The 57,588-nt window shown below is 30.7% G+C and overlaps 3 protein-coding genes and 1 long non-coding RNA gene across 5 annotated transcripts; 3 read left to right on the forward strand and 1 right to left on the reverse strand.

Moving 5' to 3' along the window:
• The first annotated feature begins 12,576 nt into the window (after positions 1-12,576).
• Positions 12,577-33,052, forward strand: LOC129971481 (zinc finger protein 569-like). 2 transcript variants are annotated; one of them, XM_056085295.1, is made up of 2 exons: positions 12,577-12,711; positions 29,597-33,052. In XM_056085295.1, the coding sequence occupies exon 2, from the start codon at positions 30,418-30,420 to the stop codon at positions 31,381-31,383; it is 966 nt and encodes a 321-aa protein (XP_055941270.1). In that variant the 5' UTR covers positions 12,577-12,711; positions 29,597-30,417; the 3' UTR covers positions 31,384-33,052. The 2 variants fall into 2 exon arrangements, with proteins under 2 accessions (XP_055941270.1, XP_055941271.1); XM_056085296.1 differs by lacking the exon at positions 12,577-12,711 and adding an exon at positions 13,884-14,260.
• LOC129971905 (uncharacterized) lies at positions 21,017-22,228 on the reverse strand. The gene has a single exon (XM_056085882.1). It carries the CDS (start codon positions 22,226-22,228, stop codon positions 21,017-21,019), a length of 1,212 nt encoding a protein of 403 aa, XP_055941857.1.
• On the forward strand, positions 22,508-22,972 carry LOC129971906 (uncharacterized). Its single transcript, XM_056085884.1, has one exon. It carries the CDS (start codon positions 22,508-22,510, stop codon positions 22,970-22,972), a length of 465 nt encoding a protein of 154 aa, XP_055941859.1.
• Positions 33,053-36,400: 3,348 nt separating the features above from the next.
• On the forward strand, positions 36,401-38,757 carry LOC129972333 (uncharacterized). The gene is made up of 3 exons (XR_008784848.1): positions 36,401-37,805; positions 37,901-38,192; positions 38,368-38,757. It is a non-coding gene; the product is annotated as an uncharacterized LOC129972333 (long non-coding RNA).
• The last annotated feature ends 18,831 nt before the right edge of the window (positions 38,758-57,588 follow it).

The raw sequence follows: 57,588 nt of genomic DNA on the forward strand, positions 1-57,588 counted from the left end.
TAGGTGATTGTCTAGACATTTTCTGGCTTTCATTTAAGCTCTTAACTTTTAGGAAAATTCCTTGTTTATTTCAGTTTCAGTAACAATCAGATGCGAATTATCAATGATGCATTGGGGTAAGAATGGAGAACCTGACTTCCTAGTAAGTATATGAAATTTAAATCTGTAATATAAATTAAAAGATTATGATGTGAATTCTAGATATTGAAATGTGTGCTTTGAAGGGTTTAAAAAATTGTTAACTATTCATGTTGTTGGTTATATTATTAAAAATCCCCTTTTATTTATTTTGTCTTCTAATAAAGGAATAACATTCCCAATGGTTAGGTTTAAGTGATTGTCTAGATATTTTCTAGCTTTCTCTTAAGCTTTTAACTTTTAGGAAAGTTCCTTTTAATATTTTAGATTCAGCTGAAGTAATCAATTCTGCATTGAAATTGGAATGGAGAACTAATTTTCATGTATGTTCAAGAACCTTTTAAATATGCAAAGCTTTATTTAATGTAAGCTGAAATGTACTGTAAATTTTTTTGAGTAATAGGAAATGAAAATTCAATTAAAAGTGTTTTTCATTTGCATCTGAAATAATCCTCTTATAGGAATTAAAAATGTAATCATTTTTTATTAAAATTGTTGCACTTTTTTTTTTGTTATTTATAAACTCATTAATTAACAGCTAACTTAAAAGCCTTATTCACTTTCTTAATCTTATTTCTAGATATTTTTGTTGTTGTTGTCTTTATTTTTGGCAATAACCTTTGAATATTACTACAACATTAAATAATTGTTTTCAATCTTCAGTCAGTTTTTAAATCATTTAAACATGTGTTTCAACAATATGTTTGTGTACATACATACACACACACATACAAGCCATATAACATGCAAAAATGCATTATGCTTGTATGAAAAAAAAAATGATCTTTCTATGTTTTGTTATCATGTTAACAAAAGCTGAAATTAATAGGTTAACTCTCACAAAAAAACTAAATCTAGGAAAATGCAATTCTTAACATGTATCTATGAAATAAAATATGAAACATATTTTTTAGAAGAACGAATGCAAGAAAAGGATTTCTGTAACTTAAAATATCTTTTATTAATTTGATAGTTATAGTCAGCTCAATGCCTTTGGAGTTTTCTTTGACCTATTAATGTTTATGATTGCAATATAAATATTTACTGATATATAAACTGAGATTTTATGATTTGAAATGATAATGTTTTAGAACTCTAAATATTAATGTATAATAAGAATTTGATCATTGTAAAATCAAGTACATGTAAATAAAGTATAAATGCCAAAAGGTGTGATTTTATTCATCTAAATTTAGTAATAAATTAGCCAATAAAAAAATCATGTTGGAATTTAAAATTGTCAACTTTATTATTTATTTGATGTCTTTGCCAACATGGCTGATTTGTCAGGATATTGGTTGTACTTAATTTCAATTATATCTCGTATTTGACACTGTAGGTCAAATGATGTGGGCTGTAGAGAGTTAACACACATTCATTCATCTTTATTATTATTATAATAGATATTATTTTTTTAAAAAAAGGGATCAAAAGTGATAAATCCTGTGCTTCCTCCTTATCTGACAGTAAAATAATTTTAATAGTATGTAAATATATAATATATTAAATGAAAAAAAAATGTTTACTTTACATCAAATGATACTTAGTTATATATTATAAAAGAACCAATAAAAAAAGAAAGAAATATATAATTATGATTATGAGAGGTGTCTTTTTTTTTAAATTTAAAATCTATAAAATACTTTATTTAAAGATTTATATCAGTATATGTTTTGCTACCTGAAGTATGCAAGGAAGATTGGCAAAAAATCATTACTCCTCTTTAATTTCTGTATAATGTAACTAAGTTTATATGTCTGTACTATTCTAAATGGTATGGCATGAAATAAGAAAGGTGAAATATTAAGAGAAAACTTCTGCACACATGCTAACAAATAACAGAAATGGGACTTAATTTTAGAAAATATATTCTCATAAGCACATCTATCAATAATTGTCTTGTAAAAATGTTTATATTAATAACATAAAATTTTAATAAAATCACTAAGAAAGAGACTACATATATATATATATATGTTCATTACTTTTTAATTTCTTTCAACACTCAGGATGAGAAACACCATTAAATAATATAGAACATTATTAGTAATAACAATTTTTGTGTATGGCAAAAGCAGTGGTAGTGATAATCATTACAATAATTTTATTTGCTTTGAATACCATTTTTGATGAGAATTTTTAGAAATATACAAGTATTCATTTATCATACAAGTTTGTAATTATATTATTGAATGATTTTAGAAATTTGAGGGAAGAAAATGTGAAAAAAATTATTCATTTTTAAGCTATCACATATCTTATTCCTCAAAACAACAGTCTGAGCCACAGTAAATATGTTAATGGTCCAGTAGCCATAACACTATATAATAAAATTGTAAATAATACATTTTTACTGTAATTTTCAAAATTCATAATTAAACTCTTTTAACAGATCAAGTTCAGTAGAAACTGCATGGTATCAGAAATATACAGGGGGAAAAAAATTTTAAGGCTGAGAGTTGTATATGGAACAAGTTTCAGGATTTAAAATCCTTGGAATCATAGTTTTATTCATTTCTTAAAATTTTTTCCATAGACATAGAATGTATATTTCGCAGACAGATTTGAAACTTGAAATATAAAATTATTTCCTTCTTCTGAAATAATTATAGATATGAGCAATTATTTTCACTTGACATGAAATAAGTTCACTGTCAGATAGAGAATTACTGATATTCACCTTGTATCATTTTGAAATTAATACTATTCACAACTTATTTCCTGAAATAGGAATGAGGGTAGTTGAAGATTCCTCGTGCAAAGAAGGAAGCATTGATATCAGTTTGTCTTTCTTCTTTTATATGACATTTTTGAAATAGGCCAACATTTCCAGAAAGATTTTTTTTTTTTTTTGTCTTCTATATAAACCTTGTTTAATATGAGTTTGATATATTTGCTATAAAGAATGAGTGGAATTTATGATAGAGTTAATCACTTTACAATGCAATTGGAACAAGATTTTGTGTAAATATTTCAAATAAATTATTGAATACATGAATCAAGAATCCTTTTAATTAAATAAATGTTGGTTTGATGATACCTATAATTTGATGTCACCTAACTGATACTGATAATTTGATTTCAGCTAATTACATATTTCATTGTTTTTTATTATGTACAAGTTAAAATTTTTGAATGTTGATTCCAAAGAAATATTTCACCCTATGAGCCCTGCCCGCCCGATATCGCCCCATTCGATAGGCTCCTTCTTCAGGCGCCTATCGACTGGGGCGGTCAGGACTCATACGATTAAAGCAGATTGTAGGTAAAACTGGTAATGCAAAATATCATATGTGCATATATGTAAAGTATAAGCATATAATTTAAACGCATCAAATATTTTAATAAATTTAACCTTGAAGTTATGACTAAGATAATTATGAAAGGATAAAACCTGGAGAGGAAACCCTGTAGGGTTGTGTAAAAATACTTTTTTTATGCAAAATAAAATTTTCTATTTATAAAGTCTACAATAGAATAAGAATTTCAGAAAAATAATTTTAATTTCAAAATTATCTTTATATAAGAATTTAAAACAGGGAACACATAGTAATATTAACTGTTACTGAATAACTATTACTTAATTATTGCATAATTTAAGCAAACAAAATTAATTTATAACGCAAGAACTACTGAAAATTTCGGAATGGAATTTGACACTCACTTATATATAAAGGCATATATTGGGCCCAAAATTTTGAAAAATCTGTTTCCGTAATGGAAAAATTCCGTGATACTAACACTATGTTAATCATCTTTATTAATTACTTTTTCGACCTATATAAACCTGTTTTCTTGAATAATTTTCATCGACACCAAATATAACATAAAAAGTCATAAACATCACGAAAACTCAGATTTTTATTCTCAGAGGCCCGTATATGAAAGTAATGAGAAACCGTATATGCATTTTTGGAGATAATTTCTTCTAACGATTGAAACCAGAATTCGAATTATAACATAAAAAAGAAAGGATTACAATTTTAGTAATAAAATAATCTATCAAATTTATTTAAATTGTTGCGACTTAACGTATTGCATTTATATGTATGTTAAAGTAAAGACAGATAGTTAATTTCCTGATGGACTCAGTTCTAAATATGATACGTATCTATATTTTATGTGCTGAATCTTTCTATCACAATTCATCTATCTAGCTTTTTATGTTTTGAATTATCGTGTTCACCTGCACCTTTCAGTAAAATCAATTTTATTTCCAGTCAATTCTTTAATTTTTCAAGATTTTAATGTTATAGTAATACTTTTTATTACTTCAGTCATTTTATTTATTTTCAGGCACTTAGTGACTATACTAAATACATTTATTTTCCTACATATTCATTGCTATTTATTTTAATAAGGAGAAAATTTTCAAAATAATAACTAATCAAGTTTAATAAATTGTCATGCACTCAGTTTTTGAATTAGAAGTATGAATATTCTTTAAATTTTCTAAGCCTTGCTTGTGACAATTCTTTAGAATATTCATACTATTTACATTCTCTCTCATCTTCTTTCATTTTCGTAGCTCTATTTTTATAAAGTTGGTGGGAAAATGACGGAAGAGCTGTATTTTTTATTACTTTATTGCTTAGTAAACAAAATTTTTCAACGTCTTCTAGTTTACCGACTAAAATTTTTAAAAACCAAAAATGAGAAAATTAAAATTCGCATCTTTGCAAATATTCTCTTCATAACCTGTCAAATGGAAAGTGAAATTTTTTTCTGAAGAGACAAATATTTGCATATAGGCAATTTAAAGTATTAATTTAAAGTCTTATCAGTGGTTTTCAAGTATTACGATTTCTTCAAACTTCCACATCATATAAATGGAGATATTTTATTGTAATTCGAGGAATTTTGTTGATTTTCACTGTAATATTCATACTAATCAAAATATTTTTTTAAGTTGCAATCTTAACTTCAAAATAAAAATAAAAAACGCAGCTAAACTTAATGTTAACAGAAATAGTCTCCCTGAAACTTTTTCATATACTCTCTAATAATGATGTTATCATCCCTCCTCCTACCACAAAAATGGACCTTAATAAAGGTCGTATACATCACGAGTATTCAAATTTTTATCTTCAGAGCCCCGTAAATGAGATCATTGTGCTTCTTAATACAGCTATGCAAACTGCGTATGTATTTTAGGAACTGTTTCTTCTACCGATTGTACCCCGAATCCCAAATATAACAGAAAAGCCGGATTGCAATTTTAGTAACAAAATTACCTACCAAATTTCATTTATTTTGATTTCAGTTATCGCATTTAGATATTATTTAAAATATGACGTGGAACTATATTTTAGGTGCTTTCTATAAAATCTTATAATCTATTTCTATACGTTTTGTACTTATCGTGTTCACCTGTACTCAAATAGTCGTACAGACTTCCTGAGCATGGATTTCGTTCAAAATTTGATATAAATCTACAAATTTAGTATAAAACTCATGCACCAAATTTTATAATTCTCGAAAAAAATACATAAATAAATAAAATAAAATTTAAGTAAATTGAAAGTCATGATTTTGATTACTGTGTATGTTTCAGATCTTCCCGAGTTTGAAAACATGTTTTGAGAACATTATAATTGAAAAATGATTTGAGCTACATGTACGAAATTTGGTGCATGGATTTTATGCTAAATTTGAAGATTTCATTAAAATTTTGAACGCAATCCATTCTTAGGAAGTCTGTAGGGCTACTTGAGTACAGGTGAACATAATAAGTAAAAAAGCGTTAAGAGTTAGATAATAAGGTTTTATTAAAGTACCTAAAATATAATTCTTTGTACATCACAAACATAAACAAAATCCTACGAAATCAGGTTTTAAACACTAGCAATAAACAAATAGCCAACATTAAAACAACAACAATAAAATATTTATTTATTTTTTAATTAAAATTTTTTTTCTCATTAACGAAATAAAGAGTAAGTATTATAATCTTTAAAACATTTGACTTGAGATTTTGACGAATGTCTTAGTTTTAAACCTCAATAAGTACAAAAGAAAAAAAATTGGTATAAAGTTTCACTGTTTGTTTGTCCTGGAACGCGATAACTCAATAGCGCTTTGAGCTCGACAAATGAAATTTGGTTCATGATATTTACACCAAATTTGTTTTCTACCAAATTTTGATCGAAATCCATTCAGATATAGTCTATCTGTCCAGCTGCGCTAATATAAATTAACATGATAAAAGGAATAGAGCTAGATGGATAAAATTTGGTACATAGATTTAACATTTTATGTTTAGATATCTATCTCATTCGAAACCAAATCAGTCAAGGGGTTGACCGTCTGTTGTTCCATATATTAAAAATAGAATTTTCACAAGCACTCTATGAATTTGTGACAACAATTGTAGTTTTGTATAAAATTTTGTTTTCAATGGATTTTGGAAAAAATTCGTCTCAAACCCAAGTTTAGTTTTCGGTTTCTATTAACAGCATGCTATGGAGTAATCCTTCTAAAAAAAACGTCGAAAATCACTCGATAGATTCAGTAAAAACACTAAATTTACGCCAAAAATTTATATTTCATAACCGTTCTTTGCGAATATTATAATAAAAATACAAGCCTTTATCCAAGATCCGCAATTTTATGTGGGAATAGGGAAAGAGATGACGCCCTTATTAAAGCATAACGATGAAGTTTTGGGAAGATCACTCCAGCTGGCTTATTTAATTTCAAAATAAGATTTAATTTAAAAGAAGGTTTTTTATTAGCCAGGGCCCTGTCTATATAGTTTACTGGTATTCTTAAGTCCAATACTCAGATTGTATTACAAACTTTCCATACTTTTACCTTTACTTTAAAATTACTTTTTACCCGATTATCTGAAAGACATTGTAATGTTTCCTTAGTAAATACCCCCCCCCCCACCCCCATACTCGTCCTCAAAAAAGTCACAAATGTAAATGTCCTAATTTTGGGGTAATTCCGAAATACATTTTTTATATTTCGGAAGCAAAAACTTGCTTTTTAAAAATTATTGAAAAAATAGAATATTTTGAAGTATTTATTTATTTGGAGAGTTTTAAAATATGTTGCAGATTACATTTTCATATGTTTACCTTCATTTTCAGCGTTATTTTAAACAAATATTGTAACAATCAGTAATTAATAAATGAAAATGTTTGATGTTTCTATTTAAAGAGTCAGTTACAAAACAAGTATTGAAATAATACATATAATTATTAGTATAATCAAAAATATTAATTTATTGTCATCGAAAGATATTGTTCTAAACTAATGGAGTTCGCTGAAATTTTTAGTTTTAAAAACTTTGTTTCTTGTCTATAAATAATTTAATAGATAAAACTTTATCAAAGTAGATGTTAAAAATATTAGATATTTTTGATTAAAAGTCGACATTCAATTGTTTCTTTGACGATGTATGCTTTTTTTTTTTTTGCATGTGTTATTCATTAATTTTTTAAAAGAAATTATAAATTTAAGGAATTTATTTTTAGTTTCATTAAAAAGTTAAAATTAATTGACTATGAGTTATTTTATTGTTTGAATTAATCAAATGATTATAAATTAAATTGGAAAAAACTGAGTATCAAAATTTCTATCTCGAATTAAATCATCGAAATCTTCTGCCCGGCGTGTAAAATTTCAATTTATTCTGACTTTCCAATTATTTTTTTAAAAGAATAAAAAGTCCTCATTAAATTCACAATAATATCACTCATCCATTTGGCTTAACTACTGTTGGCTTCACCTCGCTCTCCGGTATTTTTTTTTTTTTTTTTTTTTTTTTTGTTAAAATAAGTATTATCTACTTAAGAAGTGACCTATTTTTACTTTTTATAAAGATATATACGAACCCTCAATCCTTACGCATGCGCAGAAAAGAGGACAACTTCGTCACTTTTACTTATTATACGAACCCTCAAGCATAGCCACGCCTCCTCCAGGATGATTGACACGGACAACTTCGTCACCGGTCTGGATAGTTTTCCTACCGGGAGGGTCGTTCATGTATAGATAGGTATATAAATAATTTTGATTGAATTATTCTATGCAATGATTTAAATTAAGAATTTTGATCATTTGAGTGATTAATTTTATCAAATTTTTGAAAATGCAATTATTAAAAATAAAAATTTACACTATTATAAATATCAGCTTTGTAAAAAAATGTTTTGTTTTATTATCATTTTCTCCTATTTAATCATATACATTAATAATATACATCGTATATTAAGATAATATACATCGTATATTATCTTACTATATATATATGTAAGCATTATTTGTTGTGAAGCATGATGCAGTTTGAAGACAGTGAAGATACTTTTAATTTCATGACGTCGTTTTATTTCATTTTGAAGAAGCAGGCATATGTACAAGCGATGAGCACACAGAACGACACAGAGAAGGAACGAGGAAAAAGCTCTTGGACATTTTATCCCTGGTCTTATATAACCTATGATTTTGATAGGGAAAATATTTCTTTACAGTGCTAATATATTACGAGATTTCGATAGGGATTTTCGTTACACGCGCGGAGAAGGTAGGGGAAACAAAGGGAGATTTTAAAAAAGAATTTGCCTCATCAGCGGTATTTTGTCTTTTCACGCGGAGTGTGGAAAAGTTAGTTTTAGCTCATGCAGCAGTTTAACAAAGCTTCTCTTGAATTAATTAAGTAGAGACAGTGGAATTGGATCACAAAATAAGAGAATATTTTAGAATAAAGTTACTATGGGCTAAAAATCTTGAAAATTAATTAAATTGAAATTAGAGTTAAAATATCATTATATATATATATATATGTATAAACCTTTATATTAAAACAGTTTATGTTGCTTTAACCATATAAAATTCTTTATGATTCTGTACTATTTTTCAATATATGATTTATTAATCAAATACTTTCACAATTACATACTATATCACTTTTATTGTTATTTAATTTTTGTATATTTCTGATTAGTGCATAACCCAAAGGCATTTTTTTTTTTTTTTTTTTTTGTTCTTTCTTTCAATTATAACACTAAGAATATGATGATAAGGTTTCATGAGGAATATAATAATCTTACATGTCTGATTTTAAATTCATTTATAAATTTTACATTATTTTAGATTCTCTGTCAAGTCACTCATGTATTGCTTTAACCCTCTATTTTTTGTAATTTTTTTAAACATATATATTTTAAAATTCATTATATTGTTGTTTGAATTTTTGTATTACTGATTACTTCATAAAAAATAGCGTTGATTTTCAATAATGGCACAATGTATGTTATATTTTATTTGTTTCTAAACTTTATTTTAAACTTTCTATCTTGTCAATCTAGAGTTCTATTACTATTCTGCAATTTTTTTTCTTAAAATCTCTTCAATTATATTGTTTGAGTTTTTGTATTATTAATTAGTCCAGAAGATTCAGAATTTGTTATGCTTTTTAATTTTTATAATTTGTATACAGTGGCAATTATATTTATGTCGCATGGTTTTCAGATATTTTAGAGAATTAATCTTTTTTTTTTTTTTCTTATCTTGATTTTTATCTTTTCTACCTATACATTGTAAAACTTTTGTAAATTCTACATTAAATTATACTCATAATAATTTACTTCATAATTTCAAAATTTGTTTTGTGATTTTGATATTTGAAAAATGTTTATATTCATAACTTAGTGTAGAATTCATCTTACATTTTGTAAAAAGTAATCAGATGCATTTTGTAGTTCTTATGTCTGTAATAAAAATTTCAAAATTGTTTATAATTCTTCTAATTTATTATTCTGATTCAGTTTTACATTTCAGTACACTTTTTCTTTCATTTAGCTTAGAAAAATGTCAAGTAAAAATATCAAAATATTTATTGCTTAAAATAAATAAAATGAATATGATGATATAAGAAATCTCTTATAATTTTCCTATAAAAACACTAACATTTTGGTATGGCAACATAATATAGCTTGTCAGATTTTTATAAAAATATAAAATTATTAATATCTATAATTTATAATTTCAAATAAAAAATTGAAACTTTTATTTAAATTAAAATGTTCAGAAATCAAATTTTTAAAAATATATTTGTATTATTTAAATATATCTGAAAGAATGAAATAATAAATTGAATTCTCTGAATTAAAAAAAAATTACTGAAAAATCTTGGCAGCTACACCAGTAGTCATGGAGGGACAAGAGTTGAAATCATATGAGTTATTAAGATTTTTCTTAAAGAAGAAATGGTTAATAGTTATTTTTGGATTATTGATTAATTTTGTTTCTGATAAATGCATATCTATCATGGATATAGTTACTCCATGATTGACTCCCTTTTGAGTATATAGTCATGTTAAATTTTATCTAAATATTGTTTATTTTTAAGAATCCAAAGAATTTGGGGAGGGGATCTTATTAAATTTTATTTTTGTCTCTTTTGATAAACATTTTATTACTAATTTAAACTGATGATTTTTTTCCCAGTTATCTTTCTTTGATTGTACCATAATAAAAACTTAAGTATTCATCAAACTTAATGTATATGCAGTAACAAAAAGTGTATATGTTTTAAAAGAAAGTCCTTGCCACTGAAAAAATATGTAGCTGCAGAATAGTTCACGTTATTTTATCACGTTAATAAAAACTTAAGTATTCATCAAACTTAATGTATATGCAGTAACAAAAAGTGTATATGTTTTAAAAGAAAGTCCTTGCCACTGAAAAAATATGTAGCTGCAGAATAGTTCACGTTTATCACAGTAAATTTGACAAATTGCTTTTTCTCTTTGTCAGAACTGAATTTCAAAACTATAATTCATTATTATTATTTTTTCAATTATTTATTAGACTGAAATAAAATTTAATGAATGATTGAAATCAGTGGAAGTATATCCCCTTAAATTCTTTGCTCAAAAAAAGGTTTTAGATCAAATTTTCGTTCCACTGATAGGGTGTAGATACTTATTATATTTAAAATTATTATGTACATAAAGTACTTTTATTGCAAAAATAGTTAATGGGATTATTTCATTAAAAAATACATTGATTAAATGGAATTTCGATGGATTACATAGAATCTTTAAGTGGAAAATTTATTACATTCTTAGAAAAATTAGGAAACATGATGTAAATAATCCTGTTTTTTATGAACTAGGATTACGATGATAGTTGGAAACTTTAGTACTATATATAATTATTGTATTTTTTATTCTCACTTCATATTACTACAAAAATAAGATCTAGAATTTGTAATTTTTTATCATCTCATTTTTCAATTTTAAAAAAAAAAGAAATTTTTTTCAACTAAAATACTTAACAAAAGAAGATATTGTTACAAATCTGTAATTTCGCTACCCGGCACGAATAGTGTCATCCTGGGAAAAACCGTTAAAACCTTTGTAAGATCTGTCCTGTGCGTCAATGACCTGAGAGATTGGCGGCCATTTGGCGACGAATTTAGCGACTAAATGGATCATACTGGAAAGTTCGAGAAGTTTCACGATCCATTCAGTAGGAACTGAGATACACACAGATACATCCTGATTGGTATGAAGATTCTAGCCCCGCCTCCCGAAACTATAAAAGACGGGCACTCTGAAGCTGCAGTGAAGTGTGTGTATCATCAGAAGTGGTGAGTGAGAGTAGTCGGAGTCGCCAACACGTAGAGAAACTGGAGGATTAGACAGCAAGAAAGCTGCTTAACTAGCAATTAAATGTGCTGCGTCATTATGATTGATCGAAGGTATTTTGTTGTAGAAAAATTTTTGTAACAATATGAAGAAAAATAGCAGCTTCAATTAATATGCTGGTTGATACTTCCTTGTTGCTCAAAAGCCCTTTTTAAAAATGATTTCAAATGTTATTCTCAGAAATTCCGCAAAGGAAGATAAATTTCTTTAAGTTTTCTAAATTATTATATTAAATTCATAGATATGGGTATTTGATTACTAACATTTTTAAATAAAGCATTTAAAATTTTTAAAAAATAAGGTAAATCTTTATTTCACTTTAAATATAAGAGAAAAAAAAACATAACCATACTTTCCTAACTTACATCCTCAATATAGTACTGAAGATACATTAATTTTACTGTCATTTTTCCGGAAGTTTCATTAAATATTTAAGAAACCAAAAATCAACCCTATTTTTAAAGTTTTAACTATAAAACTTTTTATTTATAAAATACTTTTTTAATTAACTTTCAAAATAGGTTGAAAAAAAACTTCCCTACTTTTTTTTTAATAGTTGTAAATGATAAAATATTTTTAACATTTTTGATTTTCTAAACACGAAAAAATTCTTCATCCTGATGATGCTCCTGACGTAAGCGGATAGCGAAAGAACGATCATGAACCATAGTGAATATTACTTATTTTCTCCAGTAAAATCTGAGCATGCGCAGAGACACTCAGTCGTGTTCAGAAGTTAACATTGTATGATCGTTCTTACGCTATCCGCTTCTAATCGGATGGATATTACTCGTTTTCTCCAGTTAAATCTGAGCGCAGAAAAACTTATTCCAAATTGTAGAATTTCTGTGGCCATTAGCATCGCATAACGGTGTTTGAATTCAACTTGTTCTAAACTTTGAAATAATTATGAGTAAGTTTTAATTGATTCATAACACCTTATATTTTGAAAGAGTTGATTTTTTTAAGGAATTAAACGTCGTTATATATGGTTAAAATAAGATAGTTGTTGTATTGAAATGGAGGTTTGTTTTCCTGCATAGCTGTATTGAAAGTTTAATACTTGCTTCTTTAGTAAATAAAAAACGCGTGAAGTTTTGTTTGTATTTTTTTTAAATCTAAGATTATATATATATATTACTGACTTTTTTATATGGTAAAAGTGAGTTATAGTGTGCTCCCTGCTGCGCCAACAATGCCAAGTCGCCAATAAAGATGGCGGACAAAATAAACAAATACTTACGCGGAACAGTTACGGTTACCATTTCCCGTCATATAATTAGGACTTTTTAAAAATAAGTATTGTCTTTTTTTTACATACTGCCCAGTGCCTTCTACAGATGCCGAATTTTTTACATTAAAAAAAACACCCTACGGCTACGCTAGCAGCGGGAACCTAGTAGCTTCGCTAGCACATTGAACATAAGGACTGTTTGTATAACAGAAAAAGTACATAACCAAAAGAAAGAAGCAATCGCAACATTCTCCATACAAAATTTCAAATATTCTTTTCCCAACTTCATCAACTCGTAAAAAAATATATTCCACTCACCCTTCATCCATTCTGCCGGTTCGATATCAAACCATTCTCAATACAAAATTTCAAACAAGCATCCTTTCCTAACTTCAGCAACTCGTAAATATATATATTTACATATTTTACTCACCCTTCATCCATTCTACAGGTTCGAAATACTTCCGACATAATAAATTATGAAGGGAGTCATTCCATTGCAGCTGTCTTTTAAAGTGAGAATGCAGACGATTTTTTAAAGAGCATATTGACAATAAAAATTGCAAAAGAATAAATATTTTCTGTTCGTATTCACATTAAAAAAAAAAAGAAAGCAGAATATAACTTTTAATTATAAACTTAACTTTCTTTGTTTAATAAACTTTTAATTATAATAAAGAATAAAATTAAAATCTTTAATTGATATTTTTTTAATTTAACATTTTTCATAATATAGTTGTAGTTTATGTACAACTCAACCATTGAAAAAGTAGTAAACAAAACAGCATTAGTGTTGCTAGAAAAGCGTTCTGATGGGTTGCAATATTGGCGACAAACTCTTGTGCATACTATTCTTCACTTAATCCTTTTATATATTTAATTATGTTGCATAAATTTCAACATGTAAAATTGAATGATTAGTCAATATATTTTTTCAAAATCAATTTGAAGCATTTATATACTCAATAAGAATTCAGTAGAAGATCAGTGGCAATATTTTAAAATGCGTTTCTAAAAAATATTTTAAAATTTCTTAGAAACTCTCAATTGTATCTTCATTTGGATATGCAATTTTCACTTATAAACATCAAGTAAAGATTCCTTTGCCACAAAACATACTATTTCAAGTATTACATTTTTAGAGGAGACTTTAATTTTGTATAATTACCACATCATAAATGAAATTTCAATTTATGAAAAGTGAATCCAGATTGTCAAAACTTCATAGGTATTAAATCTGTCATAGAGATCATATTATTTAGAATGTGACTTCAATTTTTTACTAGGTCTTAACTTTTTTTCAGTTTGACTCGATTCCCCAGAAATAATTTAATTGTTACCACAAAATTGTCATCTGCATCTGACAGGATTTGCTTATGCATAAATTCCACTTCCACTCTTCGTTACTAAAAATTCATAATAGTTTACCAAAAAAAATTGCTATTATAATTTTATTACATTATTAAAATTCTGAATCATTTAATAAATATGAGCTAAAATTATATAAAATGTTCATATTATAATTCTAACATTTAATCATTAATAAATATGATATTTAAGACTTTGAATAACATAAATTTTGAGTTTTCTGTATTAAATGAGAATTTTGAATATATATATATATATATATAATTAAATAAATTCTGTTCATTTCATTTAATAATAGAATAAATCTTTCTAATATTAAGTATCAATTTTGTTTATTAAAAATAATAAAATTTATTTTTATTCAACTATTTTTTTAAGTAATAAGATACTTGTAATTTTATGCATTATTTATAAAATTTAGTTTATAATTTTCAAATGTCATTGGATATAAAATTCATTATTAAAAAAATAATTGAACAAAAACAAAGATATTTTTCAAGAAAAATAAAGAAAATTATTGCAAACAATTTGTTCTTAAAATGGTAATGCAAAATATGGGATTTATCATCAAAACATATCTGTCTACTCCCAACACGTAGTAGTCTAATGCTAATACAATTTTAGGCTTAATTTGTAGCTGCAGTCAAAAAGTTACAACTCGGAAAATGCTGGTAATAAAAGAAAATAAAATATGTTAAGTACTTACATGAATTACAGAGATATTATATATTTTGTTTTAGGTAATTCATTGGTAAATTAGAATTGGTAAATTTGCATGAATTTGTAATCCATTGGTAAATTTGCATGAATTTGTAATCCATTGGTAAATTTGCATGAATTTGTAATCCATTGGTAAATTTGCATGAATTTGTAATCCATTGGTAAATTTGCATGAATTTTAAACTCAAAAATTATTTAGGAATCCAAATCATGTGAAAGTTCTCCCTGGTTCTGCTATAGAAAACTGACTGGCTACAGCAGAAAGTAATTCATTGCTTATTCTCGAATAGCAACGGCGGAAGGGGTTAGTGTTCCAGACATATAAAACAACTGTATTATTTCCCCAGAGACCCCGATAATGTCTTGTTTCTTTCCAAGATATGCTAAATAAAATAAGAGAACTGCAATAAATTTGCTAGGATTTTACTTGGCAAGAAATTATCTGAATGCAATTTACATGCTGATACTTTCATTGGAAATGGAACCAAAAATATCTGAAGTAGAATATGCCAATTCAGTTATATTAATTAAAAAAACTTTACATTTGTTTTAGGATAAAGAACCTAATTTAGATAAAAGTTATTTATCCATCATGTAAAGAAAGTAATTCCCCTGTTATATCAATAAAACCTCATTTTCTATTGTGCATATATCTATAAAATTTATTTTTAAGATAATGCAAATTTCTTTTGACTTACCATATCAAAACTCTCAGAAGCCAAATGTGATTGAGTTACTACAAATGGGAAATGATTTGTTCATTAAACATGCTCGGCCAGGTATATATTTGAAAACATAATTTTTTTTTTTTTTTTGAGAATTCTATTCTCATTATTGCTGTTTTTGAAGGTTAAGATAATTTTTCTTATTTGTGAAAGGGAAGCTCATGCATTCAAGTGTGCTGAATTCGAATTATGTTAGGAATAAAAGGGTTTAAGAAATGGTTATTCAAAGTGTGAAATGTTACATGTGTTTTTAAAACATACTGCTTAAGAAAAGTACTATCAATTTCAAACTATTATGAAGTTATAAAAGTCTTATTTTTGCTGTGAAAAATAGTTAAAGTTGTTATGTGTTGCTAGAAAAATTTTGTAGTGATCGTAGCACCATCTTTTATTCATGTCATTCTAAAGCGCTACCTATCTACTTTCCCTAATACAATCTATATTAATATTTCACCCGGGGAATCCCCGTTCTATGTATACATGCGCTAAGCAGTGATGTTCATCTGGTTTTAGTGTAATAAAGAGTTTATTTTTCTAATAGCGATGAAATGCTTTATACATTACTCTACATGAACATCACCACAATATAATCAGATAATTCTATTACTCAAAGTGAAATGGTTTCTAATTCTAAGAGAATAAAAACAAGGAATCCCAAGTTTAAGAATTTCAGAAATCATATATATTTCACTTCTTAAATGAAGAAGATGACTGCAAGTTGATAGACTGCCCTGCAAATAGGATATTTAAAATATTTATTTTTTCTGCAATTAATACTTGTTAAAAATTTGGAATAATTTGGTTCAATTCTTTGGAGATTTTATCATGAAAGAAATTGTGATCTTTCTATGCTATCAAAATTTGATAACTTTCTGGATATAATATGATTATAGATGTTTGTAGATAAATGGATATTTGCATGATAATATGAAATCAATAATGTTCTGAATAACCTTTCTACAATAAGTTTTTTTTTTCCCTGTCTTGATGTTTTTGGGGTTTCTATTCTTTTATAACATAAATTGTGAGAACAATACATATATAGAAAAATTTTGAGATGCATGACCAAAAAAAATGACTCTTTTAGAATAATTTTCAATTTATTTTTCTTTGGAAAGTCTAAATTTGTATATAGTATAATGTGTTCAATCACAACAGAACATATGAGATAAGGGATTCTAATAGAAGTTCTTTGACATGCGTCAGTTCAGGAAATGAAATGTTGTGTAACCTTGAAAGGAATGTGTGGATGTTAGTAATTGTTATCCTTTTGTTTGTGCTGTGGGATTGTTAAGCAATTTGTTACAGGCATATTGGAAATATTTAAATGAAAAAATAGAATTTACATCAGGAAATAAGAGAAAAATCTGGAATAAAGTAAATTAACTAGAAAATTAATTATGGTTTTAACTGAATTAATAGATCATTACATTACATATGTATATGATTTTATTGAAATTCACTATACAGATGCATGTATATATGTATGAATGCCATTCTATTTAATCAGTAATTGAATTATTTTCAAATTTAAACTAAAAGCAATAAGTATTCTTTTGAGTTTTGAAATGATTTTAACTTGTTGTGTGTTATAAAACTTCAGAATGTGCGCGTTTATAATGTATAAATAAAGAAAGATATTTTTTATGAGAATTTGCACTATTAAGGTATACAATTTTCGTTATAAAAATTATTTGGTTTTCCTGCATTCTATTTATTTAGCTAAATTTTTTATTATTATGAGTTCTATGTTTTTTTTTGTTTTTTTTTAATATTGCACATTTATTTGTTATAACTTATATTTTAGAAATATATTGCATTCTTATTACAATTCTTCGCTTAACTAAACAGCATTGTATGATCACCAAACTATAATTTTTTATAAGTGATAAATTGTTAATATTTGAAAAATCTTTTGCTGTTTTGCTTGATTTGGTGGAAACTCTCTTCCATGTTCTTTTTCTATAATGTTTGCCATATCTTGCATAATTGTTTTGTGAAATCTCTTATGTTTCTTCAATTATAAATTGTTAGAGAAAATAATATTTATATTTTTATTCACCAGAGAGCTGGTACAAAATGAATATTTTTGCAATTCATACTTTGTCTAAAGAGTGTGTTATATGATGCTTTTACTTTTCATTCTTTCTTTGACCACCTTCTAAATTGCTACACTAGGTTTGTTTGCTACCAAAATTTTTTAACAATAGCATGCTTTCTTGAATTTACATTCTGAATGCTCTTTATGAAGACAGGCTATAATCGGATATGTTATCAGAACCTCCCTTGGTATTGCCTCATAATTTTTTTACTGTTACTTTTGTTTCACTCTATGCTGGAAGTTATAACATTGAAAGTATATCCAGTTTTAATTCTTTCAAAGAATATAAAACAGCTTTTGAAAGAGTAGAAATCTTATTGCTTTCTTTTGAAAACTGAGCGAGTTCCACTATCTCTTTTCAAGTTGAAGCAAGTGTATTATGTAGCATTTGTATTAATATTAATTTCTTTACTTCATCTTTAATGACCAAGTAGAATGTATCCTAGATATGAAAATTAATTTTTTATATTTAAATGCTTATAATTTTGTTTTGATTCTAATAATTGACTGAAGGTTAGTCAGATTGAAAAACTAATGAGAATTGTAAATGTATATGGAAGTGTGGAGAAATTTTTTATCTGCACTTGGTTTTTATAATATGCAGATAATGATATATTTTGTTAATTTTCCAGCATTGTATATTTATTTCAAAACTTTTATTGTAATACTTTTCTGCTTTATCCTCTTTAGAATCAATATATTTTTATTCAAATTGAAATATTATTTTTCTTCAAATATTACTACTGTTTATAAATTGTTAATATACATTGCATTTTTTTTTCCGTGGCATTTATATAAGATGAAGTCAAGATTTTTAAAGAAATGCTGTGCTGTTTTTATCTATTTTAAATTTAAAAGATTTCAAAAATTGAAAATATTTTTTTCAAAATGAAAAGAATAGGAAATATTTAGATCGTTATTTGTCGGTATAACTGATCTCATTAAAAGAATTGAAGGAATATTTTTCAAATAGTTTAAAGAAGACTTTAGTAATTAATTATTATTGAGAACATTCCTGATATATCTTTAATTTCTAAAATATTAATCAAGAAAGATTGTAAACTTGTGATATTCTTTCTGTTAATAAGGAATCTGTTCTTATTCTGTCTGCAAATAAGAAACTCTGGTATTTCATAGCAAATCAGGTAACACAAATAATTATGTAAAATATTTTCAATAATTACTATGGATGTGATATGAGAGAACACTTTATTTGCAATTATTTACATAGAAAGTTTCGAAAGCATATTTACATCGAGAAAAACGAAATCTGAAGGAATTACATTGGAGCGGAGTTGAGCTGCAACTGGTATGACGCTTACATAATCTCCCATCTTGCAATTTTATAGAGTACCTGAAATTGCAAAAAAAGTTATAAATCGAGTCTGTTGGGAATTTTAATACGCCGACCAGCTTTAGTGACATCAGGAGTTATTTTGATTATATAATCATTATTTTCACTGGAATCATGATCTGAAACAGCTGGAGTTGCAGGAAGTTGAGTGTTTGTGTCTTTATCCTTTTGCTGAGCAATGAATGGTAATTTTTCAGAACTTCTGATTTCCAAGGAATAAAGTCTGTGGAATGGTCTTAATTTTTCCCCTTGAGCTGTTCTTACTCTGGCGACTCTTGAATGTCCATCTGCTCCAGGGAGGACTTCAGTTACGATTCCTTAGGGCCAGTGAAGGTGTTTTCCCTCAGTTTCAGGAAGAATTATGTTTCCAACATTCAAAGATTCATCTCGAGTGTGATGACCTTTATGCACTAACATTGCTACTTATTCGTTGCGGAATCTCGTTCTTAAATCATGCCGTAGATTTTGAATAAAACGTAATCTTCTATTTAGGCTTTTACTGTCGATTTCGTCTAAATCAGTTGTATCACTACTAGGAATGCCTTGCAAGAAACAAGCAGGTGTCAATGGCCTTAGACCTTCTGAATTATCTTCAATATATGTGAGACATCTGGAATTTATTGTAGCTTCACAATCACATATAAGAGTTTCCAATTCTTCATAATCAATACTCTTTCGGCCCAAAATTCTTCTTAACATTTCTTTTAGCATGGGGATCATCCGCTCCCACCATGCAGCAGTTGGAGGGTTGAAATTCCATTTAATTTTCTTGAGAGTGGAAAACGACATGATCTTCTCCCAATCTAGATTTTTCAATGCATTACTTGAACCAACGAAGTTGGTGCCGTTATCAGTGTAGATTATATTAACTCGATCTCTTCTAGCAAAAAATCTTCTTAAAGCCATTATAAACGCTTCCGTGGACAAGGAATTGACTCACTCAAGATGAACAGCCCTATAAATAGCACAGGTAAAAAGGACTATCCATGTCTTTTCTCCAGAACTCAAAAACAATGGGCCTGCCAAATCAATCCCTGTGACTTCAAATGCTGCAGCAACTTTTATTCTATTTTTAGGAAGAGGTGCTAAAGGTGGCTCCGTAGGTTTGGCTTTAAATCTTTTGCAAGTAATACATTGAGAGCTTACTCGTTTTGCTATTTTATTGACAGAAATAATCCAGTAATTTTCCCTTTAATTGGAAATGAGAGTTCGAAATCCGGCATGCTGCAACTCACAATGTTTCTGGTGTATCAATCAACGAATTATTTCATGGTTACCCGGCAACAATATTGGGCACTTAAAATTCTCTTCTTCATCTCCCAGTATGAGCTTAGTTCTAACTTTAAGAATGTTGGAATCGTCTTTGAAAGTTTGCATATTTTTCAATGCTTTCATCTTGCTCTCTGCAAAACTTTCCTTTTGAATTAACTTTAGCAAACAGTTTTCAGCTGATTGGACTTCTTCATAGGTTAGTTTGGTTTCCTTACATTTTTCTTTAAGACGACAGTTTTTAATAAAACGTAGTATCCAAGCCAGCATTCTTAAAATCTTTGTATATTTCGAGAAATAAAGTAGATTGTCAGTAAAGTTAACTGATTCATGCTCAACATTACTGACTATTGTTTTCCTTTTCTCTGATTCAACTAAATTTTCATCAATAATTTGTTTTTCATTCAAAGGCCAGAACTCTTGTGATTTTGATAACCATTCTGGACCTTACCACCACTTGCTCTTCAATAAAATCTTTGCATCACAACCTCTTGAAGGAAGGTCTGCTGGATTCATATGACCTGGCACGAAATACCAGTTATCAGAATTGGTATATTTTCTTAATTCAGTTATTCTATTTCTTACAAATGTATTCCAAGAACTATCCCGTTTAATCCACGTTAAGACAACAGTCGAGTCAGTCCAAAAGTATACTTCATTAAATTTTACCTCAAGTCCATCTGTCACTTGGCAATATAATTGGGATAATATAAGAGCTTCCAACAATTCTAATCGAGGAATCGTAATTTCCTTTGTTGGTGACACTCTTGACTTACTTGCTACTAATTGAACGGAAACTTTCCCGTTATATTCAGCACGTAAAAAAATACATGTGGCATAAGAGGCTTCACTGGTTTCACTGAAACAGTGAAGACCTATCTGACAATCTTTAAAAGGATTTGAAATGAGTCTTCTTGGGATTTTGCAATCTTTTAGCAGATTTACATGTTTGTACCAGGCTAAAAATTCATTACATATATCTGGTAGAAGCACATCATCCCAATTAATTTTTCTTTTCCATGTTTTTTGAAGAATGATCTTTGGAATTAGAGTAGTTGGACTCGTAAATCCTATTGGGTCGTAAATTCGTTGAGCAATAGATAATAATGTTTGTTTAGTTATATTTTCTTCTGCAATTTTAATAGCACCGTTACAAGAAAGTTCATCATTTTCAGTATCCCAGGAAAGTTCTAGTATTGGAATATATCTCACTTTTGTTTCTCCTACAATTTTTTCAGAAGTAACCCAACCTCGTAAATGAAATTTGGCTGCAGACATCAGTTCTTTAGCTTCAGAAATAAATTTGGCTGCCTCTTCTCTTGTTTCTAAACTAGTTATGCAATTATCTACATAAAAGGATTTTTGAAGTTGACGAGCTGTTTCCTTCCTTCCATCTGAAACGTTCTCTAGATGATGAGCCATCGTTGCCTCAAGTAAAAATGGAATAGGAGAAGCACCAAATACCACTCGACAATGTCTCAGGGGGATCAATTCCTCTCTTTTTGAAAAATCTTTCCACCATAAAAACTGAAAGTAGTCTCTGTCCTTTGGGTTCAGACTGATTTGTAAGAAGTCCTTTTTAATATCTGATGTTATTCCAATAGCATTCTTACGAAATTGCATTATTAATTTTGGTACTGTGGGTGATCGTAGCGCCATCTTTTATTCATGTCATTCTAAAGCGCTACCTATCTACTTTCCCTAATACTTCGCCCGGGGAATCCCCGTTCTATGTATACGTGCACTAAGCGGTGATGTTCCGATGGTTGTTAGTGAAATAAAGAGTTTATTTTTCTAATAGCGATGAAATGCTTTATACAACACTCTGCATGAACATCACCAAAATGGTGACCCGGATAAGAAACCTCGCATCTCTTTTGATTTAATTTGGTAATATTATCTTACTAAGTTTCGTTTTGAAACGATATTACTACCATGATGGAGGAAATCTCAGCTGTGAAAATGCCGAACTTCATTCCGTCCGACCCTTCCCTCTGGTTTACGATGGTGGAGTCAACATTTGAATTGGCTATTCCAAAGCCAATTACAGCTTCTCGCACTAAATTCAACTACTGCGTGAGCACCTTGCCTCCTGAAATCGCGATAACTGTGCGCGATATCATTCTTTCACCAGATGCAGCTGACCCTTACAGCCAACTAAAATCGGAGATCATTTCCCGATGCGGAGAATCTAAATCCCAGGAAATTCGTAAGTTATTGGCTGGAGAACAGTTGCATAATCGGAAGTCGTCCGAGCTGTTAAGAATTATTCAAAGACGTGCCGAAATTCACAATATCGCCGATTCTCTTTTACTGGAATTATTTCTTCAGCAACTACCATCTAATGTGCAATCGATTCTTGCCTCAATACAACCTTTGACACCTCAAAAACCTCTGAAATAGCCGACAAAATACTGGATATAGCACCAATCCAGGTAAGTGTTGTTTCGAATTCAACTGCTACAGCTGATTCTGAACTGCTAACAGAAATTAAAATGTTGCGCAAAGAAATTGCACAGATGCGTCGCCATTCCAGAAGTCATTCACGGAATCGTCAACCTCGTTTTCGACGGAAAAGCCCTGCCAGTAATGATGATATCTGTTGGTATCATCGGAAGTACGACTCCAAAGCGCATAAATGCATTCCGCCTTGCAATTATCAGCCAAACCACAACGGCAAAGAGTAGCGGCGACATACGCCTCGCCCAGTAGTTCTCGTCGCCATTTTGTTCGCGATAGAAAATCAAATGTAAATTTTCTCGTTGACACTGGCAGTGATTGTTGTTTGATTCCTGCGCCTAGAAATGATAAAATGTGTATTCCGATTCAAAAATTCTTTGCAGCAAATGGTTCCATCATAAATGTTTATAAACAAAAGTTATTATCTTTAGATTTAGGTTTAAGAAAACAATTTGTTTATCCTTTTTTCTGTTTGTGATATTAAAACTGCAATTATTGGTGCAGATTTTCTACATGATTTTAATTTGCAACCTGATTTAAGAAATCGTCGTTTAAATGATATGTGTACACATATAAATGCCCATGCTATTCTTAATAATGCTGATGTTCATTCTGTAAAATCTGTATTTTGTAATGATGATTTTTCAAAGTTATTGCATGATTTTCCTAATATTGTTAAATCTCCATATGCAAACCAAACTGTAAAACATTCTGTTATGCATCATATTGAAACTTTTGGTTCTCCTGTTTATGCAAAACCTCGTAGGCTAACAACCGATCGCTTAAAAATCGCTAAAATGGAATTTCAGCATATGTTATATTTAGGCCATATGCGGCCATCCAACAGCAATTATGCCTCTCCTCTACATATGGTTCCGAAAAAGGGAAGTGACGATTGGCGTCCTGTTGGTGATTTTAGAGCTCTTAATGCTCAGACCAAAAAGGACAAATATCCTATTCCCAGTGTTTTGGATTTTACTAGCGAACTTCATGGAACCACAATTTTTTCTCATATTGATTTAGTAAAAGCTTTTCATCAAATTCCGATTGCTCCCGAGGACATTCATAAAACAGCTATTTGTACTCCGTTCGGACTTTTCAAGAGCACTCGGATGCAATTTGGTTTGTGTAATGCATTAAGTAAATTTCAGAGATTTATTGATGAAGTTACTAGAGATTTAGATGGTGTGTATGCTTTTATTGACGATTTATTAATTGCTTCAAAATCAATCGAAGAGCATATTCAACATCTCAGAGCTCTCTTTTCAAAATTAGACCATTATGGACTTACAATTAAATCTTCTAAGTGTACATTTGGTGTTCCTACCCTAGATTTTTTAGGATTTAAAGTTTCCAAAGAAGGTATTTCTCCAATTCCTGATCGAGTTAGTGCAATTCAAGAATTCCCACGACCCACTACCCTTACTCAACTTCGTAGATTTTTGGGTATGTTTAATTTTTACCGCAGATTACTTCCCAAGGCAGCTCACATATTATCACCTTTGATTAAACTTCTTGAAGGCCATACTAACAAAAAGAAATTACCACGGCCAGCAAAAAAAAATCTGAAACTACTCTGCAATGGTCTGAGGAAGCTGACAAGGCATTTTCTAATGCTAAGAAAGCTCTTGCCGAATCTACCCTACTCAAACATCCGATTCCTGGAGCTCTTTAAGTCTGTGGACTGATGCATCCTTATTTGCTATTGGAAGCTCTTTAAATGAACTTTCAAGTGGAATTTGGGAACCCATTGCATTCTTCTCAATGAAACTTTCTAAGAGTCAAACTAATTGGTCAACATACGACAGAGAACTTCTTGCTATTTATGCTTCCATAAAAATTTTTCGATACATGCTTGAAGGTAGGGAATTTTCAATCTATACTGATCAATGACCCCTTACTGAAGCCTTTAAGCAAAAGCTGCATAAATGCTCGCCTCGTCAACTGAGACATTTAGACTTCATATCCCAATTTTCTACCGATATTCGTTATGTCAAGGGTACAGAGAAAATTGCTGCAGATGCATTGTCTCGCATTGAAATCAATTCAATTTCAAAGAAAAATTTAATTTTCATGACATCTTACTTGCACAGTTAAATGATTCTGAACTTAAAGAATATCTGAAGTCTTCAAATTGTAAAATAGAAAAGCAACATTTTTCCATAGAGGATGTAACTTTGTATTGTGACTTATCTTCTAATTCACCTCGTCCGTACATTCCAAATTCTTTTCGTTCAATAGTTTTTGAAAATATTCACAATCTTTCTCATCCTGGCATTCGAGCAACAAGAAAGCTGATTACTAAACGTTATTTTTGGCTAAACATGAATTCATTTATTAAAAATTCTGTTCAATCTTGTCATAATTGCCACCGCTCTAAAATTCAAAAACATACAAAATCTCCTATAGGCACTTTTGCTTTGATAGATGCTCGATTTCCCCATATAAATATCGATTTCATAGGACCATTCCCACTATCTGATGGTTATAAATATTGTATGACAATAGTTGACCGATTTACCAGATAGCCGGAAGCTATTCCTACTTCTGATATAACCGCTGAAACAACATGTAAAGCCCTAATTCATAATTGGATATCTCGTTTCGGTTGTCCAGTAACTATAACTACAGATCAAGGTAAAAATTTTGATTCACATCTATTTAGACATTTGAATAATATTTTAGGTACAAATCGAATCCGCACAACGTCCTACCATCCCCAATCCAATGGACTTGTAGAACGTTTCCACATGGCTCTTAAGAGTTCTATTATAGCCCATTGTCAACCAAACTGGACTGAAACTATTCCCAAAGTTTTACTCGGAATTCGATCTGCAATTAAACCGGACATAAATGCCACATGTGCTGAATTAGTCTTTGGTACAACCCTCAGATTGCCTTCTGACATTTTAACCTCAAAAATAGATCTATCAATACCAACAGATACCTATGTATCAAAATTCAAAGCACTAATGCAATCTATAAATCCTATCTCTACGTCTAGACACTCGGTTAAGCCTATTTATATTCATGCATCCTTAAGTACTTGCTCTCATGTATTTTTGAGAGTGGACAGTGTTAAACCTCCTCTTTCACCTCCTTACACTGGTCCACACCCTGTAATCAGCAGGAAAGATAAAACTTTTGTATTAAAAATTAATAATAAAAATGTTACAGTTTCCATAGACCGTGTCAAACCTGCATATGTGTTGACAGGATCTAATGACTCGTTACCTTCTATACCTGCATCTATTCATAAAACTCAAATGAACTTTCTTCTAAAAATGAACAATTATCGACAAAACCTCTCGTAGTGGACGTCATGTCCATTTTCCAGCGAGATTAATTACTGAGATATAAATTGTCGTGTGTATATATATTGTAACTGTAATTTTATGTATTTCATATATTATTGCATCTATTTACTTCAATTTCTATTTACCATTTGAAACCATTATCCTATATAATACTTATTATATTATGTGATGTTTTATTTTTATGCGTGTATAATTATCTTGTATTATTACATTTGTCGTTCTCCTTGTTCACTAGGGGGATACTCATGTAGTGATCGTAGCGCCATCTTTTATTCGTGTCATTCTAAAGCGCTACCTATGGTCCCTTTTTTTGAATATTTAATTAGAATTTTAATTATTAATTAAAAGCTAACTTTCCCGCCAAAAAAATCTTTTCACTTCCCCACCGCCAAATAAATAAGGCTTCAGATTTTTTTTGTTTTTTTTTCCCACGCTAAAGAGGATAGGCTTAAGAAATTTTCGGCAGATTATTTCAAAGAATTTTGTTTATTTTCTTAAGGTTTGATGCATTTAAAGTTAACGATCGAAACATCGATTTAATAATCGATCTTTCAGATTCATTCTGAAGTACTTTTGAATTAAAATAAAACAGAATAAAGGAAATTAAAAATTTCTAATCTGCATAGCGTTACCCCAATTGGAGTAGAAATTCACGCATTTGCATTACCATAAGTGGCGTTGAAAATTCACGCATGCGCATTGTGTTCTGATTGTTGACAACGGATTCGGACTCTGTTTTGAAGGCTTAATATGTTTTCGACAGATTATTTCAAACGATTCTGTTTATTTTTTTTAGTGTTTGATGCATTTAAAACTAAACATTGTTAATTAATCGATCTGTTCATGATGAATCTGAGAAAATTTTATTGAAAACTTCTTAAGATATTATATGAATTAAGAAAAATATTCTCATAAGGTTTAAATACTCAGCGACTCTGTTTTCAGTACTCGTGTTTAAAAGAAATACTTCGTTTTAGTAAAAAAAAATATATATATATTATTATATTTATTGCAGTTTTATCATTTCCACTTTAATTTAAAGCATAAATTCTACGGGAGCTAACAGAAAATTAGAGATACATATTACGTTATGGCTGAAAGCCTTTATAATATTAAGAGTGAATTATATGACTATTAAAATTTGAAGTTTTAAAATATTTTAATGAAGAAGCAATTAAAATGGGAGTTCCATAAAATATTTAATTATTAAAATTTTAATGTGCATTAAGATTGGCGAACCGGCTGGTGGCCAAAGACGGCTAGTAATACAATGTTACAAAGGTTCAATTTTTTAAAAAAAGATTGAGATTTTTTATATTTATGCTTAAACTTAAGTGAATGAAAATGATAGAAATAATTGCTTCTACATACATAGCATGAAAAAAAAAATTCCCATTTACCATGGTGTAAGTATTTAGTTAATCTTTTACCATTTCTAAGGTACTGATTTGACACATATATGCATGAAAGAGATTTAATTAGTGTTCTAATAGTGGAGTATAAGGAAGCGGTAGATTTTGTATGAACTTTTATTTCATTGTACGCAAAGTATTGAGTGAAAACATCAATCAATTTAAGATGTGTCAGTACTTTTCATATCATTGATGAATATTATAAGTATTTTCTTTTTTATGATAATTTATTAATTTCATAAAGGCACTTGCCCGAATATAAACACCTCCTCAGAAATTATGTCAACGGACCTCGTAATTTTGAATCGCGGTCAAATGACGAGGACAACACCTTAGCTGGCACTCCCACTCCAAACTTTCACACCACACCAATGGGAGGGCATTTGGCCTCGATGTATTTAGCGTGCACCAAACCCGCTTACACGATGGTTCTTCGGTGTCTCGGGTTTCGAACCTGAAGCTATCCTGTTCCGAAGCCGAGATCTTGCCACCGCAGCCCATTGCAGACATTACAACCGTATTATTTCAGAATCATTGTCCTGTTCTGGTATTTGTGTATAAAGTTCCATGTACTCATAGTGTAATTAAATTTGGCACCATTTGTTTTCTGACATTTGTGATACTTAACTTCACTAAGTTATTTCTTAAGCACGCTACTCAAGTATTAAAACAAAATCTTTCTTCCTGACATTTCAACTATAAAATCTCACGATTATATAGTTGATAAAAAAAAATGAAAACAAGTGGAGATTTTTGCAACAAAATGTATTATTAAAAATTAGATTTAAAAAATCATTTTGATTAAAACCACAAAAAAAAAAACAGTTTAAAAAATCATTTTGATTAAAATCACACACAAAAAAAACAGTATTTCAGGGTAAAAAATTGCACAGTAAGCAAACTGGTATTGTGAAAAATAAAATTTTTAATAACATTATTTAAAATGTTATATAAATCAATTTAACAAAATAATACTGTCGAGAATTTTCAGGAAAAATATCAAAATTTTGTTTTATTTTTAATTAATTAAAATTTTAAAAAAATATTACTTGGTGCACCTTTTTCCCGGATAAACAATTTATTCTGTAACACACCAGAAACACCCATGCGCGTTCTCTTTTATTCTAATTAGATAAAAGTACTGCAGTTTATTTATTTCTAATGAAACTCAATGTTAGTAACTTAAAGGATGCATTATTTCTTCTACAACTACCAAATTTCTTTCAAGTGTTCCACTTGAAAAAGGTTGTTTATTTATTATTCTCTCTCTCTCTCTCTCTCTCTCTGTGTGTGTGTGTGTGTGTGCGTGCGTGTGTGTGTGTGCGTGTGTGTGTGTGTGTGTTTAACTACATTAAAATCTTCTATTTTTCAGGAATATCTTAAGATGTAATTCTACAACAAGTTTCTTTACTTTACCTTAACATTCAATAGTTTAACATTTACATTAATTCATTTAAATGCATAACCTTATTTTAGCACATTTAAAGTGAATTTTTAGAAAAATATAGAATGAGGCATTGCCTTCTTGATGAGAGATTCGATAATTTTTTTTTTTTTTCATATTGATACAAACATTACATTTTTTAAAGAAACATTTATAACTAAGACGTGAAAATATTGTTCATTATATGTATAATACACATTATAAAAAATATATTGCATAATGCGTTGTGTGTTAAAAAGTATTTTGCATAGTACGTTATATACATAATACATATTTTAATAAATTGTAATGCATTGTTAAAATATTTGTATTTGATGTTTGTGGGCTTGTAATTTCTTTATTTCTGAAAATTTAACTTCAAGTGTAAAGATTAATGAAATTTTCTTTTTTTCAGGTTTTGGAAGCAGCGGAAAGAGCAAAAATATTGCTTATAAGTCAGCAAGGTTAAATATATGCAGCTAACGCTCTACTTTTCAATAAGGCTTAGGATCTCATCAACCCAGTGATTGAGAAGAAAAGCTATTACTTTATATATGCAATAAAAACAAGTAGTCCTCTGAAAATTTTTAAAAAATATTCTGTCAATTCTTGTAAAATATATAAATCATGCACAAGCAGCATATCTATTAAGATACCTTTGCTAATAATAGTTTTTTTTTTTAATTCTTTACAAAGCACTTTAACAAAGCATTTTTTCACGCTTGTGAAAGAAAAGCAAATATGTGGATCATGCACTCTAAAATATTATTTTAATCTATGCACTCAAATTTAGAATATATGCAACCTTATGTAAGTAGAGTCTTAATGTGTAGTAGAGTCTTTTCTTCGCAGGAATATATGATGCCACAAAACTCGACGCTTATTAGACAGAAACCATTTGTTTGTCATGTGTGCAATAAAGTGTTCTCTCTACGAGGGAGTTTAAAGATACATTTAAGAACGCATACAAAAAATCTGTATGCTTGTAATGTAAGCGATAAAATATTTTCCCAACAAGGAAATTTAAAGACAAATTTACTAACACATACGAAAGAGAAACTACATATTTGTGAGATATGCTGTAAAATGTTTTCTGTACGAGGAAATTTAAAGAGACATTCACTGATATGAAAGAAAGCGTTTTCTCATAAAGGAAGTTTAAGGAGGCACACGAAATAGAAACCGTATATTTGTGAGATTTGCAGTAAAGCGTTTTCTAAAAAAGGAAGTTTAGACATGCATTTAAGAACGCATACGAAAGAGAAACCGTATGTTTGTGAGATTTGCAGTGTAGCGTTTTCTGAAAAAGGAAATTTAAAGAGACATTTAAGAACGCATACGAAAGAGAAACCGTATGTTTGTGAGATTTGCAGTGAAGCTTTTTCTCAAAAAGGAACTTTAAAGATACATTTAAGAACGCATACGAAAGAGAAACCGTATGTTTGTGAGATTTGCAGCAAACCTTTTCCTCAAAAAGGAAATTTAAAGAAACATTTAAGAACGCATACGAAAGAGAAACCTTTTGTTTGTGAGATTTGCAGGAAAGCGTTTTCTCAAAAAGGAAGTTTCAAGATACATTTAAGAATGCATACGAAAGAGAAACCTTATGTTTGTGAGTTTTGCAGGAAAGCGTTTTCTCAAAAAGGAAGTTTCAAGATACATTTAAGAACGCATACGAAAGAGAAACCGTATGTTTGTGAGATTTGCATTAAACCTTTTACTCGTAAAGCAAGTTTAAATATACATTTAAGAACGCATACGAAAGAGAAACCGTATGTTTGTGAGATTTGCAGTGTAGCGTTTTCTGAAAAAGGAAATTTAAAGAGACATTTAAGAATGCATACGAAAGAGAAACCTTATGTTTGTGAGTTTTGCAGGAAAGCGTTTTCTCAAAAAGGAAGTTTAGACATGCATTTAAGAACGCATACGAAAGAGAAACCTTATGTTTGTGAGATTTGCAGTAAACCGTTCTCTCAAAAAGAAAATTTAAAGATACATTTAAGAACGCATACGAAAGAGAAACCGTATGTTTGTGAGATTTGCAGTAAACCGTTCTCTCAAAAAGAAAATTTAAAGATACATTTAAGAACGCATACGAAAGAGAAACCGTATGTTTGTGAGATTTGCAGTAAACCGTTTTCTCAAAAAGGAAGTTTAAAGATACATTTAAGAACACATACGAAAGAGAAACCGGACGTTTGAAATATATGCAATAAAATATTTTCTTGTGGAAACATTTTATGTAAATATTTTCTGATAAATACGAAGCAGAAAGTTCTGTATGTAATAAAGTATTTAATGAAAAAGGAAATTTGCAGTCCCATTTACCGACCCATTCTAAAAAATAGCTACATGTTCGTTGTGTGTGTAATAACGTATTTCCTGGTCGAAACATTGTAAGGAGGTATTTATTGACGCATACAAAATTAAATTCGCATATTTGTAAGATGTGCAACAAAACGTTTTCCTTGCTAGGATGTAACTGCATTTCAAAATTTTTAAAAATAATTAATTTAGATATGGAATTAGAATTGAAAAATTAATTTTATATTCAAAGTAATTGCTTTTAGAATTAAAATTTATTTTTGAGTGTCTATGTACGAAAGATCTTTACGATTGATTGGTCCCTTAATAAAAATCATAACATTTGTGGTTATATAACACATTCTTTATGTATGAAATATTTTTGCAAATTTCTTGTGAGAAAATTTACTAAAAAAAACTGTTGAAAATGCTACAAATTGTATGCATCAAGTGTAGGAATATGTAATATTAATTAATATCAAATCACTGGATAATTCCAAGACAAACTAAATCAATGTGAGAGATGTTTTTACAAAGATCAAAATTGAATTGTGTCTACCCTACTTTTTAAACTATCTTTATCTGCTACCTCTCTCTGACTTCTCATTCTACTTTTGAAGAAAAATAAATTATTTTATTTTCGACTCCCTAGACATCCAATAATTTTTATGTAATGATATCTTTAAATCTGGAAAAGGAAATCCCAAAAAAACGCCGATAAGAGAAATCCTGGCGCTGCAAGCGTAGAATGTGTGGAAAAAGAATACATAACTGTCAGTGGAAACAGTAAATAGCAACACACCAAATACCAATGAAAAGCGTTTATTATAGCTAGCTTATTTACTTTCAAATTTTGCTCAAGGTGACTACCAACTTGATGTTCCAATAATTGCATACGGTACATGAAGTTTTCGAAGGTGGCTCGCAGCATATCGGCATTTATTCGTCTGACATGTAACGTTATTGATCTTTTAAAGTAGGAATGTCAGGAAAATGTCCTTGGTACACAACGCCTTTCAAGTGAATCAGAATTGCCACATAACCAGATATTGCCAAGATTCAGATCAGTGTCATAAGTTAACGGATGTTATCTTATACGGATAAAATTTCAGGATCTTACCCAATATCTTCTGGTCGTCGAGAACGGGTATCTGTTTATCGTGATATTGATCGAGAACTGCTGGTACCCTGCTTATTAGCTATCCCTTGATCCATAACGGCAGTTGCAAATTCAACTTGTTCCTGCTTGATAACTTCACGTCCTCGGCCTGGTTGCACACCAAGAATTCCTGTTGTTTCAAATCTTTCAACTATCCTTCGGAAGTTAGTTATGGTCATCTGTCCTGTACGTAACTGTTTTAACCGCCGGTGTTCATGAAGAGCAGCACTGGCATTTTCATCCCGCTGATAAAACAGCTTGACTAATGAGGCGTGTTCACGTAGTGACAACGCAGTCGACGTGCGAATTCTTGCAGAATGACATATTCAACGCTTCCTTTTATCTTCGACGTCATGTCACAATGTACCCGTATAAGCAAATTACATAATAAAGCTTTGGTACTAATTATTTTTCCCCTTGATTAATCGAAGCCGCATACTTTAATGTGTATGGTGGTGGCCAAATTTTGTTGCATTTCGCCCAGTACATAACACGTTACAGGGCTCCCAACACCTCCTGTTATTTCTTGATCACAATGGATATCTATTGTTTCTATTTAATTTTCTCATTGTGTATATTTTTATGCGTTAGAACTTAAATTTTTAATTTAACATTTTTATGAATACTTAAAACATAATAATTTGTCAATAAAAATGTTTGAATTAGATGGAATATAAAGTTAAGTAACATAATCAGTTACAATATATAAAGTTATTTCATAAAGTTTTAAATAAATTAATATCAATAATGAAATGTGAAATAAAAAGTATACATTTTAATTGAAAAAAAAATTATTTTGAATTTCAAGGGGGGAAAAAGATTTTTAATACTGCTGCAGAAATATTTTTATTGCTGCATTCCTAACATCTTGCAGGAGTTCCATATCTTTTGCTTATAACTTCCACAATACTCTTTAAAAATACAAATAAAATCCATAAGAATAATAACATTGAATTACCAAATTTTTATATAAAATATAGAATGAGTAACATTGACTCGGTTAAAGGATAGCTTATTGAATTTCAGATAATAAAACTTTATATTCCAGATTACAATTTAATTGGTAATATACACATATTTACAAAGAAAGTTTTATGCTATTCTAAGAGTATCTGATATATGTGACAAGTATTTATTTATTCTTTATACTCCAATTTGCAGTTTAAATAGTAATGAGGTCAATGATTACACCCAAAAAATTCAAACAATGTCTATAAGGATTAAAAATATCTTAAATGCATTGTAACTATTTATAACCAAAATTTATATGTTCATATGCATTGAATTTATAAATTAGTATAAAATTGAAATTGCATTCAATGTAAGTAATTTACTACATATATGTAAATTTCACGTATTTTTGTACTCATTAGATAGAGAAAGAAATTCTAGATTACATAGAATTAAAACTTCATATAAAGACATCCAAAAGGAAAAGAAATAAGATTATATTTACACAGCATAACTCAATTTCGCTAATTAGAGTTTTTATAATTTGTTGTATTGTAAATACATTGGTCAAGTCATCTTTAGATTAGCATTTCTCTGTAGTGATTGATTGATTATACGGTATAATAATTGCAAAAGTTTTGCCAATGAAAAATACAAGTTAGTTGTTTGTAAAATTATTAAATATTATAAATTAAAATTATTAATAATATTTAAAATATAATCTTACCCACTTTTAATTGTTAGTAATAGTCTTGACATTTTTGTAAATTACAATTTTCGACTTAGCAGGCAGAGGGTAATCTGCAAATTATAAAAAACATGTATTAATCTATAGAACACATAAAGATAATAAATAAAATATAATTATTTACTATTTTCTAGTTTAAATTAATACTGTTTTCTTTTTTACTACTAATACAAATGTGAAACATTTCAAATTTATACTTACATTCTAAGTCAGAGTTTTTTTTTTTTTTTTTTTTTGTACTATGTTACTTCTTCTATTATCATCATAACTTGAAATTATAAATATTATTTAAAAATTCATGCTGCTGCACAACAAGATATTGTAAATAAAAATAAGGTTTAAACAAAATGAAAAAAAAAAAAAAGGCATCCCAAATATTCAAATATATTTATGGTTAAAATGCAGCTTTTGATTGAAAGCTCAATGTTCAAGTTTTCATATTTCAAAGTGGACATAGCTTGCCATTTAAATTACAGTGATTGTTAAAAATTCTAAAAAAATAAACATTATTTATAAGCATATTATTTTTTACATCATGAAATAAAATTTGTAAATAGTTACTTATTTTTTTAAGTGATATTCTTTTGAATTGTTTTCATTTTAAGTATATTCATTATATTTAAAATTTTACACTTCAGTTGTATAAAATTTAATTCAACGAATTAATTTAAAATTTAATCCAACGAAAATTTTTCGCGATAATGAAGATTAATGTCATTAATTAAAAGGACAATTTAAAATTAAATGTAGAAGTGTCCATTGGTGCTTTGTGTATAGCAGAATTCCATTAAGAACTCTTGACTTACCAATATTATTAAATGCAACTTTTGGCATTCAAAGGAAAGAGAAAACAAGCGTCTGTACCACAAGCAAGGATCTGAGCAACTTAACGTTCATTGGCTGTCTAAATCACGTGAGCTAAATGCAAGTTTTTTCTATCTTGGCAATTTACTGTCTTTTTGGCAAACTAACTCGCTATGTAAAAAAACAATTTGCATTTTTATATTTGTTTTAAAATTATAGCACAATAAGTGGGTACCAGGAATTTTGTTTTCATTTTTTTTTAATGATAGCAATGCTTAGTGAATTTCTAATGCGACATATGTGTAGGTTTAACATATTTTTACTTAACAAATATCATTTATAAACAGCAACAATGGTCGAAAAAATGTTATTGAAAAGAAATTATGTCGATTTTTATTTCTGCAAAGGCTTTATTTGTTCGATAAATAGAATATGCTTCTTTGAATGTATATACGGATAGATTTCCAATAACTACCACCCATGACGTTAATTAATCTCTAAATTGTTTGAATAATCTTGATTTTTATATTGCTGTGTATAGTGATCTAAAATACCTTAATATCTATTTTTAGCAGATGTAAAATGCATGCACTGCTGTGATTTAGGATATTTATATATAATATAAATATGTATAGAATGCATATTTAGAATTACAATAAGCTAATAAGAAGAAAACTAGAAATATGAGAATTTTTAAATTTCTTTACAATTAAAAACATGAACCAGTAAGAGCAAAAATACAATTTTATTGCATGGATCCTTCATAAAATATGTGGTCTAAAAATATTAACCCTTTTTGAAACAAAATGAAATGTTGAGTTTGGTTTTTTAATTACAAAGCGCTGAGAATAGAAACTAAAACGTAATATATAATTGCTTATAATTCTTTTTGGATTAATAAATCAAATTACCTTAACGTTTTTTTGAATTCCAAAGGCATATTTTAATAAGTTTTAATAAAGTTCGTAGCCGCCAGAAGCTACGAACCTTGTTTCAGATGCATAAGTTGGAGGAAAATCTCTTCGCCCTACTCATTACTCATGAGTTGAGAGTTTTTAAATGTGAATTATTCTGAAAGTATATTCATTTATATTACTTTCAACAAAAGTATTTTTGTAAAATGATTTCAGCAGCAAGGATCGTAAATTACTTTGTAGCTGAATCTGTTGTAAATAACTGACCTTATATTAGACACACACTCCTTTTTTTTTTTTTTTTTTTTTTTGCAGTTTCTTTGATAGACAGGATTTATCTGGATCATGAACTTTAATATACTTTTTTGCTCTTAATTTTAATATAAATGTCAGGATTAAAATCTAACTAAAAGGAAACCCATTTGCAATTTTAAGAGGAAAAAATTTTACTTTTACTGCTTAAAGTTTAAATTAAAACACAAAATTTAAATTCGAATGGCCATTCAAAAACACATTATGTATATAAAATACTTTTTGAAGGATATTTAAAAAACTATGTAGATGTTTCATTGTCTATCTACTTTCTGTTATTATTATTATTATATTAATTTATAAAATATCCAGGCTTTGGGTATATACCCTTGAGAATTTTCCCATCCCACATCGCTAATTTTGTGTCTTCTACCTGTTTTATTATTATGATTAAATGGGATATTTTGTCAAAAATTCACCAAGATAAAAAATATATATATATTGTGACGAAGGTGAGAAGAATAACAAATCAGAAAGCAACACTATATCAAGTTTATTAGCTTTAAGCAACTCTAACCTGCAGGCGAAGAACTGACACTACGGCTTGCGGAACTCGGAATTTATACCTTTACGGAATAATCTAGAATTATAAAGAAGGTTTTAGAAAGTTCTGGAAGCTTATAGAATATTAACAAATGAATAATAAGATTTTCAGATTAAAGTTCAACATTTAAATTAATGGGATTTCGCTTTCGTTCTAACCCATGACCTTGTTCGTTGCAAGCGCGTTCTTTACCTCCGAGCAACGCTGACTATCTGCAGATCTTTCTTGTGCGACAAGATTTTGAACACAAGGCATCAGCATTATTTAATGATTAAATTACTGTAATTTTTTCCTGTAACAAAGTGAGTGAAAATATGTGATTTTTATAAGTTTTATATTAGGCTAATACCTTTTTTCATTATTTTTGCAACTTATTTTTTACAAAATGCATTGCTCTGACAGAATTTCAATTTGTTCCTAAAAAATGATAATTAGGCATTAAGAATAACAATTTTTAAGACCAGTTAAGATTCATCTAGTGGTTTTTAAAACAAATGAATTTGATTCCTTGAAAATGTTACTAGTAAGCCAGTACGGACAACTTGCCGAGCTTCTAGTGACTTCATATAAGCAAGAGTGTGTAAGAACGATTCTGTGATCTAGACGTGGCATCCAACTGTGAGAGGTGTCCTAATCTGTAACAGTCTACCTGAAGAGGCACAAAAAATGTGTCTGGAAATAAAATGGTGTTCACCAGAAAGAAATGAGTAATTATCTGAAGAGAATTATAGCAGTTATCAAATGAAAAAAGCCATTATAGTATTATTTTTTAAAAATCCATATTAAATTTTTTTCTACAGATGGGGAATGAATACTGCACGAATGCAATTGAATTCCGTTCACACATTGTCTGAGTTTAATAAGTTATTTGCTGACCCTTCCAAAAATGTAGGTATCGTGTAAGAACTGTGATTTCTAAACTTTTTTTCCTCATAGAAATTAAACATTAGTACAGTTGTAATATCAGAAAGTTCTTCTTTCAGATTAAAGACGTATATCTTCCAACACCTTAAGTAGCCGCTATTCAGTGGGAATTCAGGAAGGAATTTGTGTCTCAAGATGCTTCAACCAATGTATTCCTCGCTTCCTTCACCACAGCTTGGGCACGCATCAAGTTGTATGATGAAATGGAGAAGTTAGGAAAGAGTGTTCTGTATCACGATACAGATTCGATCATTTATGCAAGCGATGGCACGAACGATCCTCCCTTGGGAAACTTTCTTTGAGAGTTCACGGATGAACTGGATGGTGACACTATAACAACTTTTGTTTCTGGTAAGATTCATTGTGTGTGTGTGTGTATGTGTGTGTGTGTGTGTGTGTGTGTGTGTGTGTGTGTGTGTGTGTGTGTGTGTGTGTGTGTGTGTGTGTGTGTGTGTGTGTGTGAGAGAGAGAGAGAGAGAGAGAGAGAAGTGTATAACATTTAATTTTGGCTTTTTATTTTTTGCAGGTGGACCAAAAAATTATGCCTTCAAAACAAAAAGTGGAGAAACATGCTGCAAAGTTAAAGGCTTCACTTTAAGTTCCATGAATGTTAAAAAATTAAATTTTGAAGCCATGGAGGCATTGATACAAAATATGGATCTCGAAACAACAATTCCTCTTGAAACCCCAAATAAAATCACCAGAGATGCCAAAAGAAGAAAAGTTATTAATAAAAAAGAAATAAAGGCATACAGGATGGTGTATGATAAGAGAATTATACGAAAAGACTATTCCACACTTCCATATGGGTATTAAGAACAAAAGTGAAAATACCATTTACTTTGTTTCATATCCATATGGTGTTTGTTCACTTGTTAATAATATTATCTTTTCGTTAAAAAATATCCTATAAATGTTGCTCATGTTGTTTTCTCATGCTCATGAGAAGAAAAAAATTAAAACATTTGTTATATATAATTTCTATTTTTTATTGCAAAATAAAAAGAAATAATAATACATCAATATGTTATCCATGTGTTTCTTTTTGCATACATTTGTTTTGTCTTTGCTACAGCATTATCTTTAAATATTTTTCTGTTAATAATATAAGAGGCAGGGATGTTCATTTCCTTCAGGGCTGCTTGAAATTCTTTGAATCCTGTGGGGGACTTCTTTCTGTTCCGAAGTAAGTCTGTGACTAAATTCACAATGTTAGTTCTTGGTATTCTCTGACACTTGTAAACAATTTCTCCTTCAGGAGTCCACGATAATGTTGTATAGTTAGATTTTAAGAAATCTAAAATATTCTTTACAGTCTTTGAATACCTAACAGGTGCAGCCTTTAAAATTTTTGTCGAAATGATATCTTCTTCTGTTTCTTTTATGCTGGTTTCTAATTCTTGACTTTCAGTTGTTTCTGGCGTTTCCTGGTAATGTTGTATTTTTAGAAGAATCTGTAAATATTGGTTTACCTTCTTACTTTCTGGCAGATCCTTCCTTTGAAGAATATTTTGCATTTTAGTATCTAAATCAGATAAATGATCCACAAATTCTGCCCGATTTTCGGGTATTAAGACCATTTTTTTAGTGTACTCCATTAATGAGAGAACTAATCACAGATATGGCAGCTGGTAACAAAACAGATAAAAATTCTTCACCATGCTGAATGAGAAGTTGCCTCTTCTTATATAGGGGTATCTTCCTGTCCGAAAGTTTTCTTAAATTTGCCTTATAAGGAGTTAGTTTATTCCTTTGTCTTTTAGTGAGACATTTCCTCGAAGTACATTAAGTGCACATTCGCACAGAGCTTTGATAATGGACACGTTTTGAAAACTGAACTCTTCGATTTAATTTTACAAATAGCTTTCAAATACTCTAACTGTTGTAGTGTACACATGGTGATGATTAATTTGATAAAAAGTGCTCATCAAGGGACTTTATATACTTTCCAGATATCTAGCAAATGCTTTGGCTTTGTAGACGGCACAATGATGGAAACTTTTTCCGTGCATGTAGGGGCACAGCAAATCCAAATTCGGTAAATCTTTTATTTTGGGACATTCAGAATCATCAAGATTTAATATTTCGCGCCCGGTCAAAAATTCTAAGAATTTCTTTTTTTCAAGTCCTTTTACGTAAATATAGGAAAACGTTTCGAATATGACTGTCAACACACAGCGAAAGGTATCATAAAGTAATTCACCATCGTTCCATTCGATCTGATGAAGGAATTTAGTAATCCAAGAGTAAGTACTTTGTTTCTTACGATCCAACCTATCGAAAGAATGAGGTGATTTAAAAAGCCATCGTCCACAGAAAGTATCATCATTAACAGCACACACTGCCATCGCTTTGACGATAAAACGTCCCGGAGAGAGTTGAAATCCTTCAAAATCTAAGACTGCTGATGCCATGGTGTTTCCGCAACGAAATGACTAACGAGGCTGATATACATAATATTTATCTCCCGGAAAAAGTTCAGTGCGCAGACGCAATGAGTCATCTGTTTGAGGTGTCAGATCAACAAGTAGATAGCTAAATGATTTTGAAGTAGCCTCTTCGTATACTTCTCGAAAAAATTTCACATTGTTTGGATAAAGCTGGCGACCTAAATGCATGATTTGGGAATGATCACGGGGATTTTTAAATAAAAACATGTAATGCGCATTCAGTGAAATATTTCGCATTTCTTTACCTTTATGAAATATATTTTGAACTATAAAAATGATAGTTAAATTACGATGATGGCTTCCCTTAGTGAAAAGTTTGCTTAATTTATTGTCACTGGAAAGTTCTGCCATTAGATCATCGATCACAATGAAAGCATTCGAAATACTATTGATATTAGAAGGCAATCCTTCGTGAAATTCCACATTTTTCATTTCTCTGTAAAGGTTTTGATAAGCCCCATAACACCAAATTATTTTAGGAGGGAAAGGATGTATCATCTTAAAATCAATTAATTTCTTTACTAGGTGTGTCTTTCCACATCCTGTTGCGCCACCGACAAGAACGGTGCACGGGTGCCGCAGACGTAATGAATCCATGATTACTAACTGAAAACTTCATGAGTGGTTGTATTTATACTAAAAAAAATGAATGAAATAAGAAACAAAAATATTTAATAAATGTATTTATTTACTGTTTAAAAATCATTCTTACACCATATCGTTTTTTCACAAATTGGTACATTCGAAAATCATTTTTCTGACATTGAGATAAATTGCTTACAATGGAATACAAAGATTGTCCTTGACATCTTTTTTAAAATAAAATAAATGCAATAGGCTCCACAAACATTAGACGTAAGACTTTGCATCGGTGTCGAATTCTAGAAAACAGAGGAGTAATGGGAAACGAACTCGTGAAGCAGTTGACCATAAAATTCAGGTGAATTTCCATACGAATAAAAAAATTCAAGATTGCCAGCTTCCAGGTAAAAAGCTAACCAGTGAGATCCTGGCTCAGATGACGTGTCGGTATTCACAACAATAGCAGACTTTTCTTTCAGGATCGGAATAGTGTCAGAGGCAAACACGCCACGAAAAAATGGTGAAGTATAAGGGTCTTTTGATAAAGTGTAATGTATCTGATTTCCATTCACTTTCAATTTCCAAAATCGTATAAAATATTCCTCGTTTTGTTTATTTCTATTACGTTATCGAACTCGGCGTAAATTAATACACAGATGGTTTGCGAAAGCGCCTTTGAAAATTTAATTTCCAATCTCAAATTGCTATGCTTAATGAGATTTAAATGATCACCATTGCAAAGGTCCGGTGATAAATTAAAAGCAAACAATGTATTCCCCTTTATATAATCCTCTCTAGATAGAAATAATCCTTGGTCTTGACCAAATTTATCAGTTCCAGAAAACAAGCTATTATAATCTCTTATATAATCATTTTTATCAAAATTCAACTCAAAAGGGTTATGTGGGACTGGCTGTCCATCTACATAAATTCCTATAAAATTCATATCAAAATGCTTGAATTCAAAATGGGATTTTTGAAATGTTCCATGAAAAGCATCATTTTCCACACAACCGATAATGATTCTTTTAGGCACCTGTCCTACGAAAATATTGTCTAGCACCATCGACATACTTCCCTGAGGAATAGAATATACTTTGCAAAGCACTCTATTAATAGGATATTTTGCCGTTTCTTTCTCCAAAGCTTTTACGTGACCTAATATCACACCAGGACTGACACTAACTTTTCGAACTAACAAATTGATTTTTTCCAAAACAACTTTGTATCCTTCATCTCCTTGCAAGCAGAACTCGGGTTTACTTCGAATTAATTTAATTTTCACATCTACTAAGTTCAATAATAGTCTTTCTTGATGAAACAGATCACTATGTAATCCTCCGATCATATCCACTGTATCACTCGATTCAAAAAATTTTGATCGTTTTTCCAATCCATTGTCATTATCGCTGTGAAACATTTCAGATGTAAGCTTAGAAGTCTTATTGTCGTAGCCATGATTCAATAGCTTCTCAATATAAGATCGAACAGGATATGTATTACTAGAGTTAGACACAAGGCGATCATTTAAGGAAACGTCTACTTGACCGAAGATTGGATGAAGAAATAAATTAACAGGGCCAATATTAGTTTTTGTTGACGTAGATTCTCTTGATGTAGATGAATCAGAGACAATCGTTTCTTTTAGAATAGGTGAACCATCTGCTTTCAAAATTTTTGTTTTTACATAAAGCTGGGTTTGACTCAAATCGAGATACTCTTCTCCACTTCCAGAAATGTGAAATTCTACAGGTCTTCCATGGAATACATTGGATAAGGGATGGTATTCTACCCATTGACCATTTTCTACGGCTGTTTGAGTAGGAGGTAAATGAAAAAGTTCCAATTCCGATTTGACACATTCTGGGAATCCTTTCAAAATGTAAGCCATTACGAATCAAAGATGTCTCGACCTCTTCTCTTTCGTACCTTAGATGAGATGATTTTTTTTCTGCTGTTTTCGTTTCCTTTTATATTTTCCTTTTCCTATCATCGACGGTATTTGACCAATAGCTTTTCGAGCCAGATTTTTTCCAGCTTCTTTACTTTTTTTTTTGGCAGCGATTTTGATATCTTCCCCAGAAACAACGTCGTTTACCACATTCGTTCCTGTGATAAGAGCTTCTTTTCCAATTGCTTTCCCTCCTTTTACTAGAAATGGCAATGCCGCTCGAAACCAACTGCGAAATATGCCATCTAATCCATACCCTTTTTGAAAAGACACTCCCTCATAATATGGAATTCCAGAGCCTTTGAGATTCGAATAATGTTCTTGGAATTTCGTTGGGCAACAAGTATACGGCACTTTTGTAATACAACTCATCTTTCGTATCAAAATATTGAAATAATTGCCAACACTTAGAAATCCCACCTATTTATAGGATTTGCTGCATCCGAAAATACAAAACTATAATCACTTTTCCCCTTTCAAATGGAACCAAAGCACCTGAATTAAGACGAAGTTCCATTTCAATGGTTTGAAAGGACTGTCTGATTACGGCACATAATGAGGTCTGTCATAATGAGCGCTAATAACGTCTCCGTGTTTTCCGGAAATTCATACAACTCTTAGAAGGGGTGCTTCAACATGTCCTACAACAACAGGTTGGACTATATCACTATATACACAAAATACTGGGAAAGCTGCCTGAGGATCAGCTACGAATGACCTTTCTTCAACTCCCTCAACAACATGAGGATAGAAACCTAAAAGATCACACAAACCTTCTTGTAAGATAACTTTTGATTTATTTTCTGCTTTTATTTTTACTCGTTTGTTGTTAGCATTGAATTTAAAACTGATTTTATCTTCGTGTGAAGGTAGTGTCATTGCTTTTAAAACGTCTGGAACGGTTTCATAGGAACCTGGCGGAATTTTTCTGGTAATTAATTTTCCGTCTCCTAAATCAAAATCGAATATATTGTTCTTCTCGTTTATGTTATACCATGTATGGGGGTAAATTATTTCGGCCAATCCAACTTCCCATTTTCCTTCTAATGATATCGGTATAGGGAGCTGAGTTACAAAACTTGAAATTTTATTATTGGTAAAATAATGTAAGGAGCTATCAGAAGGAAGCATCAGGTAGAATGACATTTTGTTTTACAGTGAATAGGTTTTTCTTAACGATTCTCACTCTTTATAGCATTTTCACTTCACTCACCCACGAATTGAATTCTTCTGGGTATCCCAGAAATTTTACAAAATATTCCATTTTTTTATACATTTATTTTATTATTTTAAAAATGGAAATTTACAAAATATTCCATTTTTTACTTCTTTTCTTGATCACTTTTTCTACATGATAATAACCGGAATCTTTAACCTTTTGCATTTCTCTTTCGTAAAATGTACCTTCTATGACATTATTGTTAAAATCCTGCAATTTATAAACAATCGGTATTCTTGAAAGAATCTTGTAAATAGTAAATATTTCTCTAGACCAATTATTTTCATATCCTTTTTCAAATTTTCCTTTCCACTTACTGATACGAACCGTATCGCCTACTTTAAAAGAAGGTTTTTCTGATTTTTGTTCGGAAAGATTGCCATATAAATTTTGCCAAACTTCCGCTTGATTGTCAATATTTACTGAAGATGGTTCCATTTTGATACTTCGGTGCCACGTATTATTATAACTAGATATTAATTTTTGAATCGCGTCTATGTATTTCTGAGTGTTGTATTCTGTAAAATATCTCGTCAATTTTGACATTAGAGTTCTATGAAAGCGTTCGACTATGCTAGCTTTCGTTTCATTATTTGTCGCAAAAAAGTGTACATTCATTTTCTTTAAACAATTCTGTTCCTTTATCCGTTTGTAGTAATTGAGGAGTGCGTTCTTTGAATATTTTCTGAAAGCCATTTAAAATGCTTTGACCTGTTTTATCCTTCAAAGGTATTGCAAAAACATATTTTGAAAACACGTCTATACATGTCAGCAAATATTTATATCCTTTATTAGATTTACTTAGAGAATGCATGTCTAACAAGTCAGCTTGAAACTGTTCATCTATTCCTCCTACTATGACTCGATTCCTTTTAAAATTTCGTCTTGCTGCCCTATGTAGAGTGTAAGACTCTTTAGCCTTTAGCCATTTTTTATTTTGTTTAGGCTTTACACTGTTTCCTAGAGCCCTTCGCAAAGCATTTAAGCCTGTAAAACTTGCTGGATGATCAGGATTTTTATAAAATTTTTCAAGTGAGTTTCCTATCATTTTTTTAGATTATAAAAACTTAAATAAAATAAAAATATGTCTTCTGTTACATACACAGATAACCAATGAGATATCATAAGATTTACAAAGACTTTATATACCTTTGCATTAAAAAAATGTATATAAAAAATAAAGAATAATATAAAAAACTGAAACAGATTAGAGGAAACAAATTTTATTATAAGACTTTCAAAACTCAAAACATGATAAAGGTACATCCACAGTTTCATTTAAATACAACTCTTCGGTTTTAGAAAAGAATTTTACAATATCCATTTCAGTAAATAAGTCATACTGAAACCATCGCAAATAAGTTTTACAAACTTAGCAGCTAACACATTCCATTCAACATTATACAGTGCATTTTCAAAATAAGCATCAAAATTCTGTTTCTTACTAAATGACACACAGTCATGAGCCTCCATATTGAATAGAAACCCATGCTTACAGTCAATACATTCGTTTTTGAAAGTACTGATTTATTTTGTGAAATACAGTCCAACAAACACTTACATAAAGAAGTTACGAGTTCATCATAACCTTGTGGAGTATCAACGTCCCAGTCATCTAATTCTTCATCATATGGATACTTCCGAATTTCAAAAATGACACGTTCTTTGAGTGTGTATTCTATGAGACTAGTTTTAACACAATTAAAAATTTGGTTCTGTGAATCCAATAAGTGTTCAAATTGAGCTCCTCTGATGATTACTCTTTCTGGTACCAGATGAAATGAATTGCCCTTTCTATGAAAAAGTCTCTGCAAACTAATACACATTTGAGAGTTGACACTGTGATTGAAAATGCACACATTTTTCTTAACAACAGCCACGGCATCGGGATCCAAAAGTGTAGACATAAGAGAACTCCATACTTCAGGCTTCAAAGACACTCCTTCTTTCGTAGGATGGAGGAAACCATTGTCGTCCGTTACATAAACTCGAATGTGAACTCTGGTTTCCATTTGGAATGGATTCACCACAACAAATAGGCCATCACCGAGATGGATCATATGTCTTGGCAGGTTATCCATAGTAATTTCACCTTCTATTCGTTGGTCAAGACACAATTTTTTCGATCTTTTATCTTGTTGTTATTGACACATGCGCTTCGAACTTTCAACAGCTTTAGAAAGAAACATCTTTGAAAATATACCGGCAAGCTTCAGCAGCAGCAGAGAAAGAGCGATTCGCACACTGCAGCACAGGGTGAAGTAGGGAATGATCTGGTTTTCTGAAAGAGGAAAATGCCTAGCTTCACCTCATTTCAGTTCCCTATATCAGCCAATCATTATATTAGAAACAGTTAGCAAGCAGAAGGTAAACAGCTCAACTCCTTTTCGAAAACCAATAAATTCAATCAGTGACATCATGCTACCCCTAACACCTTTAAACATGCCCTAACATGTTTATATATATGCCTGCAGTCGTTGCCACTAAGAAACACTCAAGTTCCTAAATATGACGTAATAAACTTCTCTTCCACTGAATCCATAGCTTCGTTTCAGTTCGACAGCAAGAAATAACTCATCTCTATGTCTTTTTAAACACGAGCTGCAATTTTCCACCACTAGATGGCAGCACATAAAATACGTGACATAATATTCAAATAGTTTATCTTTACATCGCTTCACAGAGTAACATGTGGTATAGTGGTCTATGTTCACGCTTTCGGAGGCGCTGGAACCGGGTTCGAATCTGAATTGGAGAAGTTGAAATTTTGCCAACTCATTGCTTCGAAAATCGCACAAGTAAGTTCAATTAAAATAAATTCATCAGATGAATCAAATTAATTAAATAATAATTAGTTATTATTAATTAAGATTACTTGTAATTGATCTAATTGCAATGAAGGAACTTTGAAACTTTCTAGACTGCTCACTTCAGTTCAGATCAGTACATTACAACTCAACTGCAAAGTAGTACATTAACAACTCAACTCAGAGGGGAAGGAAAAGGGGGAAAGCAGCAGGCGAAAAACAACTCGCCTCAAAAGAGAGGGGAAACAGCAGCAGGGAAACAACTCAACTCTGTCGCCTATGTACCCCCGCTTACTACGTATGCCATATCTCCCTCAGTTAATAAAAATATTCAAAACATATGATTTTGCTAATCTTAGTGCAATTTGTTTAGAGCAAATGGTTTTAATGTTTCGTTTTGTTTCCAAAATTTTACAATTTTTTTTAAGAAATTTCTTGAATATTGTTACGAACTGATGCGAAGTGATCCTAGCCGCGAGGTGGAGTTACACTGTGACCTCAGCTGACGAACGATAATATGTAAACAAAACGATATTCGATACCGAAAATGTAACTTGTTCATGTTTTGTGTTCCGTGTTTGGGGCTGTCGAATGTCTAATAAAATATGTTTTATGTTGAACATTGTTAGAATTTTCATTCCACAGTCTCGTCCTAGAATCTGCCGAGTATGAATTAATACACGTTAATAGAACATATTTGGCGTCCACGACTGGATTCGAATCAGAAGATTGCAGGTTCGAATCTTGTCGCGGATGCCAAATATGTTCTATTAATGTGTATTAATCCATACTCTGCAGATTCTAGGACGAGACTGTGGATTACGAACTTTGAAATAAACTGCGGAATTTCGATAATTGAATTTTGAACTTAATGATATTGATATTTGAATGAATTTTTTGAAAGTTGAAGTGATTAGAGTTTTGATTTCATTCTTCTTGAAAACGAAAGTACTTTTTATTCTACATTCAGAATGAAACGAACTTTGGATTTTTTTATATCCTGGAAAACCGGAATAGAATTTTATGATTGAAAAATAAACTATTCGAGAAAATGGATCTGTCTGTTCTAAAACAAAAACGAAAAGAATTACGATCTTTCTTCACCATCAGTGCTAATAAAATTGAAACCGAAATCGGAACGGAGGAATGGGATTTGAAAATTTTGACCCCATTAAGAAAACAGTTGGACGATAAATGTCATCGACTTGAAAATGTTCAAGAAAAAATTAATGATATGATTCTGAAAACGGAAGATTCAGAAGTGAAGTTTGAAGATGAATTTTTGGAAGCTGAAGTTTATAGAGAGATATTTAGAGCTCATTACCGGAATCGAAGAGAAATTGGAGAAATGTATCTTTCTCCGAAAACGAAAAACTAAACTTCCAGCTTCCAAAAATAGAGTTTAAGAAATTTATTGGAGATGCAAAGTATTTTCTGATATTTTGGGCTCCATTCAAGAAAATTCATGAAGACAAGTCAATTGCTGCTGAATATAAGATGCGTTATCTTTTACAAGGCGTGGAACCAAAATCGGAAGCAGAGCATCTGTTGCTCAATTTTCCAGCAACAGCGGAAAATTATCTTTCGATAATCTCTATCGAAAAATGACTAACGAATAACTGCGAGAACGATTTGGACGTGAAGATCTTGTTCAAATATATGTCACAGTTATTTTTAATTTAAAGGAAAAATTGAAAGAAGAACCACGATCTAAGCTCCCGACTGCTTCTGCTTTGGTAAGTTTGGAGCATACAGGTAAGCAACAAAAATTATGTGTTTTTGTGAAGGTAATCATTTAAGTAATAAGTGCTTTTCTGCGAAAAAAAATGTCCTTAGATGCTTAAAAATTATTGTTAAAGAGAAAAAGATTTTGTTTTTCTTGTTTAGCTCTTAATCATATTAATAAATTTTATGATATGAAAAACAAAACTAATTGTTCTGTGTGTCGCGATCTCATTTTGAATTAATGTGTGATAAAAAATTAAATGAGAATGAAAATATTTGTAGAAAAGTTTCCCTATCGTATTCGGGCAGAGGCAAAACTCTTTATTCGTAAACGCTTTTTGTCAAAATCTGAGGGTATAAAAAACAAAATGAGTATCATTGCTTGATAGATTCTGCTTCTCAGTCATGTATCAGGAAAAAGGCAATCAAAGAGTTTAACTTAAAACCAGTTCGTTCCGAAGCTGTGATTCATTCTCTGTTTGGTGGCTTAGAAACGAAACCGAAACAACATGATATTTATTCGATCGAGATGATAGATTAAGAGGAAATTTTGAAATCAATTAATTTAGATTCTGGCCTTATTGGCGTTGTTGCAGAGTCAGCGCAAGAACTTAAATCTTGATCTGGCAACAACTTTTTTCCCGCCAGAGTACTTTCGCTTTACCGTGTAGAAAAGATGTGTCTCCTGTAGCTGTGTGCGTGTGCTTTTGTGATGTTATGTTAATGTGCTTTAGATGTCTTCGTCAGTAGTTGCTTTACATATAATAAATGGAAAAAAGACAGATCAGGCCCCTTTTATTTGATAACCCACGAACATTTTGGCGCCCAACGTGGGGCCTGATCTAATGGAAAAGCGGCTATGAAGATCGAAAGGAATCAGTAACCAGAAAGGTGAGCGAATATTTTCCTTTATTTAAGAGAAACTCGGACATTTAAAATAATTTAATTTCATGGATTTGAATGTCCAAAATTAAAAGGAATGGATGTAACAATAGAGTGAAATCTGATTTTTATATTTGAAGTTGAATTTTCGTTACATATTGATAATATATATTCGCTTTAAATATATTGGTTACTGATAGAATACTATTGAAATATTGATTGATAATGTATGAATAAATCTAAAATTGATATTGAAATTTGATGTATTAGAAATACAATTTTAATTTTGGAGTTTTTGAATATTAAATATAAGAACGATGGATGAACTTTCTAAATTGAGAAAAACCAGAGGTTTGCATAGATCTTCAGTTACAAAGAGCATTAACAAGATTAATAATGATTTGGAGGAGAAAATAGATTCTCTTACCACCAAAGATTTGCAAGAAGCCTTAAATTATTTGAATACATCGTCTACACAGTTAAAAGACTATTATAAACTTATACAAAATCAAATCAAAGATGGTAAGGAATTCGAAACCGAAATTGAGTCGGCTTTCGAATACAATGAAAAAATCATAGTTTGTTTGTCCAAGTTATCACCGCAATTAAAATGTTTAGAAGACGAATCAGAGCGCCAATCAATATCATCAAATGTTTCTTTATTAGGCGCTGCAGGAAATCCTAATTTAGGTGCAATAAACAACACTCAGGAAAGTTCAGCCATCGTACCTGTAAACGAATATAATTTTAAGACCATAAAATTGACTAAACTTACAATTGAAAAATTGACCCCTGTAGCTGGTTAGAATTTTGGAATCAATTTCAAAATTCTATTGATAATAACAAATCTCTGTCAAAAATATATAAATTCTCATATTTAAAGTCAGTATTAGGGGGTGCGGCCGCGATTGCGGTTAATGGCTTAGCGCTCTCAGACGAGAATTATGATCAGCCTTTAAAATTCTTGAAACAAAGATTTGGCAGAGAAGAACTGGTTATTAATGCACACATGTCAAAATTACTAAATCCTGTACCAGCAACTGATTCAAATAATATTTATGGTCTTAGGAAGTTGTATGATACTGTAGAGATAAACTTAAGAAGTTTAGAATCATTAAAAGTTACTTCAGAGATATACGGGCATTTATTCTATCCCATTTTAATTAAATTGATTCCAGAAGATCTTGTCCTTGAATTTAATAGAAAAAAAGTTGATAATTCGGTGAAGTTCGAATTTAATGTAACTGAGTTACTAAATTTTTTAAGAATTGAAATTGAATGTCGAGAATCCTCTGCGTTTATGCATACCGCAAAAGGCGATAAACACAAAGAAAATTCCCTCCCGAAAGTGAAACAGAATCCTTTCAACAACTTCAATCGAAACACAGCTAGCTCGCATGATAAATTGCCAAGTCCCAGGTCAAGCGTAAAACCGAAATATCTCCAATGTTTTTCCGCGTCAGCATTAAACGAAAATTGTTTATATTGTAAAGGCGAGCATCGATCGGAGATATGTTCTCAAACCGACTTAGAAACGAAACTCCGTTTTTTAAAACAAGATGGCAGATGTTTTTAATGCTTGAAACCAAAACATCGAGTTAATGAATGACGCCAGAGAAGATATTTGACATGTAAAATATGCGGGAAGAAGCATAATAAATCTATTTGCTCTCAAGCCGAATCTAACACGCGCGATTTGAATAAAGATAATAAGAGCGTAATTACCGCAATTTCACATTACGATAAAAACAAAACAAGCTTTTCTCGCGGTAATATATTTCTTCAAACATGTGCAGCCTTCGTGCGCAATGATGAAACAAACGAATTTGAAACAGTACGACTAATGTTAGATAATGGAAGTATGAGAACATTTATAACACGTGAAGTTTCAGAAAAATTAAAGTTAAAAGTAATAAGAGAAACTTTATCGGTATACTATTTTGGCGCTAAACAAGCAAAGGAACATTCTTACAATATAGTGAGAGTAGAATTAAAAAACCGTGAGGATCCCTCTTTACGTATTGAAATAGACGCTTTGGTTACAGAAGACATTTCAGCCACTACTCTTCCTGTACCTAACAACAATATTACTAAAGCGTACAATAAATTGAAGGGTTTACAGCTAGCTGATAATATTGATAATAGAGGCAAGAATATCTCAATATTAATTGGGGTAAATTATTATTATGAAATTGTTTCAGGCAGAATAAAAAGATTAAACAACAAACTGGTAGCGACAGAAACAATATTTGGATGGTGCTTGAAAGGTCACGTAGGTTTATCAAATAATTTAATGACCATGAAGATTGTAGTAGATGAAAAGGATATTTCGGACCAACTTAAACAATTTTGGGATCTTGAGAATTTAGGGATAGAAAGGGTTGAAGAGGATGATTTAGAAAAACATACTATAGATAAAGAAATTATGAAACAATTTGAAGAAAATATTGTTTATTAAAATAAAAGATATACTGTAAAGTTTCCTTGGAAAACAAATATGAAAGAATATTTAGCTAATAACTTTGAAGTGGCTAAAAGGAGGTTTTCGCACTTAAATCAAAATTTATTAAAGATAATTCGTTATTTTTAGATTATAAAGTTGTTATTGAAGATCATTTAAAAGAAGGTATTAAAAAAGTAATAACATGTGAAGAAGGAAAACCTTCATTTTATTTGCCTCACAGGGCAGTAATGAGGGAAGATAAAACTACCACTTGTTTGAGAGTGGTATTTGACGCGAGTTCTCATGCGAAAGGACAATTGTCGTTAAAGGATTGTTTACATACTGGTATCAATCTCATTCCAGACCTTTTTGAGATTTTAATAGGTTTTAGAGAACAGGCTGTTGCCATAACTGCCGACATAAAGAAGGCCTTTCTGCAAATACAGATTGCCGAAGAAGATCAGAATTATATTAGCTTCTTCTGGACGGAAGATCCGGAAAAGGAAGAAGAGGAAATTTTCAAGATAACTCGAGTTCTCTTCGGTGTCAAATCAAGCCCCTTCCTCCTTGCTGCTACAATCCAACACCATCTAAAGAGGTATGTAGAACAATTTTCTAATACCTGTCAAATGCTAGAAAAATCATTGTATGTCGACGATTTAATCTGTAGCCAAAGAGACTTTGATTCAGCTGATAAAACAAGCCTAGAATGTTACATCTTTAAAGAAGCGAGCATGGAATTAAGGAAATGGAAAACTAACTCAGTTGAGCTTCGTGATAAATGGAGAAAGGCGGGTTTAGAAATAGATGAATAAAAATATTCAATTAATGATAACTCTGCTTTAACTCCTTGTAAAGTGCTAGGATTAGCCTGGGATTCCGATTTAGATGTATTCCAGTTTAACACTCGAAGCTTAGAGAAATTCCTGTCTAAAAAGATAAATTCCAAACGATATGTTCTTCAAGTAGCTGGAAGCATTTTTGATCCAGTAGGGGTTTTAGGACCTTTTATCATCAAGATAAAATGTCTAATACAGGACATTTGGTGTTTGGGATTAGACTGGGATGACCCTCTCCCGAAAACACTGACCACTAAAATAAATGAATGGTGCGAAGAATTAAAAAATTTGCAACTCATTAAAATACCAAGATATTTTTTCGCCGAAGCAAAAACCAATGAAATAGCTGAAGCTCAACTACATTGCTTTTCCGACGCCTCTAAGAGGGCATATGGAACTCTAGTGTACATTAGAGTCTTATTGAAAAACGGAGAAATCAAATCAAATTTGGTCGCTTCCTTCTAAGCCCCTCTAAAGACGCGTTCGATCCCAAGATTAGAACTAATGGGTGCTCTTTTAGCAGCAAGGCTAGGCTGTAAAATAGTTAAGTGCATTAACTTTCCTGTGACACGATTCTTCTGGACCGACTCTTCAATTGTTTACTATTGGATGAAGGGTGACACTGAACGATTTAAAGTGTTCGTAAAACACAGAATTAAAGAAATCCAAAATCTAACCAATCCCGCTGAATGGAATCACACTCCTGGAACTGATAATCCGGCCGATCTAATATCAAGAGGGTTAACAGTACATGAACTGAGAAACTCTAACTTCTGGTGGAATGGGCCAAATTGGTTATTAAAAAATAAATGTAAATGGCCTAAATTAGGTAAAACAAATAATGAGACAAATATCAAAGAAGACGCAGGCAACTTAGGATTGAAAAAGATCGTTCTAATAAGTTCAACAGTAGTAAATTAGATGATGATTTGATTAAAATATATTCTTCTTCCAGCAAATTAATTAGAGTAAGTGCATGGTGTTTAAGATTCTTACATAATTGTAAATCAGCTCTGCAAAACAGAAAGAGAGATCATTTAAATGTAACAAAATTACAAAATGCTACAAAACCTTTAATAAAAAGTATACAAATGAGAGAGTTTGAATTTAAAATAAATTGTCTAAAAAAGAATAAAGTTCTTCCAAAGAATAATCCCCTTCTGAATTTAAATGTATTCTTAGATAATGATGAGCTTTTAAGAGTAGGCGGAAGATTAAAATTTTCTGATCTTCCAGATTCACAAAAATTTCCTCTACTCTTACCAAAGGAACACCATTTCACAGATATACTTATAGAATACTTTCATAAAAAAAAGCACTCCACTCCGGTGTTCAAACTACTCTGTATTTAATTAGACAGCAATACTGGATACCAGCTGGTCAAGCCAAAGTTAAAAGTGTAATCAAAAGATGCTTAACCTGCTTTAGAGTAAAAAAATAAAACTATTCAACAGATGATGGGCGATCTACCAAGAGATCGGGTCATTCCATCCAGACCGTTTGACAAAGTGGGAATTGATTTTGCATGCCCAATCATAACGAAACCTAATTTGAAAAGAACTAGAGTAACAGTCAAACCTTATATCGCCATATTTATATGTTTTAGCACTAAGGCTACTCATCTGGAGGTAGTATCTGATTTAACAACTGAAGCCTTCTTGGCATGCCTTAAAAGAATCATCGCAAGGCGATCGAGACCTTCAGTAATTTGGAGCGACAATGCAACTAATTTTAAAGGAGCACATGCTCTTCTGAACCCCCTATTTAAATTATGCAAATCCAATTCGATTCAAAGGTTCAGTGCCGAGGAAGGCATCAACTGGAATTTCATACCTCCAGCTGCACCCAACTTTGGTGGTCTCTGGGAGGCAAATATAAAATCTATGAAAAAAATCTTAGTGAAAGTCACCAAGACCAAAATTCTGAATTTTGAGGAACTTAACACATTGGTTGTCGAAATTGAAGCGATATTGAATTCAAGACCACTCAGTTCCTTGTCCGTCGATCCAACTGATCTGCAACTTCACCGGGACATTTTATGATTGGATCATCGTTACTATCTTTAACTGAACAAAATACTGCTATCAGTTTATCTTCCAGGTGGAGTCATGTCCAGGACCTTAAATCCAAGTTTTGGGACCGCATTAGTCGGGAGTATCTGCAACAACTACAGCAGAGGCAGAAATGGAAGAATCCACAGCCCAACCTGAAAGAAGGTGACCTAGTCATATTGAAGGACGACCACAAGCCATTACAGTGGAAGTTGGCGCGAATAAAGAGGACAATACCTGGACCCAATGGACTTGTTCGAGTAGTTGAGGTGCAAACCTCCAACGGACTATTCCTGCGAGCCATGAACCGCATAATTCCCCTTCCAATTCAGGATGTTGGACCAATGTCCAACGGGGGGCGGGATGTTGCAGAGCCAGCGCAAGAACTTAAATCTTGATCTGGCAACAACTTTTTCTCTTGATCTGGCAACAACATTTTTCCCGCCAGAGTGCTTTTGCTTTACCGTGTAGAAAAGATGTGCCTCCTGTAGCTGTGTGCGTGTGTTTCTGTGATGTTATGTTAATGTGCTTTAGATGTCTTCGTCAATAGTTGCTTTATATATAATAAATGAAAAAGAAACAGATCAGGCCCCTTTTATTTGATTACCCACGAACAGGCGTCGAAACGAAATTAGGAGGGTGCGTTATGGGGAAACCGAATGAAGCATATACGGAAACTAATTCTTTAGTAACAATAGCGATGCATGTTTCAAAAATTTCTCTCTGACTGACTATTGGGAACTTGAAACTTTGGGAATTGATCATGCATCAAAAGTTGAAGGTGCAAAAACGACTTATGATGAACATTTGATTGATTTTAAAGAAAAATTAAAGATTCTCCCAGATGGTCGTTATGAATTGGAATTACCGTTTAAGGCGGGACTTAAAGACTTTTCTCAAAATTTGCTGGATTATAAGGAATTAACTCTGAAAAGACATGAAAAAATTAAAGTACAACAATTTAATTAGAGATTATAGAAATGTTTTTGATGAATGGGAAACACTTAATCTCATTGACCGTGTTCCGAAAACGGAAGTTGGGGATAAATGTCATTATTTACCCCATAGAACGGTAGTAAAAGTGAGCAGTCAGACCTCAAAAATTCGGCTGGTATTTGATGTCTCTGCTTGTGAGAGAGGGAAACTAAGTTTAAAGGATTGTCTCTTTAAAGGTTTGAATCTTATTTCTTTGTTACCAGGCATAATTGACAGATTTAGAATGTATCCCATTGGTCTAAGTGTTGATGTGGAAAAGGCGTTTTTGATGATGTCAGTCGCACCGAAAAATAGGGATTTTCATCGATTTTTTTAACCTTGTGATGATGTAGAAACAATAGACCGTCATTGTAGAATTGTATTTGGAGTATCAGCGAGCCTCTTTTTATTGAATGCTACCATAATGCAACTTCTTAATAATTATACAGAATTTCCTGATGTATTTCAAAAACTTAAATGTTCCTCTTATTTTGAGAGCTGTTTAACTGGAGTGTATAATGCTGCAGAGGCTGAAAATTTTATTGAAAGGGCTGAACTTATTATGTCTGAAAGTTGCTTTAATTTGAGAGTTTGGGAGAGTAAAGTAGAGTTAAGACATACTAGTAAGCATTCTGGAAACACTTCTGTATTGGGCATAATTTGGAATCTAGATAAAGATACGCTAAAGTGTAAAATTGATTTTGAAATTTTATCTTGTGGTACAAAAATTACTAAGAACAAAGTGGTTCCTATAAAATCTCTGAGCATTCCAAGGATGGAATCAATGGCTTTTTGTATCGGAGCAAGACTTGTAAGTTCTATTATCAAGGTTCTTGATACATCAGGTATAAAAGTTATACTCTGGTCTAATTCCACTGTTGCTTTGTGGTGGATTGAAAAGCATGGAATTTTTGGTTTTCGTTGCAAATCGCGTGAAAGAGATTAAAGAACTAATTGGCAGCTATTTATGGCGACATGTACCTGGAAATTTGAATGTTGATGATCTCTTATCTCGCGGATGTACTCCTCAACAAATGTTTAATTCCAAATGGCAACAAATGTTTAATTCCATCTTGGTTGAAAGAAAAACCAGAGTGCTGGCCTGTTAGGGAAATTATTTGTCAACATGAGGAAGTAGGTATTTAAAAGAGAAAGAGCAAATTAGTCAGTATGAATCTAACAGAAGATCCCCCCCCCCTTGGTATGAAGAAAGAGTATCCGATTATGATAAAATGATTAATGTATTTGCGTGGGTTTTGCGTTTCATGTAAAGATTTAACACTATCTAATTTTGAAATTGAAAATTCTGAAAGAACTCTGATTTTATTTATTCAAAACAATTACTTTTCCGAGGTGTCTTAAGAGTTAAAACTGGAATTATTCAACATGAAGATGATCAAGCATTTTTGACACTAATATTATTTCCAGGTAAAAGTAGGTTTACTAGATTATTGATTGAATTTGTTCACAAAAAGAATTCTCATGCAGTATCCAGATAATACAATGTATGTTGCATGAAAAATTTTGGATTATAAGATTTAGGAAAATCATTTGAAGTGTATTCAACAAATGTATAAAATGCAAACGTTTTAAAGTGACATCGATGTTAACTGAATTTCCACCTTTGCCATCAGACAGGGTTTCAGACTGTTCAGTCTTTCAGGCACCGAACTAGATTTTGTTGGCCCCCTCATTTTGAAATCTGGCGAAAAGGTTTGGATCGTCCTTTTCACAGGCACAGTGTACACGGTTGTTCTGCTTGAACTTGTGGAATATTTATCGACGGGTTCCTTTTCGTTAGTTCTCAGAAAGTTTAATGCCAG

Source organism: Argiope bruennichi, chromosome 6 (genome assembly GCF_947563725.1).
Source record: "Argiope bruennichi chromosome 6, qqArgBrue1.1, whole genome shotgun sequence".
Classification (NCBI taxonomy): Eukaryota; Metazoa; Arthropoda; class Arachnida; order Araneae; family Araneidae; genus Argiope; species Argiope bruennichi.

What these genes read in the sequence shown, in the direction of transcription:
- LOC129971905 (XM_056085882.1), bottom strand. Translation starts at nt 22,228, where the DNA reads ATGGCGCTACGATCACCCACAGTACCAAAATTAATAATGCAATTTCGT.
- LOC129971906 (XM_056085884.1), top strand. Translation starts at nt 22,508, where the DNA reads ATGGAGGAAATCTCAGCTGTGAAAATGCCGAACTTCATTCCGTCCGAC.
- LOC129971481 (XM_056085295.1), top strand. Translation starts at nt 30,418, where the DNA reads ATGCATTTAAGAACGCATACGAAAGAGAAACCGTATGTTTGTGAGATT.